The following is a 72,089-nucleotide window of genomic DNA, read 5'->3' on the forward strand; positions in this document are numbered from 1 at the left end:
ACTATGACTATTTTTTCTTTATGGAAAGGTATGATCTTTAACTCAATGTGTTATTTTCTTATTGCTACCATAGACTTCTCTGTCCTTCTTTTTACTTATTTATTTATGTATGTATTTATTTTTGAGACAAGGTGTCCCTCTGTAGTCCAGGCTGGTCTTGAACTCACAGCAATTCTCCTGCCTCAGCCTCCCCAACACTGAGATAACAGATGTCCAGCTCATCTTTCAACATTGTAACAGGAAGCAGATTATCTATCTTCCCTCAGTATTCACTCTAAGTATTTTACTTTGCCTAGACAGCTAACTGTTGGTTAGGAAAAAGAACTGCAGTCAATTCAGTTTAATGTTCAGTGGATACACAGGATGATGGAGAATGTGATAGTTGCTTGAAAGTAATATTTTTTCAGAGTGATTTGTACTGATCACGGCTTCTACATTACTAGAAAATAAATTGCTCTCGAATATTTCAGAATAACCCTCTTATATTCCCCCTGAATCTCACGAAGCTAGTCACATTACGGTACTAAAGAAACAAATAGGAAAATTTGTTTGTTTGTATTGCTTTGTTGTCTGGCTATGTAGTGCAGGCTGGCCTCAAACTCATGGTGATCCAGCTGCCTCAACCTCCCCAGTGCTGGGATTACGGTCAGGCACCACCACGCAAAGCATTTGTTTATTTGTTTTGTTTTACTAGGAAACAAATCTCCCTATCCAGTTATACCTTTGAATGAAAAAAGCCTCCTTTTACGGTCTCTTTTCAAAAAAAAAAAAAAAAAAAAAGAAACAAATGGGAAAATTTGAAAAACACTGACATCTGTGAGGGTGTGAACTATGTAAGGAAAAGAACCAAATGTTTCAATTAATTGAAAAACGCCTAGAATGTTTCATTATAGACATGAAGGGAGTGAGAGCGGAGCCAGGTGGAGAGTGCAGAGCTGAGATTTGAGAGGCCATGGACACGAAGCTCAGACTCACGCAGGGCTTCTGCAGGGAGTGTCTAGGGCAGTGGTGCTGAACCTCTGGCACGCATGCTTCAGCAGGCTGTTGGTCACCAGGGAAAGCTTTCAAAGGTTCGCCATCGCTGGCCTAGCACTCTCTACTGAAGGCCCATGCAATCATCTTTTATTTAATTTTTTAATCCTTCCATAGGATCAGTAAGTCCAGTGAAACTGTATTTCAGACAGTTTTGGTTATGTTTTTCACACTAATTCCTGGCCAATACTTAATAAACCTAGTATTTTAGTGTAAAGACCCATAATTCTATGGGATAAAGAAGAGACCTTTATTTACAGATGTGTGAAACGTGCTACTAAATAAATAGCCTCATAGCCTCAAACTTGCAATCCAGGTAGAATACAATATTCTCTACATATTCATCCAGTCTCTGTAAGTCCATTCTCATCTTGTGACTACTCCAACTTCTAAGCACATTCTGAATTTACCAGCTGTAGAATCACCTGGTCTCTTTTGCAAAGGGTTAGAATTTTGGTTTGGAAGGAATTCTGATTGTTGGCCCTCTTCCATGATTTTAATCATCATGTGATAAATATTCCCCTAACAGAGTTTGTGATTCTTCTGTAAAAAAGATCATTACTGTTCATTTTTTCATGACATAAAATGGGTAAAATTTTTAAAATTAGTCTGAACAGTTATGTAATACCAACAAATTATTCCTTCATGGACCCCAAGCTACCTGAGGTAAGAGGCACGATCTAGCTTGTTCACTGGTACGAATACTTCTGGGGTTTACTGTTTTCACTCCATTGTAAGCACACAGCTGGAATTTCTTTTAAAAAATAAATTAATATAATATAAAAAATCCTTGATGATTTAACCTTCCCATTGTTATACAGGTGCAAAGCATATTTTAAATGCTTTAGACAATGCCCTTATTATTCCTCAATAATGCCATCCTATATTTATTTCTAGAATACATACAACAGTACATACCCGATCAAATAAAATCTCAAAACAGTTCTACCTTTTAAATTGCAGATGATCCCAGAGACTCATCTGTATTCAGTGCCAAAGGGCCAGTGAAAGAACATAAGTATAACAGTTCTTTCATGTGAGCTTCCTATGTTCTATGTATGGTAGCTCTGTGACTCTATGGTCACCAAGGGGACACCACTGTGAAATGACCCAGCCAGCGCTTCAAAATAAGATCTGAAACACTATGATTATGTGTCATTTTAGGTTCTTCTGAAAGAACTTTTGAATTTGGACAGAAAATTGTAGGAATCATTGCCTCTCTTACCACCGCACCAGAATTGTGTTTTTATCTGAATCCACCACATATACTATCTCATCCAAAACCAAGCAATCACTGTCAAGCTGTTCAGGCATCTGCAGAAATTAAATCAAGAGTTTAACGAGAAATAATTTGCATGCTGAAAGGAAATATGCCATTTGGTTTAATCTAGGTTTCACAAGTGCAAATCTAGTACAGCATTTGTTCCAAAAAAATTGTTAGTTAAAGAAATATCTGAAATTACAAGCCTCATTTGGGCCACCTGCTACGTTCATTTTGCAAGACCTATGATTATTTTGGGATTTTGTCATGTTTAGTTACTAATTTTTTGCACCAAAATAATGCATTTCCACTGAATCACAAAACTTTAGGACACTTGCAATTCCTTTTGTATCTGAGGATTTTTGCATGGGAGAAAGAGTTAAAACGTCACTTGGTTTCATATTTTTAAATAGATTCAAGTTACAAACATTTTGGCTCAGTTATACAGAAGAACTCTAGTGTATATACTCTATGTCAATCTTGCCTGACTAAATTTCAAATCTTGGTACCATTATTCAAAATCAGTTATTAGATTTAACCAACAATGCAAGGAAATAATTTGTGGGTTTTCCGCAGAAAGTTTCATCTTCATACTTGGAAACTGCTAATGTAGACTGCCGGTGATCCAGTGACCAAATTTCCGAAAGAGTAAATTTTCATTGAGTTATGTTTCCACTTACTGAAACTTCTAATTTAACAAGTGGCAACAGCCCATATTTATCTCAAATGGTGTTGAATATTCCCTAGTTGCAAAACACTTAGAATCTGGCTAAATGTCCATCACCAAGAGATAATAAATGCAGAAGAGGCTGTGGGGAAAGGGAACCTTTCTTTATTATTGGTGGTAAGGTAAGCTAGTACAAGCTTTATAAAAATCAATATGGAGAATTCTCAAAAAAATTAAAAATAGAAATTCTGTTCCACCCAGCTATTCCCCTTCTAGGTTATCTTCCTAAAAGAGGTGAAGATATCATAGTAGGGTACAACACGCATACCCATGTTCAGAGCAGCACAATTTTTAACAGCTACAGTTTAACACTTAAGTGAGTGCATGGCTCAGTTCCAACACAGAGGCATGTGTTCAACTACCTCTACATTATACACATTACTACATATGATATACACACTAGTGTAGAAATATATTACATATACATGCACATACATACTTTTAAAATCAGAGTTATTAAAATACAATTCACATATTGGAAACTTCTACTTTCTCACCTACAGTTCTATGAATTTGGGGCAACACACAAAGGGTGAAAGAGTGATCACAGTATACAGTGAATGTTTAAATTTAAAATATTTATGACACTAAAACCACATTGCCATGAATCCCCCTCAAAATATTCACCTTTGCTTCTGACACACTTATCCGATCATTCTTGCCACTTTCTGAAGCAGCCTGAAGGTCCTCTTTCGTGAGTCTTTATGAGCTGTGATCAAAATTATGGTGAACGGTGCTACTGAGTGCCCTTGACAGAAAAACAGGCTCACGAAAACATGATGGTTTGTCCTCATCCATCTATAATGACTAAATCTGCTAGACACTGGGCTCTCCCCCAAAGTCAACGTGACTGTGAAAAGTAAACAGTTTGAATCAATTCAGCACATCAAGCAGCATGGCAATGCAACTAAAGACACTCACAAAAGAGGACTTCCAGACTTGTTTCAGAAAGCGGCAAGGACAGTGGGATGCGCTCAGAGAAAGAGGGTTATCTTGAGGGAATTAATGGCGCTGTGTCTTTTACTGTAACAATTTTTAAATATTCATATTTTTCAATCACAGCTGAGTAACTGCCATCACAACAAAGATAAAGAATACATCCTTCACCCATGGATTCCTTCCCCCACCCCTCATCCCTGGCAACCACTGATCAGGTTTGTTGCCTGTAGTTTGTCATTTTAGAGTGCCATATAAATAGAATAATATCATAGCCTTTTGTTTCTGGTATTTTTTATTTAGTTAAATGTCTTCAGCAGAGTAGTTTCTTGTGGGGAAATATAGAGATGGTGAAGTTAACATACATTACATTTCTTTAAAAATCTTTTCAATAAACAGGTGAACTTTTCACTACACAGGCCAGAGGATGAAATTACTGTGTAAGACAGAGCCATAAAGTCTAGTTGAAATGGTTCTTTTGTTTTGTTTTGTTTTGTTTTGGTTTTGGTTTTTCTCCGGTACCAGGAACCAAACTCACGACCTTGCGCTTGCCAGGCAGGCGCTTTTGCCGCTGAGCTAAATCCCCAGCCCCTGAAATGGTTCTTATTATCCACAGCTCAGGAGTTTTTCCTGCCCTGACTAATGCTCAACTTTATTAAAACTTAGCTTACAGATTCCACAGACCTTCCCAGTTTCATGGACAGAAGAGTCCATCTTAGTTTACAAATATTCAATATGACATGTTGAGAATATTGAATTATCTCCTTTAAATCATTTTAGAAAACAATTAAAATAACACCAGGATATCTTTTTAAAAATCTGTTTTATCCTCACATTGGCTCACTAGAATAAATGAGATCCTTGTCTAGAAATTATTAAAACTATGATTCACATGGACTCAATACTCTTTGAGATCACAAAAAAGTCAGCTGTTACTTTAAAGGAAATTAAATTCTAGATTTACTGTCTTGCTTGCAAATTGCTCTGTGTGATATGATGGAGAAAGAATAAGATGAAGTCAGCAAAATCTGGGGTTCAGTCTTGATGCTTATCACTGACTTTTAAAAATTTCAAATGAATAAAAAAATAGAATAATATCACAGAGCACCACGTTCTTATCCCCCATCTTTAACACTGACCAGTGTAGGGCAGATCTTATTCCCCAAAGTACCCCAGGAAATCCATCACCCCATTCCTGGATTATCTTAAAGTAAACCTTTCCTTACTATCTCAGTTTTCTCATCAATAAACTAGAAGGCAGATGTGGTAGGACATCACTATAACCTAGCACTCTGGGAGGCTGAAGCAGGAGGATCAGAATCACTTAGTGGCTTAGCAAGACCCTGTCTCAAAACAAAAATTTTTAAAAGGTTGAAGATGTAGCTTAGTGTGAAGACCTTGAGTTCAAACCCCAGGTTTGCTAAGAGATAGACAGAGATGGAGTAGAAGTAGAGGTGGAGGTGAAGACAGAGACACAAAGGCAGAGAGAGAGACACACACACAGAGAAAGAGAGAGAAAGAGAAAGAGTGACAGATAGAGATAGAGGTGGAGGTGGAGACAGAGAGACAGACAGAGACACAAGCAGAGAGAGAGAGACAGAGAGAGAGAGAAAGTGAAACTGTGTTGGACCAACTTCATGAGGTCTTCCATAGCTTAAATGCTGGCCTCTAAAACACTGTTTCTGGTCCATGGTATCCTCAATACATAGACGGCTCTCTCTCTTTTCTGAATTCAATAAACGACATCTACACACATTAGTCAGCATGGTTAGGGTGCACTTAGCATTTACAAGGACTCCCATTAATCATCTCCAGACATTTCCTTCACTTGAACTCAAATCCATTATGTCTTCATTTCAGATGAGTGACTTTCTCTGAGTTAGATCAGAAAGGACTAGAGGTAAAAATGATTCATCCATCTATCCTTGCTGCCAAATATTCTGCACGACCTGATGTAAATGCCTTCTTTATGGGCGAATCAATACATTTTGACCTTTTATCCAAAGAAGGGGAGATGTCACACGAGCATGGTGTGCACACCTCTAACGCCAGCGCTCTGAGCAGCTGAATCAGGAAGACTGCAAGTCTGCACCCAGCCTGGACAATCTACTGATTTATCATGACCCTGTCCCAGAATAAAATTTTTTTGAAAAAGAAGAGCTGGGGATACAGCTGAGTTTGAAGGCCCTGGGTTTAGTCCCCAGTACCACAATTAATCCGTCAAGCAAGCAAACAATCAAAACCTAGCGAAAATCATAAAATTGATGGACATAAACCAAGCTTTATGTTCTGTGTACCCTGACAATTCAAAAACTCCAAATGTCTTTATCTTTCCAACCAAGAGAACTATAGATTTAAGACACTTTTTAAAATTTTTACTTTGTATTTCTGTCCTGTTTTCTAGTCGATGCTTACATCTTTGGCTTTAGAGAAGAAAATTATTTTAAGGTCCTGAAGAAGACACCAGTGTAGCCAGCTACTAGGTATCAGAGCAGGAGAAGCAAAAAGCACACAATTCACAGGCATAATGTGAGACAAACCCTCTTCCTACAAACTATTTCCCTGGACTCCAAAAACAAAATGTGCTGTTACAAATCCCTGATTTAAAGAGAAAGCTTCTTAAAAATTGATTTTTTAGTAGGAATCTAATTAAGGATACTTAAGTTAGACTTTTTAGAGCCTGTACTGTGGAAGGATATTGATGAATATCCCAAGTCACACTTGTAATCTCACTTATCACTGACTCTGCTTTTATGATATTCTGTGAATAGGATGTCAAATGACACTTTAAAAGGTTATAATCTAAAAAATAGAAAGTACAGTCAGCATTTTCATATGACACAGATATTTATCAAAGAAGGCTGCATTAAGACATTCTGAGAGAGAGACATCTGTTCTCTCTCCTTTTTAAAGCATTTCTCAATCTATTGTTACAACACAGCCTGCATATGGATTTCCCAACTTAAAAAGGAAGAGGGTCATCTTAAAAGGAGGATTCAAGACTCATCTGGGAAGGTGACTAAGAAATTACTGAGAAAGTCTTATGAGCAAAGATCAGAAACAACATTTTTACTTCATTTAGAAAAAGCTGAGTTTAGTGATAATCTTTAAATACACGGTTAGTTGTGCACAGACTAGTAACTAAGAACTGTCTTTGCTGGAGGTATAAGAATAAATTGTGATATCCTGCTGACATCAGATCATTTTTGGGGGGGGATCTTATTTACAAAAATAAATAAAGTAAATTCACAACTCTGAGTATAAGAGGGTATGAAGGTGGTGGGTCAATAACTACACAACATCTAAAACGAAAGTTAATTTTTAAAAGTGGAGCTATGGGGAGATGAAGTCACACCACCCCACTGACGCCCTGGCACAGCAGCCGATGCTGGTGACCAGTTTTCAGACCTCACCATGCCTTCCCCCTGCCGGTCCCACCCCACGGGTGGCAGAGGTAGCTGTGCCACGGGGAGCAGACCAGATTGGCATCAATGCTGGCCTCGCACCTACTTGCTATTCTGGCTGCCCTCATTCTCCTCTTCGCTGGAGGGCCTTGAAGGATAAGATATAAAAAGCTACTCTTGCTACTGAGGTTGGAAGCCGACATGGAAAAGAGAAGGCTGCATGCACAGGAGTGCCTGGAGCTCGCAGAAACGCCAGCTGCTGCTCTGCTCCATCCCTGACGTGCCCACAGGGAAAGAGCATGACCCTTCCTCCCTGTGCTGAGGTAGCCGCAGCACTCAGCTGCTCTGGGACCCGCTGAGGGCCCCTAATTGCACCCTCCATTAGATTATCCAGCTAGGATGGGGGCACTTTAGTCTGCCTTTAATTAGATAAAACTGAGAATCATGAAAATGGATTTTTCATTGTAATTCCAAAGGACTTAGCAAGGAAAGGGAGGCTCTGTACAGAAAGATTACCTCACCAAATGCAAAACAAGGATGTTATTATAGTAAGTGCATGCAGTGGGGATTTGTTGGGGTTTAAACAGTCTCACCTATATCAAAATTGATGTTATTTTATTTTTTAATTGACATACAATATTTGTGCTTAAGGCGTACAGTGTTGTAATGGAACATATGTATGCAGTGTATAATGATCAGATCAGACTAATTACCATCTCATTGGCCTCTGATAGTCTTATTTCTATAGACAGAGAGCCTTCAAGCTTTTCTCCTCTAGCTATTTTGAAGCATATAATTCCTGCGGACTCTGGTTACCCTGCTATAGTGTGTCACGTTAGCACGGCCCAGCCTCCGCCCTCTCACTGCCCACCCTCCCAGGTGATGGTTTTCAGTGTGTAGCGCATGTGAAGACAGTTCCTATGTGCATTTTCACTTCACATCCATGAGCTCACACACAGGACCGTGTGGTGTGTCACCCTCAGGCTCCACTACTTCATAAACCATTTTGGCGCCTTGTCTCAAGAATAGCTCAAGTTGAAAGCCAGGTTTTCTTTATCAAAATAACTACTGAGAGGGGTGAGTTCCAGCCCTGCCTTGTTTTCCTACCTTTCCGTTCACATGGAGAGGCCTCAGGCAGTGAAGTCTGAGAGTCGGGACTGAGGGGTTGAACCCAAAAAAGGAGGCCTTCTGGGTCCTCTGAAATTTAGTCCAATTTCAGTAAGGGTTTTAAAAATATTACATTAAGAAAAATTAGCCAGTGAAGACAACAGATATTTTTACACAGATTTTTTTTTAAATATTAAAGTAAGAAAGGCTTACTTCCACTGAGCAGTAACAAACTAAATATCAGGAAACATTTTATACCATAAAACTCCTCAATCTCGTGGATGTAAAAAATAATTGAATAATAAATGGCTGAATTGAGAAGAAACTAAGAAAAACCCTGAGAAGCCACAGCAGGCACAAGGAAGCAGATGGACAAGAAAGCACTGCCCACCCTGTGCCCAAAGCATCCGCTGGTTCTCCTGTGACCTGGAGTTGTGGGCTTGGTGTCAGCTGTGAAGAGCTGCACCCTCTGTGAACGGTGAATCAGAGTGAAATATGAAACTGGGGAGAGGGAGGCTAACAAAGAAGATTAATCTGAGTAGTATTTGAGGAATTTGCCCTGAGAATTTGTCTACATAAGCCAGCACTCACATAATTCTGGAACACAATTCTTACAGCCTGTATTTTTTCTAAGATATTTAAAATGTAGTGGTAGGTGGCCCTAGTTGGCAATGTCCCTGGGTGTATCAAAGGCAGATGATCTCTGGCAGTATGCCCCTCCACAGAGGAACTAAAACACTGCCACAGATGAAATTCTACCGAATATGAGCTTTTGATTTTAAAAAAATGCAAAATCATGCAAGAACATAAGGTATCTTGAACAAGCTAGCTAAAATAATAACTAGCATAGTCAGGCCAGAGATTTGAGGAAAGGAATTTTCAGCATTAGGAAACAAAATAAAAAGTTTATACGCATGAGAATAACAATATAAAAGCAGAATGTGATACATTATAAGTGATTATGAATTTTAGGAAAAATAGAATTAATCAGAATTAGAAGTTTAATAAACATACTGAGAGCAAGTTAGATATACATGAAGATTATAGTACAGAGCAGTACTAAAATAGAAAACTTATCAACATACATGGAATTTAAAGTGATAAAGTTGGGGCTGGGGATTTAGCTCAGCGGCAAAAGCACCTGCCTGGCAAGTGCAAGGTCGTGAGTTCAGTTCCCGGTACCGGAGAAAAACCAAATAAATAAATAAATAAATAAATAAATAAATAAAGTGATAAAGTTAAGCAAATACCTATTTGGAGTTGCTTGAAAAGATAATAGAAACAATACAGAGAGACAGAAAAGAAATATTACTGAGAATTTTCCAAAAGAAATAAATTCACAAATTTAGAAAGTCTAACCAATCTCAAAAGGGTACAAGAAAAGAAATGTATACGTAAACACACTGCAGTGATACTGCAGAGTATAGCCAGGAAGGACAGAAGAAAGGAAGGAAAGAAGGGAGAGAGGGAGGGAGGAAAGAAGAAAGGAAAGAGGAAAGAAGGGGAAAAGAAAAGGAAAAAGAAATATAAAAAGAAATCTTAAAAATAGCCAGAGGACTATGAAGTCATCAAGCATATCATCAAAGAGAAATGACAATTAGTTTGACAAGGGACTTCTCAAAAGTGCACAGTGAATGCCAGAAAAACAATGTCTTTCTGGATGGAAAGGAAAAGGAAATAACTGCCAGCCTGGAATTATGCACGAGACAAAACCGTACTAGAAACATGAGCAAAACAAGAATATTCTCAGACAGAATGGAATATGTATGTGTCACTACCAACAGACCCTGACAAGAGCAATTCTCATAAGGACGCATTTAAGGAAGGAGGAAATCTGCCCTAAAGGAAAGGTGTGTGAGGTAAGAGAGCATGTGAGAAAAAGTCAACATGGGGGTAAATCTAAACAGTGACCATGAAGACCACAATGTTTATATTCTGTATCTTGTTGAGACTTTTAAAAGATAATAATAAAATATGGGATAATAATAGTAGCGAGTAGATTTAAAGCTAAGGATCTTTGCGCTGTTCAAATTTAGTCTACATGTAATTTTAGCCAGTAGAAGACTTAAAACCAAGGATTTTTGTGCTGTTCTGGAGAAAGTAAGAAATGTTGATTCGACACTGTTAGGGTAATGCTATGGTTTGAGCATGTCCTTCAAATTTCCAGTGCTAGGAACTTAATCCCCAAGTTCGGATGTTGATGGTATTTGGAGGTGGACACCTTGGAAGGAAACTAGAATGAGATGAGGTCACAAGGTGGAGCCACCATGATGGCATTAATGATTTTAAAAGAAAATGGAGAGAGAAGCAAGTCAGCATGCTTGCCCCATCTTGCCGTGAGATGTCTCCAGCTTGTTGTCGTACAGCAGGACAACAGATCAACACAGATGCCAGTACCATGCTCTTAGACATTCTGGCCCCGGAACCATGAGCCAAATAAACTTTTTGTACACTCCCGGGTCTCAGGGATTTTGTTACAGTAACAAGGAAAGGATTAAGACAAGTGGCACAGGGGACAGGGATATAGCTCAGTGGCATAAGCACCTGCCTGGCAAGTGCAAGTTCCTGAGTTCAATTCCCAGTACCAAAAAAAAAAAAAAAAGACAAGTGGCATACTAAGCAGGAAGGGACAAGCATCCCACCTGGCAGGGAAGTATCTTTTTCCAACATTGTTTTTAGAATTGCTGGTGTGTCCCAATAATAAGTACAGAGAGATTTTTCATTAGTTTTACTACTGTTTTTAAATTCTCTCCAGATAGTTCTCCCCCATTCTCCCTGCATCCAGACGAGAATACTCTGATCACTACCACCCTTGATATATCACTGCTTTGTTTGGCTAGGATGTTAACATTTCAAGGGTCAAGACTACAAAAATAGAAGTAGGTTACACAATTTCTGTCCAAGAAAAGAGGAAGGAGGTATGTAATATGGGAAAATATTTGTACAACATTCCAAGAAAGGAGAGGGGGATTAGAAAAGTACAGTGGTAAGAATAAAGACAAACAAATCATTTATCACTAAAATAGTAAAATCATTCCCAAAGTGAACTAAGAGTTTACAGGAAACAGAGAGGACAGAAGAATTCATTAAATGGAATCCATAAATAGAACCAAAAAACCAGAGTCTGGAAAACTCTATCATTGTTTTCAACAAGTAAAATTCAAGGGGGAAAAGACAGGTAGTGTTTTAAGAAATCTATCAATCAATGGCAATATGTGAATCTTATTTGAATCCTGATTTATACAATAAAGCTAAAAATGCTATGAAAAATCAGAGAAATTGGATCACCAGCCAGACAAAATTAATAAAGTGTTAATTATATTGAGGTGTGATAGGATAGTTCAGGGGTTATACTTTTGGAGTCCTTTTTTGTGCCCTAAGCCTTAATTATTTATGATTTGAAAATTCTGTTTCTAATAAATAGAAAGGTACAAATGTTCACCTATGTACCAGACATAGTACGTACACTCTTTGGGTAGTTCTAAGTCTAATTTAGGCTACATATAATTTGGAATATTCCTTCTTAAATGTCTGTGACTCAGTAGCCATATTATCTATTGTCATTTCACAGGTCATCTTATGACTCTCATAACTTTGTAAGTCTTTGAACTATAATACTTGGAGAGGAATGCATAACATAAATGTACTGTTCCATGAATAACATAACAAATCTTTCCAACAGGTAACTATAGAATAAATACCCGACCGCTCACCACCCAGTAAAGAGAACATTACCAGTACCTGGAAACCTCTTGCTTGCTCTTTCCTGAGCACATAGGTAATCTTACCTTTAAAAACTACATATGCATCTAGTAGGCATTCAGTTACAGATTGCTTTGCTTAACATTGTGTTTGAGGTGAAGTCATTTCTTTCTTTGAATGCAAAAATTTTCTGAAAAGTTATATGTATCTTATCTCCAATTCCTTCGTTGCACCATTCCTATCTGTCTGTTGTTCTCAGTCTTCTGCCCGTAGCTGTCATCTCGAGGTCCCCTGCCTGATCCCACAGCCAGCCATCAGTACTCATCTTCCTTCCCTCCTGTAGCACTGTCACTGTGATTGCACTGTGCCTAGAGGCGTCGGCCATTGACTTCGAGGGCATCAAGCACTCTTGATTTCCCTCCTACTGCACCAGCTGCTCTTTTCCGTCTCCCTGGTTGTCCTCTCCTCTCAAAGCTTTAACCTTGCGCAGCATTAAGGCCAAGTCCTTGAAGCTGCTTTCTCTCTGCACCGTTTGATGATTTCTTGCAGTCTCTATGTTTGCCCACAGATGTCTCAAAAATGAGAGTTCGAGCTTCGATTTCTACTCTGAACTTCATCTGCCCACTCAGCATGCCCATTTGGATGTCTAGTAGACATCTCCAAACCAACATGCTGCAAGTGAATGCCTCTTCTTCTCCCTCCTCTTTCCTTTCCTCCTCCTCCTCCTCCCTTATCCTTCTCCTTTTCTCTCACTGCTACCTAAGGAAGTGAGCCCTCCTTTGCTTGAAGAAAACCTAGTTCCCACCTCCACCCTAACCTTTGCTGTTTAAAGCACCATGGATTACCCAGACCTCCTCTCTGTGCTGGAGACCTACAACTACACTCAGGTCCCAGCATGCTCTGCTGATGAGCTATAAAGAGGAGGCCCTGAGGAGGTAGGTGCACTCCACAGCAAAAGAAGGGCAGGAAGAGCTTTCCGTTGTTATGGATATAAATTAGAATATGTATGGGAGTGGATCTTAAGGGTGTGGGATCATTGTGAAAGGAACATATACGATGAGGCCAGATTTATTGATATGGTCTACCCAATTAGAGAGTCTCAGTTCTGACCAGTTATAGAAGTATATTCACGAATGCATTCATTCATTCACTGGCAGTACTGGGAATTGGCCCCAAGACCTTTTCACTGAGCTACATCCCCAGCCTTTTTATTTTATTTTGAGACTGGGTCTTGCTATGTCCTCACTTAAGACTGGACTCAAACTTGTGATTCTCCTACCTCAGCCTTTCACCATGCTGGGATTATAGGCACATGCCATTATGCCTGGCTTTTAAGTACATTTTTAATTCCTGCACTTGATTGAATAAATTATGTAATAAAAATTCAATGAAACCCAAATAGTCTTGATCATGTCATTCAATTCTGTATTGGGGTCTTGATTGCAATGCCCATGTTTGTTGTGTTGAGCTATGACTAAAGGGCTGTATTCTATTAGATCAGTAAAATACAGAAGCCTGCATGGTGGTGCACGCCTGTAATCCCAGCACTCGGGAGGCTGAGGCAAGAGAATCATTGCAAGTTCTGGACCAGCCTGGGCTACAAAGTGAGTTTGGGGCCAGCCTGAACTGCAGAATGAGACCCTCTCTCAAAAGGCCAAAACAACAACAATAAAAAACTAACCAAAATTGGCTGAGGGGAATATACACTGGGAGCGTTGGGGGAAGAGGATCTTCAGAGATGAGACAATGATCCACCAAGGGGAAAGATTTGACACCAGAGGCCTGACCCTCTTCTGGAGATGCCACCATTGCAAGTGTCTCAAAGGCTTTATTTGAAAATAAAAATCTTTCAAGTTTCAGAAAAGACAAAGATGAGTGTGGTCACAAAGAACACAAACAAGTACTTTTTATAGGCTTTTATTTTATTTATTAGGAAATTTGGACAATATTATGTAAGTCAGAGCCCAGGTAAACAAGAGACACTGCATGCAGAGAAGGGAAAGTAGAACAGAGGGAGCGGAGCGGAAGCAGACACCCAGCACCGAGGACAGAGGTCTCACTGAGCGGAGGTCAGAGGCTCTGACATTCACTAGGCACTGGGCTCAAGCATAATTTTTCCGTGAGAGGATCCCTAGAGTTTGGAAATGCTGGAAAGACTTGAAACACCAAAGAAAGACAGGAACAGAGTAGGCCCAGGGATGGAAGAACACACATACAGGAGAGGGTGGAAGTCTGACAAGTTCATGGTCACCTGCTATGCCATCCCAAGGACTGGGTAGCTGCCTAGCAGCAGCACTGCTTCTTGCAGCAGCACTTCTGCTGGCAACAGCCCTTCCCACAGCCGCAGCCACAGGAGCCACAGCTGCAGGAGCGGCAGCAGGAGCAGGGGCAGCAGATGACCATGGGTTTGCAGCAGCAGCAGCCACAGCACCCGCAGCAGCTGCCACAGCCTCCACAGCCGCCACAGCCTCCACAGCTGCCACAGCCTCCACAGCCTCCACAGCTGCCACAGCCTCCACAGCTGCCACAGCCGCCACAACTGCCACAGCTGCCACAGCCACAACCTCCACAACCACAGCAGCCCATGGTGTCAGTAGAGAGGACGCAGGTGAGGTGAGGAGAGAGGACTCAGGAGAGCAGAGAGAGTCTGATGCCGCCTCCTGCCGGGGGCTCCTTCATATACCCGGTCCCAGGTGCCCAAACCCTGGTGATGCAGCCAGTTCCTTGTTGTTTCCTGCAGTTCCCATCAGAGACTCACGAGGCCCTCACACCCTTCCTTGTTGGCAGCTTGACTGGCTGTCCTTGCTGTTTAACTTTTACTCCTCTCTTCAATCTGTACTTAGAATAGACAGGCTTCTGACAAGGTTGCATCCAGGGGAAATCAAATGTGTATATGTTTTCTCCCTCCAGAGCTTAGAAGAGAGCCTGGCACACTATAAGGACCTGATAGTGTGTTTGGAATTACACAAATGCCTAAAGTATTCAAGAATAATCCATTTGGAAATACATAGGAATAGGAACTTATGCCAGGCAAGAGATCTGTTTTCATTTGAACCTCTTAGTCCCTGTGGGCCAGGCAAAGCACGGTTTTCTCTCTGTAGAGATTCCACACAGATCCCTAAGTGAGGAAAAAACCCTCCCTAAAGAATTAGTGGAAAACCAGAATCAAAAGGAACAGTACAGGACTCCTAACTGTGTTATGTCTGTATTTAATCTTTCTAGCTCTCTGAGGTTCTTAATTCACCAGGAGAAGTGATTGATCATTTAAAGTCACAATAAAATAATTATATGATGTTAGGTGCTAAAAATATATTGTTATGCCTACTCCTAAGGCATCAGCCAGAGTGAGGTTCCCATTTGTTCTTTATCTGCCACATAATTGGGAAAATAAAGTCAGAGAACTTCCATCTGGGGTCCAGTCTCTTCTCAGGCTCTCTTAGGTTTACTGTAGCCAGGCCCCAACTTTCAGCTCACCCATGTACCATAGAATGGTGACCCAAAATATTCCACTGGCTCTACTTTTTAGGCTCCATTTCCAGCCCCACCAGGCTGTGGGGCAATGCTGAGTCCATCAGGTAATGTTTTTGTCTGATGGTCCTCAGAATACAAGGCTGCCAGGATAACTTAGGAACTAAGACAGTCCCAGAAGACGTCCATGTGCTCTCAGTGGTCAGAGGTGAGCTGGCTTCATGGGATGACTCTCTCCTTGTCTTAGTTACTTTTCTCTCGCTGCTGAGACAAAATGCCCTATGCCCAAAATTAAAATAGGAAAGGTTTATTTAGTTCACAGTTTGGACAGGTTTCAGTCCATAATCAGCTGGCTCCAAGGCAAGGTGGTATGGAACAGTGGCAACAGTTCATCATGATGGAAGACAGCAAAAGCAACAAGAGCAAAAAAAGGAGAGAGCAAGCCTCTTTTGATCCCTTATATTATAAGCAGGCTAGCCGCCCTAGAGTGAGTGTAGTGTTCACACCATCTCTATACCCTTCTGTTGCACAGGGTGAGGATGTTTACAAAATAAGGACCCTGGCCCCCTGCTGAGTTGTTTAATTAAGCTTCTAAACTTCTGAAATTGACACAATGAATCAACCATCACAACATCCTAGGGTGTAAACAGCTACCCTAGGGCATGTCTCCTACATCCTAGGATGTAGAATTGCTAAGTCACTGAGTTAAGCTTCTAAATTTTTCAAGTTGATACAATGTATCCACCATTACACTCCTCAAAGGTAGGTGTCCCTTTGTTTGCAGCTAATGTCTCTTTGATAAGTTCTGTTGTTGAAACCAGGAGGAGTTCTTCTTGCTCAACATTCTGTTTGCTCAGCACCCTAAGAAGTTCAGCCGTGTGTGTGGGACCCTCCTGACTCATCTACCACAGCTTATGTGTGAGACACAGAGTCTATTCTGAAGCTATGTTTTCTGTAGCCATCTTTTTTCCACTCCTGGACTAAAGAAGCAGCACATAATTATCTCATTCATAAAAGAAAACTCCAGGGTTTTCTAATAGACTGTAGTGCTAGACACAGCTATTCTATTATGCTAAGGTCCTTGAGAAGGAAGTAAACAGAAAGTCTTGTGAGATCCTTCCATGGCAACAGGACTAAAAATAAGGCATGAGGAGCAGCATATAAGGGCAACCTCCAGCAGGAGGAAGCATCACACTCCTGCTCTCCTGCTCTCTCCTCACCTCACCTGTGTCCTCTCTACCAACACCATGGGTTGCTGTGGCTGTGGAGGCTGTGGTGGCTGTCGCAGCTGTGGCGGCTGTGGCAGCTGTGGCAGCTGTGGAGGCTGTGGCAGCTGTGGAGGCTGCAACAGCTGCACCACCTGCAGATGCTACCGGGTTGGCTGCTGCTCTAACTGCTGCCCCTGCTGCCGTGGCTGCTGTGGGGGCTGCTGCAGCACCCCCGTGGTTGTCTGCTGCCGCCGCACCTGCTGTAACTCCTGTGGCTGCGGCTCCTGTGGCTGCGGCTGTGGGAAGGGCTGCTGCCAGCAGAAGTGCTGCTGCCAGAAGAAGTGCTGCTGCTAGGTGGCCAACCAGCTCTGTTCCTGAGCAGGTGCAGCATGTGACTGCTACAGGTAAGTTTCTTCTTTCAGTCTGCTCCTCTGCTTGCAGATCAGAAGCACGACCTGAGCCTGTTACCAGCCCATGGGAATCTCACATTTCTGCAGTTTTCATGGTCCTGCCACCACTTAATAATCGCCAAGCAACGTACTAAATGTGAAGCCTTTGCCGTCCATTTGCATTTGACGAAACGCAGTCAAGATACTTCATGTGATACTTTCTTAAAATGCCTCTTTGTCATTACTTCCTATTTTTACCATTTCACTGGCATGTTTGTATACAGAACAACTGTTGTCTTAATAAATCATACTAACTCAGCCTCAAGAACCAGTCTCTTATTTTGTCTAGTCTAATGTGTCCATGGGAAAAAAACAAGTTCTTTCTGAACAGATAAATCCAATACTATACGTCTAAAGTGAAGAAACAATTGAAAAAAAAAAAAACAAATTGTGTGCAGAAGGCATAGACAGAGGAGGAGATAATTAAGAAGTTGTGTTTTTATTAAGGAGGGAGTGTGGAGGTGCACATCCTCAACCTTGGCACACCAATTCCAAACATCAAAATGTTCACCAGATCTCCTACTTTACAGAATCTTTCCAAAAAAGAAATATTTGATGAGCCCCCAAGTTGGCCATAAGATTGAACTGGCCCGATGGAAGGACATTAACAAAGGAAGGAATTATTCAGTAAGAACCATGATAAGATTCCCAAAGAGAAGCCCAGGGAGAGCAAGCTGTCCTTCCATAATGGGAGTCAGGAGATGGAGCTTTGGGGGGGAGGGGGAGTTGAGCCTCCTGGACTCAAAGTGACAATACGGTTTGGACACCAAACTGTCTCTCTCTCCATTTTCTTTCTCAGATCCATGTGCCCAAGCCTTTCCTGTCCTCAGGCTCCCAGAGTCCTGTGAGTTCCTCAGCCTCTAGAGTCATCCTTGAGAACCCAGCTGACTGATCTCCCCATCCCACTCTGTACCCACCCACAGAACTGCCTCCTGCCATGGGAACTCTCCTCAGCCAGAAGGGAGGAGTCAGGAGAGGAGGCCAAGCTCATCCATTTCACCCCAAAACAGCTTTCTTCACCAAGCCGGTTCTCCCAGCTGATAATATGGATCAGCAGAATTCCGGGATGGTGCACCTTTCCTAGGATCCCAGCAGAAACTTGCTTTAGATTCTTGCCCTTCCTGTCCTGCTCTCTGGAAATGAGAGCTTGTCTCCATCCATGGAAGAAAACACGGAGTGTGGAGTTTGCTGGGCATCATGACTCAGTGCTGATGTGGCTCTGGGAAGAAAAGAACTCCGGAGGCTGAGTGGATACATTGTATGTTTATAAGAGATGTCAGATATGGCCACACCAGGGGGTAAAGGATCAGGGAAAGCAGTTTACTGTGCCTCTGAGTGTTACTGGGTCTCAGTGAGATGAGGGCAAGGAGGGACCTTGGAGCAAGAGCTAACCTTACCCGCTGGTGCAGCTGGCCACCAGGGAGGCATGCTCAGAGTTCAAAGGCAGCACACCACTGCCTTTTAATGATCTAGCATTTGCCAGGCATGGCCCTGGGACCTACTGGGGACACCAAGACACAGTTCCTCTTGCTACATAAAAGAGAATATGCTATGGAAAAGAAAATCAGTACAAATGTGTCATGGTTCCTAGGAGCAACGCAGCAAAGTGCATGCGAGACCGAACATAAGGCATGAGCAAAATTACATAAATGAAAGATAAAGCATGTAAAATCTGTTTATTTTTCTCTTGTTATGTTTGTTATTCTCTTGTTATGTATGGAACAGTTCATACACTGGAGCCATAGTTCCTAGTGTCTCAGAATGTGACTGCTACTTGGACCTAGTATCTTTAAAGAGGATATTACAATAAAATGGTTTTTGGTTTTTTGGGTTTTTTTGGTACTGGGAATTGAACTCAGGACCTTGCACTTGCCGGGCAGGCACAATGCTGCTGAGCCATATCCCCAGCCTGGAAATTACATTAGCATGAATTCATGAGGGTGGCCCTTTACATATGGAGGGATTAGGACTCAGACAGGAACATATGGGAGACCATGTGGGCACAGCGGACACTGGGACACAGCAGCGCTGGCTGACCTTCACACTGCAGCCAGCCATGGGGTTGCAGTGACGCCATGACACCACATGACCTTCATCCTGAAACCTTCCGCACCACTGTCCACACTGCACCGAGTAACAGAAAGGACACACACTGGAAGTCCACAAGGAGCACGAAGCCAAAGATTTGATGCTATGAAGCCATTCTGTGTGCTTTCAGAAAAGCGACGAGCCCATGTCTAGTAGGAATGCTATGGCAGACACCACACTAGACCTAAAATACACTTCTCTGCCCACAACATGTCTCTCTTGTAGTTACTTCATGGCAGGATCTGCTTTGTGGAACAGCCTCAGCCCCAGACCTGCCTTTATATCTGAGAATCTCTCATGAACATTGGCCAATATACAGCGAAGTCTCTTCTAAAAACTTTGTTTGCTTGTTTGAGACAGGATCTTCCAATGCACTGCAGGCTGGCCTTGAACTCACTTTTGTAGCCCAGGGTGACCTCGAACTCATGGCAATCCTCCTATCTCAGCCTCCAGAGTGCTAGGATTACAGGTGTGCACCACCACTTCCAGCTATAAACTTTTAATGGCTCCAAAACTACTCATAATCTGAACTGTCAAATATAATTTGCCTTTCACTGGTATCTTCAAAGTGATTAGGGGATAACTAAAATCTAGTTTTCTCTTACATACAAAAAAAATATAGATCCTACCCAAATAGAATCTTAAGAATGGATCCCCACACTGGCAAAAGGACGTAGAGCAGAGGATAGCTCAAAACCCTGTTAAGCTCAAGAGCTGAAAAATGGAAAGTAATGAGCAAAAACAGAAGCCACATGAAGTTACATTAGTAAAGACTGAAGTGAATTAGAAAGAAACCCTATATCTTAAAAAACATTTTAATGTGGTTAGATTGACTGAGATAAGTGCAGCAGTGATTTTCCTGCAAAATAAACAGTAAGGCTCAGGGCTGTTGCAAGTGAACCTGGAGAAGTGAGACCCATCCCACATTCACCAAATCCTTCTCACTTAGCACAAGCTAGCGGAATGTACTGAGTAGTTAGCGAGATGGAAGAGCTCAACACATTGTGGTAAAGATGAAATGTGCATAACTGTCTAAATTTGCAGGGTAAGAACAAACAAAGCAGAAGAAAAACACCCCCAACAAAACAGGATCTGCACTGAGAACCTTCCTCCAAACCATGAGTCCATGCCCCAGTAGACAGAGCTCTCCATTAAATGGTGCCCTTCTGTCGCCATAGCTTGGTAATGAATAGGACTCTGAAAATTTCTTTGAATTGTTTCATTGTGAATATAACACAATTTAAAGTGTATCTGCAGACTTTGACCACTGGTAACCCAAACCTCTAGCTCAAACTCTAACTCAGAGAGGCACTAGAAGCAGACATTTAAGCATTGTGTGTGCTTTGGCTCCTGGGGTGTGTGGACAGCAGAGGCGGGAGCTCTATCCTCAGGTGTGGATCCTGCTATGCCACCACTGCCATTTGCCAAAGGACTTTTAAGAAGCATACAGTCACACTAAAGAAAAAACAGCAATTTTCAGCGATAAATATGTATTTATTAGAAAATCTTAAAAATAATTGTTGGGAAAACAGGAGGAGATAAAGAAAAGCTGCAAGGAAAAAGGCACAAATATGGAAAGGAAAACTAAAGCTAGACCCATGTCTATCACCATGCACTGAACTAAAGTCAAAATAGATAAAGATCTAAATATTAAAACAGAAACACTAAATCGACTGGAAGATACAGTAGGTAGCCCTCTTGAAGACATAGGTGTAGACAAAGACTTCATGAACAAAACCCCAACTGCAAGGGAAATACTACAAAGAATCAACAACTGGAGTCTCATCTTATTAAAAAGCTTTTGCACAGCAAAAGAAATCACCAGCATAGCGAACGGACAAGCCACAGTGTGGGAAGAAATTGTAGCCAGTTGCTTCTCAGACAAAGGACTAATATCTAGAACTGTAAAGAATTGAAAAAAATCAGTCCCCCCACATTTAAAGACCCAATCCAAAAATGGGCATCTGAGATGAATACACACTTCTCAGATGAAGAAGTAGAAATAGCAAATAAATATATGAAAAAAATGTTCAACATCACTAGTCATTCAACAGAGGCAAATTAGAACTATGTTGAGATTCCATCTCCAGAAAAAATGGCTACTATCAAGAAATCAGCCAACAGTGGGAAAAAGGAACCCTTCTCCACTATTGGTGGGAGTATAGACTGGTACAGCCACTGTGGAAATCAGGGTAGAGACTCCTCAAAAAACTAAGACTAGGGGTCCCAATTGACCCAGCTATTCCTCTTCTTGGTATCTTCCCAAAAGAATTAAAAGCATCATACCATAGCAATAAATGTGAATCCATGTTTATAACAGCACAGTTTGTAATAGATATATCTTGGAAACAGCCCAAATGTGCAACAGCTGATGAATAAAAGATGGTGGGTTTTTTTATACAATGGAGTTTTATGCAGCCATAAAGAAATTTAAAGCTGAGATATTTGTAGCTAGATGGACCTTAAGACCATATTCTTTTTTTTTTTTTTTTTTTCTTTTTTTTTTGTCTTTGAGACGGTCTCACTACGTAGTTCAGGCTGGCCTTGAACTCACTTTATAGCCCAGGCTGGCCTCAAACTCACAATGATCCTCCTGTCTCAGCCTCTCAAGTGCTGGGATTACAAGCACGTGCTACCACACCCAGCAAGACCATATTCTTAGGTAAAAATAAATTGGACAAATGTGTAAGTATTGCATTGTCTCTCCAGTGTGAGAAACTGAAAGTGTACGTAAGAACCAAAATGAATAACAGATACTGTGAAATAGGAAGAAATTATTGAAAAGGAAAGGGGAACTACGGAGGAGGGAGGAGGAAAGGAAGGGAAAAGAAAACAAATGAGAAAAAAGGATAAAATGGAAAAAAAACTTTATAAATACGGAGGGGAAGAGGGGCTGAGGGGAGGGGAAGGGAACAGGAAAAAAAGAGGAATCAAGATGTGTCATGTACAGTACAAACTCCCCGTGATGAATGTGATCATTATGTGTACCTAAATGGTACCAGTAAACTTAATAATAATAAATACAGGAAGGAAATAATCTTGTACATCAGAGAGTATGTGGGACCCAGTCCTGTTCTGAGTGAGCGCAGGCTGTGGACATCTCTAGGAGATGAGCTGTCCCACACCTGGTGCTGGCTGCTGGCTACCGGACAGGAAAGTGCTCAGATAGGAAGATGGGATGCAGCAAGGCAGAAGAGCTTGGAGCCCAGAATACTGTCGCAGAGTCCCAGGCTGAGGAGATAAGTCCCAGGAGACCCAGCAGACCGGGGAGCTGGGGACGAGGTCAGAGGAAATTTCCCTGTATCTTTTTCCCAAGAACAGAGGCCTGTGGCCACCTAGCAGCAGTGCCAATGAGCAGATGAGGCTTTGGGAGGACATCTAGACATGAGGCCTAACAATCATCAACCCTGCCCTTTCCTTGCGAAATTTTTTTAGCTACTGTAAAAGAAGCCCTCTAGCCTGGGATACAGCTCAGTGGCACAGCACCTGCCTGGCAAACATGAGGTCTGCATTCGAATCCTGGTACCAAAAAAAAAAAAGTCTTCTAGACAACCTTGAGGATGCAACCGTGAACTTTTCAAAACAGAAAGATAACACCGTGCATTAGCACCATGCCGAATCCTGCCTAGACTTGCCTGTCTTCAGTGCTTATGTTTTTAGGATGACCTCTATGGAAAATAGTTCATTTCTAACTCTGTGTCCCAAACTTTGGAATATAATAATTTTCTTTAAATCTTTTGTAGATTTTCCCCTTTCAGAGGAAGACAGTACAATTAAATTGGAAAGCACACAATGACAGAGCCTTTCATCCATGTAGGCAACTGATGTACGTTTCTTCCCAACTCTGTAATCTCGGAGACTTGTCTGTCTTTATGGGCCGGTAGACTTCTGCTTTAATGTTTCTTAATAATTCTCCATCATGTGATGTGCAGAAACTTTTCAATAAGATGAGATCCCAGTTGTTGATTCTTTCAAGTATTTCCCATGCAATTTGGTTTTTGTTCATGAACTTTCTGCCTACCCCTATGTCTTTAAGAGTTTTACCTACTTTCTCTTCCAGTAGATTTAGTGTTTCTGTTTTGATATTCAGATCTTTAATCCATTCTGACTTTAGTTTAGTGCATGATGATAGACATGGGTCTAGTTTTAGTCTTCAGCATGTGGAAAGCCAGTTTCTTCAGCATCATTTATTAAAGAGGCTATCTTTCTTCCAGTGAACATGTTCAGCCCTTTTGTCAACAATAAGGTGGCTGAGTGTGTTTGTAGCTTTGTCTGCATCTTCTAGTCTGTTCCATTGATCTTCAGGTCTGCTTTTTGCCAGTACCATGTTGATTTTATCACAGTAGCTTTGTAGTATAATTTCAAGTCAGGAATTGTAATGCCTCCTGTCTTTCCTTTGTTTCCCAGGATTGCTGTTGCTGTTCTAGGCCTCTTCTGGTTCCAGATGAATTTTAGGAATGTTTTCTCTAGATCTGTGAGGTATGCTGATGGAATTTTAATGGGGATTGCATTGAATCTGTACAACAATTTTGGGATTATGGCCATTTTCAAAATGTTGGTTCTGGGGCTGGGGATTTAGCTCAGCGGCAAAGCGCCTGCCTGGCAAGCGCAAGGTCGTGAGTTCGGTTCCCGGTACCGGAGAAAAACGGAAAAAAAAAAAAAAAAAAAAAAAAAAAAAATGTTGGTTCTTCCTATCACCAACAGAGTAAAAAGAAAACCCACAAATTGTGAAAAAATTTTAGCCAACTGCCCCTCAGACAAAGGACTCCTATCTAAAACATATAAAGAATTAAAAAAAATCAGGCCCCAAAATTCAAGACCCAATCCAAAAATGGGCATCCAAGATGAACACACACTTCTCAGATGAAGAAATACTAACGGCTAATAAATCTATGAAAAAATATTCAACATCATTAGTCATTTGAGAAATGCAAATTAAAACAACAATGAGATTTCATCTCACCCCACAAAAAATGGCTATCGTCAAGAAATCAACCAATGACATGCTGGAGAGGCTGTGGGGAAAAAGGAACACTTCTGCACTGCTGGCGGGAGTGTTGATTGGTGAAACCTCTGTGGAAATCAGTTTGGAGATTCCTCACAAAACTAGGATTAGAAGTCCCACTTAACCCAGCTGTTCCCCTTATGGGTATTTTTCCATAATTAAAAAGGTCATACCACAGTGATATATGTGCACCCATGTTTATAGCAGCATAATTTGTCATAGCTAAATCTTGGAAACAACCCAAATGCCCATCAACTGAAGAATGCATAAAAAAGATGTGGTATTTCTATACAATGGAGTACTGCTCAGCTATAAAAAAGATAAACTCGAGGCTTTTATAGGTAAAAGGATGCAACTAGAGACCATATTCATAAGTGAAATAAATCAGACCCACACATGTAAATATCACATAGTCTCCCTGGTGTAAGAACATGAACGAGTAAATAAAACCCAAAATGTACAATAGATAATAAGAAAGGGAAAGAAATTGCTCAAAGAAAGGGACAACTGGGATGAAGGAAAGAAGAAAAAGAAAGTACTAATGCTCCTCATATATATATAAATATATATATATATATATATATATATATATATATTTATATTTATATATATTTATATATATATATAAAGGCATAACTGTACTGCTGCTGTCTAATGGTTTGTTGAGGGGAACAGGTAATGATTAAAAGTATTTTTTAATATTTTGACCAATTTTGCATGCTTATACCTGGTAATCTGAGCAATTTATGTGACGACAACAATTTGCAGTATAACAACCATTGCTGACTTCCTATAATCCTGTCTAGAGAAACTATGTATGGTCTCTAATGTTCTTCTAAATTATTATTTTCTTATTTCCTTTAATGATTTGATCAGTCTTCTATTCTTACATCTGGTAATCTGAGCAACTTCATTGAAGATAACAAAATGTACTATAACAATCACTGTTAATCCCTATCATTTGTTTTGAAAACCCCTATCATCTCTAATGTCCTTGTGTTGCTTTATTTGTATTTTTCTATTGTTCTTTTTTTTGTACTATTTTCTTTAAAATAAAAAAATTATAATTCTCCATCATATAAACTTGGGGGAAAACGAGATATTCAATTTAATAAATAGTCATTGAATGATCTCCCTCTAAGGAAGAAATAAATGGCTCTGCAAGCACTGTGAGAACACAGCAAGATGGACAAACTCTTGGCCTGGTAAGAAATGTGTGTCAAGGCTGGGCATGGTGGCATACACATGTAATCCCAGCACTTGAGAGGCTGAGGCAGGAAAATCATCTCAGGTTCAGGGCCAGTCTGCACTACATGGTGAGACCCTGTCTCAAGAAAAAGAAATAAAAGAAAAACAGGCACTGTAATAACCCTTTCTAAGCATTCTAGAGAAAACACAGCCAATCTGTACATTTGCATAAGAAGAAGAGTTGGGAAGACTACGACAGTACTGCCCTAGAAAGGCCTTTCCAGGGAGGAACATCGGAGGCAGGAACATGTGAGGGGAAGTCAGGCAGCGCCACTGACTGCTGAGTGAGCCTTTGAAAAGTAGGCCTTGGATGAACGTGAAGGCTGTGGGGAGTCAGAGCCACACCAGAAAGACAGGTAGAGTCAAAGTATAGGATCTTTGGATACCAATGCTGAAGAAACTTGGAGGTTTGGAGGTGGGTGGGAACTGTGATTCATGTTTCTGAAAGGTAACTGACAACACACAAAGACTTTGGCGGTGAGGCCCAAAATAGGGACCAGTTACACACCTCTTGCAATGCTTTGGACAGACAGAACATGGCCCCCAATTGGCAAAAGACTGGGGTAGTGAGACAGGGAAAGTGTGATGAGCTGGATATGCAACTTTTCTCACATTATTGGGGGGAAAGAAGGTGGTGTGTTCACGTGTTGCCTGGTGTGTTGATAAACTGACTTGCCCATCATTAGGTACTGGTGGCTTCTCTCCCCTGTTCAAAGCCCATCCAACCCATCAGTCTTTATCCTGGGAGTCCTCAGGAGGGCCTGGTGTGACCACAAACAGCACACTCACTGCCCTGTGGTGTAAGGAGCCTTTCCATTCAACTCTCCACCCTGGCTGAGCTCTGAGGCCACAGAAGCAGGAAGAGTTGGACACCATCCAGAGGATGTCACCTCCTGCACATACTAGCTGAAGGCCGCGTGCCAAAGCCACGAGGGAGCCCACCACCACCACAAGCCACCACCGCAGGCTGTGGTTGCTGCTATCGTAAACGCTTCTGGCTGCGTCTGTGCCAACACCTGATGTCTCTCTGCCCAATGGAGATGTCCTGTCCTGGCCTTGTACCACATTTTGTTACTCGGTCCCCAGATACTGCCCTGGACTCCCCATGTCTCTCAAGAATTTTTTTTTCTTCCAATTAGTCTTAATGGATGAGAATTGGGGTTGGGTTCATTTATAGCTGGGTCTACATGATGGGATTTGCAAAAAGTCTAACAGCATGAACACCTGCCACTGTGCCTGAAATTCCAACATTGCACACAAATTTCACATGTTAAAGCATCTGCTTTTTTCTAGTTAATATTTTAGTTTTATTGGTACATGGTTGTATTACATTCCTCAGACGGCGCTGGTACATCTACATAGTAATGTGTCTTAATTCTTTTCTTTCATTCCCTTTCTTCCCCCACTCTCCACCTATTCGTCTCCTTTCCCTTTGCAGAAGATCTGTCTCTCCTGTTTCTTATTATCTGTCTTTTGTTTTGCTCTTTACTTACTTATGCATTGGGTTTCTCTCATAGAAGAACAACTAAATGATATTTAAGTTGTGTGTCTGATTTAGTTCATTGACCATCACAGTCTCGGGGTTCATCCACTTTCCTACAGATGACTCGTTAATCCTTCTTTGTGGCAGAGTACTACTCCATTGTAGTAGTGCCACATTTTCTTTATTCAGTCGTTTGTTAATGGACACATAGGCCACTTGCAAGGTTTAGTTATTATGAGTTGTGCTGCTATAAACATGATTATGCATATATCACTATAATATGATTTTTAAAAATTCTTTCAGGAACCTACCTAGCAAGGGAATAACTAGATTAAATGCAATTTCTAGTTTTAGTTTTTTGAGGAATCTCTATGCTGATTTCCATAGTGGTTGTACCAGTTTACTTTGTTACCAACAGTGTAGAAGGGTTCTTTTCCCCCATAACCTCATCAGCATTTATTATTTGATTTTGCAATGAATTTTTCTAATCTAACTTCTTTTTCTGCGCATATGTCAGGCCCAAGTCTATAGTGGGATACAATTGTTGTAGGGTCACATATGGCCCTATCCTGTATCTTATACAATTTACAGTGATATGTATGTACTTAATATATGCTACTCAAAATGTGTCTAAAAACTGGGATATTGGTATATAGACAAACTTTGATTTCTTTTTTGAAATGGTTCTGTTTTTGCTAAGATGCCCCCTAGTCTTTATCCCAAGGGACCATGGCAGGACCATTTCACCATGGGTACAAACCAAACCGGATATAGTAGAATTCTCAATACAGCTTTAGTAATTGGGCCATTTTGACAATATTAGTTCTGCCTATGCAGAAACGGGATATCTTTCCATTCTATGATATCTGCCTTGATCATTTTCAAAACACTGTAGTTTTTGTTGTAGTGGCCTCACTTCCTTGATTAGGTTAATTCCTAAGAACTATACAATTTTTCTTGATGTCATATAAACATTCTATTCTCCGTGCTGCGAAGAATGCCATGTCTGCCATCTTGTTCTCTCAGGTATCACAGAAACAACAGCATGGGGTTGTCCTATATTCTAAGTGCATAAAACCCCTGCTTCTAACTGCACTGGCCTTGACTGCTACAACAGTGCAAGTGCAGCAGACCTTGTGTTTACATTTTGGAGTCATGGATAAGAAGAGGGATCAGAAACACCCTCTGGCAGGGTAGAAGAGCTAGAATGATGCCAGACAGCCTTCAACTGATCTTCTCACTCATGTGCTACTCACCGAAAGGAAATACTCTGGAAGGAAAAGGGCTTTACCTCTGCAAATCGCACTGCACCTGACACATGCCCAGGTTAAAGTGTATCTGAGAGTCTTGTCCTAGTCACTGTGTCTTCTCTAGGACAAAACACCAGACACCTGCAGCTTGAAGAAGGAGAGGTTTATTTCTGCTCACAGTTTTAGCAGTCTCAGTCCAAACTGGAAGAGTTTAAGTTCAAGCTGAGATAGTTGCTCCTGAAGTGTTATTGACATCACCAAAGTAGAAAGGATGAACATGTGTGGCTACCCACACAACTTTCAAATTTCTCTACCTACCTGAATAAACTAGTCAGTGTGATACCTCCTCCCTCTGCATTTAATTACTCACCCTTCAGTGCCACCCCTCCACACAAGAAGCTTAACGCGTACAGCTCTCTGTCCAGTTCATGTGCTCAAAGTGCATTCATGGGCAGTGAAGCTGAGCGACAATGACAGGTCTGCTTCACTGGGTCCCCCAGCCTGCAAGCCACCTTCCACACCACATGTCCAGATAATGAGTGAGGCAGGTAATGATCCACAGGTGTCTGGACAGTGTGGAAACTGCTGTCTGGAGGCCCTGCTTTTGATCACACTGATAATGAACGCATTAACAACAAACACGTCCCTTGCTCTCTCTGAAAGAAATTGAATTACTTGTTTTTATCTTGAATATCATAACTGCAGTTTTCCTATATCTTTGTGAGTTAAAACATGAAAGCATAATTTTTTTTAAAAAGGGCACTCTGTTTCTCTGTTCTTCTTATAGGAAAGGACAGAAAGATTCTGTACACTGATGCCCAGCACTAAAGGGAAGAACAAATGCAGTGGATGTCCCAAAAAGATGTGTGTTAGGAACATTTCAGAGCCAGAAAGATGGTGGTTACACTGAGAAATGACAGAGAGTGCCTGAAAACATCAGGATCCAGAGCATCCAAAGATGACCCATAGATCCTAGACCACCTAGACTAACAATAACGCCTTCCCTTGCAAAAGAGTATAGAAATCTCTAGAATTAATTACCCAATGTACTAAAATAGGCTTGTACGTAGATACCATTGAATGACTTATTGCTTTTCTTGAAATTTTTAAAACCATAAATGGAAAAAAAATAACAATGGGCAATGATCAGAACTCATTCAAAAGTTACCTGCGTTCAGATTTACTCACATATGGGCAGTCAGCTCAGCTTGACATGAGGACAGACAACAACCCCAACCTCCAATCAAGCAACCTGTAAAGCCCAGGTCACTGGACACCAGGCGTTCGTGAGTCAGTAGCGTACATTCCTACATAAAGCACGGCACGAATGCATAAGCATGCCAGCTAAAACTAGGCAGGCATTGCTGGACAGAGAGGGTGCTATTATGCGTCTATCAATTAACTTCCTGCTTATAGTTCCATTGCAAAAGGTAAACTTCTGAGCAATATCAAAACAAATCAACAAGCATTTGCTGAACTCTGTTATGCACAAGGCAGCGTGGGTGAAATAAAGAAATGTGTATCTAAGTTACTCCAAACTAATGACAGATGAGAAGAAATAATTTGGAAAAGGAGGAAAGGAAAAAGATTTAAATTATGGTCTAATGAAAGAGGAGTTATCTCAAAGCAATAGCTGGTGAAGTTCCAGGGGAATATTCAGATTTACAAGAGAAGTGACAAATAACTTCCAGTTACATAGTAAATAAAGAAAGGAAGATTTTGTGAAGTGGGCAGAGTTTGAGCTAGATTGGGAGTGGAAAACTAGACTTGTACAGGGGGAGAAGGAAAAGGAGCAAAGGGTATATAGAGTGCAGTCTGGGATCATCCTGAATGGATTGATCCTCCAGCTCCACATGGGTGTGGCCCATTCGTTCTCTCCCTTAATTCTCTGATGGAAATAATAACACCTAAGTCATAAGACAAAACAGAGCATGGGACACCAATAAATGTTAGCTGTTAGTATTTCAAGTAGGCCACACACTGTACAACAAAATGGAAAAAGAAAAGAAAGTGATTGCCTATAGTGGAAAGTTGATTCAATGGACTTAGTAGATATTCAAAGGGGAAATAAAAGTTGTGACTAGTTATTAAATTCAGGCCATGGAGACCATGATGTTTCTTTTGCGAGTATATCACACAGTATGGTAAAAGTGATATTTCAAGAAGACGTATCTGACAGCAGTTTGTAGTGTAAAAACAAAAACCCAGGGACACACCAGTTAGATGGTCAGAGGTAGGGAATTTCATCCTCATTCACAATTCTGAAATACATTAATGAAATTTTTGCTCCTAATACATTAATGAATACGATTAGGATAATTCTCCAAAGCAAGCACAGTGGACAATAAGCTCAGCATTGTTTCTTGATATCCCCAGCTGACAGGAGAACCAACTATGCTGCACACCTCTTTGCCAAATGTTGTGCTGGGCAACTGGCTTGGGTGTGACTGCGGGGTGGGACTGGAGAAGGTGGCTAAAACAGGGTGTTTGCTCTTGTGTTTTGGTCATTGCATCAGCTTCAGGGAAACGATAGGTGCTCTTACCCCAATGTTGAAGGGGGCCACAGGTCATGGGTCATGAGAGGGAGTCCCGGTAAGGCCCTGCCTCTGGAGGGAGATAAGATCTGAGCTAAGCCCTGAGGAAAGAGAAGAGTCCCCGCCCTGAAAGAGCTCCTAGGCCCCTCCTGGCCTTGCCATGATCAAGGTCTCCAGCACACTGGAGCACAGAGAACGTGTGCTTGCCACTTTCTGAAGCAGTCCTAGAAGTCCTTTTTCATGACTATCATGCATACAAGATGTGATCAAAAATACGGTGAATGTTACTGCTGAATGGTATCAAATGGAAGGGCAGCTTTGTAAAACTATTATGGTTTGTCCTCACCTACCTGACTCATTGGATCTGGCAGCATTTGACTTTTGGCCCTTACCCAAAGTCAAAATGACCATGACAGATAAGTGTTTTAAACTGATTCAGGATGTTGAGGCAGTCACAATAACATAACTAATGACACTCAAGAGAGAGAGCTTCCAGAAGGGTTTCTGAGAGTGGCAAGAGTGATGGGGTAAGTACACTTGAAGCAAGGGAGGGGGCTTTGAGTGGGATTAATAGCAGTATCTTTGGCTGCAATAAACTTTAAAATTTAAATATTCACTATTTGTTTGCATCAGACCTCTTACACGTACAAAACATAACATGGTGCTCATGAATATAGAGTTTTTATGTTTTTATGCATCAGTTAAAATGGGAATTAAAAAATTTTAAAGAGGGATTGTTTGAGTTCAGATTGCTTTTGCCCTGCTATACTGTGGCGAGCTGCGGGGTGATTAGATTTGGGTGCTTTTATTCTCTCTCCTGTCTCAAATGAGCTTTTGCAGCAGACTTCCTTCTGAAGTGGAATCTATTTTGGTCTCATAACCACTATTAGGAAGATTGTCCTATTAATCTCCAAGCTCTTTTGTGACTGATGCCTAGTCCCAGTCTGAGGATAATTGGTTTGAAGTGGTCATTCTTTCCAACAAATGCACATTACTCCAGGTGAAACATTTATTTAAATCTGTATAGAAATAATAGTGGTGGAGTGGGTGGAAAGTATTTGAATCAACATAATGGTTTTTCCCAGGGTTGGGCCTAAAGTGAAGTGATTAAGGCACTTTCCTGGGCTGCAAAACTTAAAGTGGCACCAAAAGTCAGTAATCAAAGTAGATGGTATTTTTAAAATCAAGTGAATAAGGAAAATATCCATGATGAACAGAATATCTACATTTTATATAAGGACAGGATGAGCCCCTGCTCCTGCCTCATTTACCTCCTGCTTTCTTACTTTACAAGAGTTTGACAGGATGGTACTAACCAGGCATTTACATGGTGCCACCCCCAACTCCTGTTTAGGAAAGACAGACAGGAGGGAAGTACATGCGTCACCCAAAATCCCAAGGGTTTAAAGTCTCATTTCTCATAGATTTTCAAGAGGAGGAGGAGGCCTCCATGTGATATTGTGCCAGCTCCCGAAAGGCTATACTGATGCATTACCATTGCTCCCACTCCTCCTCCACAGACTCACAGACTGCAAAGAAGACAGTGAGCTTCCGTGTCCAGGAGACTAGATTTGAATACTGACACCACCACACGATAATTGAGAGACCTCCTCTCCTAACCTCCACTTCCTTCAGGAGACACGTAGGGATGATATTAGTGTCTGCCCCTTAGGATTAATGAGAATGCTTGCAAGCCACATTCCCTTTTAGGATTAATGACATGATGCTTCCTATGCCATGTGACTGGCATCAACACCATCTTAGTGGGTGACCATGTGGTCCATCTGTCCTGTTGCCCCACCTCACCATGTTGGATTACACACAACCCATGCGAGCCAGAAACATCATCCTTAAATTTTCCTCCCAACCACTGATTTAAGTAGCAGTTGGCTCCTGCACCGCCCTTAGACATTTCTCAAATTTCCCTGTCACACTTGGATCAGGGTCCCACTGTCAATTCCCTAGCACCTGCTTCCGTGTTTTCTTATCTAGTTTTTTTGCCCCAGGATACACCTTCCTCCGATCCACTCATCCTCTGCTGCCAAATTAGTATTTTCTGCAAAACATGCTATTTTCACCTCAAATCCTTCACAGATTCTTCCCTCACATAGAGTAAAACTTCTAAACACTTGGTTATTTTGTTGTTGTTGCTGCTGAGACAATACTTGACACCCAAATTAAGAAAGGAAAGATTTAGCTCACTGCTTCTGGAGGTTTCAGTCTATATTCAGCTGGCTCCAAGGCAGAGTGGCACACGGCAGAGGGCAACTGTTCATGGGGGCAGAAAACAGCAAAAGCAACAAGAGCAAAAGGGAAGAGCAGGGGTAAGCAGCCTCTTTCCTTCCCTTACATTGTATGCAAACTATCTGTTGGGAGTGTAGCACTCACATCCATAATCCCAACACTGGACCATGAATCAATCATTAACTCTAGAAGCCCGCCCCATGTCTGCATGCGGCTTTGGGGGGACATGTAGACACTAACCATGACAACAGCTGAGCAAGGTGTTTTCTGATCTGCACTTTGCTCACTCCCGAGCCTCATGTCCTATCACCTTCTACTCTCACTCTCAACTCTCTAGCCACATGGGGCATATGCTGTTCTCAGGCCAGAAATCGCCTCTCCTCCAGTCTCTGCACACCTAGTTACCGCTGACTGACATGGCCTCTATTAGTCAGCTTTCACACTGCTGGGACAGAATACCCAACCCTTGCAGCTTAGAGGAGCAAGGGTTTCATTTGGTTCACAGTTTCAAGGAATTAAGTGAATGGCTGGCTTCGCCAAGGCAGGAACTCCAACGTGGACAGCATGGTGGAGTAAAGCTGCTCAGTTCGTGGCAGCCAGGAAGCACAGCAGGGGAACAGTGCCAGAGAGGAGGGGACCAGGGACCATGTATAGTACCCAAAGTCATGCCTCCATGACCCACCAACACATACGCAGGAGCAGGCTTTAGGCAGTTCTGACCCCAGCAAAGCTGACACATCAGGATTAACTGGCATATACCTCTCCCTGACATCATCTGACACCCTTATCCCATCAACTGCCTGCATTTTTCATGACTTGGTTCCAGTCCACTTCATGAAGCTTTCCTTGACCCTCTCATCGCACATAAAGCCAGATCCCAGAATGCCCTCAGCACTCACTACCTTACATAGTAATTATTAGATCCTTGCTCCTGCAAAGCCAGGAAGTATCCCTTACCCTCTTCCATCCCTGGCATTTGGTACACAGCATGCACCATGTCATGCTGGAACCTGAATGGACAGAAATATGAATGGGACCTAGAAGATAAAACTCATGTGTATATAATTTTACAAAGAGGAAAGTATCTGTCATCTCCTGGCCATAAGTAATAAAAAGCAGAATGCATTTTAATTTTATAAAGAGGAGAGTACCTATCATTTCCTATTCATAAGTAATAAAAGACAGAATACATTTTCTGATGCTGCAGAAACAAAGAAGTATTACTGGAGCTCAGAGAGAGATAACTTCCGTTGGGTAGATCGAGGAAGGGGAGGACTACAAGGAACACGGAATCTAAACTGAAGTTGTGCCACCTCTAAACGGCATTGGGTAGATTCAAGAGGTAGAAGACAGACTTCAAAAAGCAGTGCAAGTCCCTGTGTCTCAGGAATGTCTGCTGTGCAGTGTCTGGTATTCAGAATGAATGCAGCAACTCCCAGAATGCCTTTTGGAGATGTCTGTCAAGGGTCTCCTCGTCCTTCCACTTAGGCATCAGAAGAATTCACATCCCGTCAGGGATGAGCTGACAATCAGCTGTCACCTGATGAGCACAGAGCACACCTCGTGCAGACCACAGACACTGCTGAGGAGGGCTGAAGAGCAAGTAGCCCGAGTGCAGCTTTTCCCGGATCCTGGGTCCAAGGACCACATGACAGGGAAGGGCCTTGGGACAATGGATGTGTGCATGAACTCGGGAAGATGGAAAGGGGAACTGAAGAAAGGAAATGTCGTAAATTCTAAGTTTCAGTAGGGTAGAGAAAGAAGTTTGAGGTTAAGTGATTTGGGATGTAATCAGGTCTCAGTAGTTGTGAATCTTTGAGTGAGTTTCTTAACTGCTCCAGTCTCAGCCTTGGTCTCTTGGGCTGTGAAATGCATGTGATGCCACTCACCTCCTGGGGAAGCATTCCTGGACCAAGATGAAGATCCACAGGGACTCATCACCCACCCCAGCCTCTCTGCTGCACTGCTGGTGGAGTTGGGCTAGAAACTAGGGCTCCGACCAACATGAAGCAGGGTCCCTCTCCTGCCTGCTGAGTGAAGTTAACCCACAGACTTAACAGCTGGGGGAGAGCAGGTCTTCACTCCTGGGGGGTTACCGCATGATATCAGCAAAGACACCAAATGGAGCTGACAGGCCACAAAGCCCAGCAAAGGTGACAGCCATGCAGAAGCCCACGGCACCCAAGCTCTCTGCCTTGGCAGAAGATTTCCAGCCGTTTCAGAAAGCACTAGGTCCCACCAAGTAAGACCATATGCGTTCTTCTGCCTTTGGGGCCTGTTTCTCATTCACTAGAGGAGTTTCAAGAAACCAAAAAACAACCAGCACCACCAATCCCCACCACCTTCATCCCCACCATGGAAAGTTGGGAGGAGATTCGGAGAGCACCATCAGGGAGAAGGCCATTCTCAGGCCACAGCACAGAGGCTATGCCGTCTCTAATAAATGCCCGAGGCTGCAGGCTCTGACCCTCTGGCCAGCAAGAGCAGACTGCAGAGAGCGAGAAGCAGAATTTGATTTGCAGAGCAGGGGACAGAACAGCTGACAAAGCAAATGATAAAGACAACTCGTGAAGAGACTTTTATTGTGCATTGCATCATTTTATTAGGAAATTGCTAAGAACAAATACAGGCAAAAGCAATAGACAAGACTGCACAGACGTAGTAGACACCCAAGTGGCCAAATCCAGGCCTGAATATTTAAAAAGATTGAACACTTTAAAAGGAAGAGCTCAGGAGGACAAAGCAGGAGGATCCAAAGAACAAGTGCAGGAGATGGAGACAGAGTAGGGCAAGAGTAGAAAAAACAGGAGGAAGCAAAGTCTTACCCGCAGGAGTGTGTGTATCCGCCCACAGCTCCTGGGCAGGGGCAGAGCCACCTAGCAGCAGCACTGCTTCCTTCAGCAGCACTTCTGCTGGCAGCAGCACTTCTGCTGGCAACAGCCCTTCCCACAGCCGCAGCCACAGGAGCCGCAGCCGCAGGAGCGACAACAGCTGCGGCGACAGCAGCTGCGGCGGCAGCAGACAACCATAGGTCTGCAGCAGCAGCCACAGCAGCCACAGCAGCTGCCACAACCGCCACAGCTCCTGCAGCCACCACAACTGCCGCAGCCACCACAACTGCCGCAGCCACAACTGCCACAGCCACAACTGCCGCAACCACCGCAGCTGCCACAGCCGCCACAGCCGCCACAGCCTCCACAGCCACAGCAACCCATGGTGTCAGTAGAGAGGACGCAGGTACAATGAGGAGAGAGGACTCAGGAGAGCAGAGGATGTCTGATGCCCTCTTCTGCTGGAGGTCACCCTTATATACCAGCTCTGGGGAGAGGTGAAAGGGCACATGACCACTTCCTTATTGTGTATTTCAACTTCTGTAGAAAAACATCAGACTCCCGTTTACCTACTAGACACTTTTGTCTCAATCACTTATTTTCAGTGGAGCTAAATTTATCTCAGCCACACCCCCCTGAAGGTGTTTAGCAAACAGACTTATACCTATTTTCAAACATAGCCAGCCTTAGAATAGATGAGCCAGGGAAGTGAATCTGCCTGTTGATATTTTCTTTGCTCACTCGTGTTCCCAGACAGATCGTTTTCTCTCTTGCTACCTCTCCAGGGAAAATTCCAAAAGAGCATTAAGCAACAGAAGCCTTAACCTACAGGAAGTGGCTTCCAGCATTCAATGTTTCCAGCACTGGTCTGGATGCCACCCACCTTCTGGCTGGCAGCTACGTTGGTTTCTCCTACCTGGGAGAGGAGCCCTGACCACAGTGACCTCGTGGAGGGAACTATCAAAATCACCTCACCAAGGAAGCCCACAGTGGGCAGCTCCGTCTCCGCACATGCAACCTCCTGCCTCATCATGAATGCCTCTCGCATGAGTCAGGTCGGTAGGTCCAGCCTTGATGCTAGAGCTGCCACGAGGCAGCCACGAGGTGAGGCTTCACCAGCCCCAGGAAGCTCCGCTGTTCCTCCAGAGACTCCCTCACCTGAGGCCTGGTTCTGCAGGGTGAATTGGGACTCAGGAAGATAATGGCCTGCAGAAGGGAAGTAAGTGAGCTTCCCACATCTGATGGGGGAAAACCCTAGTTCCACCGGATGTTGATGTACTGCACAGAAAAGATCCCGATATGTTCAAGAAATAACCTAAAGCCGAAGAGGCTTCTCGACTCTAGTCTCAGAGGCTGTCCTTGGCCTTGTGTTCATATATGAGAAATATAAAATGTAAATGAATGAATCAAATCGAGGAGAGATGACGGGAAACTGGAAGGTAGGCTCTTGAAGAGAGGGGAGGGGATCAGAGGCAGGCAGGGTGGTAGGAACTGGAGAGGGAGGAGACTGAAGATGACTGCGGGATATTCTACGCATGTGACAACTCCCGAGACAAACTTCACTCTTCCATATTACTAACGTACACTAAAAAATCAGCTGGAGACCCCAAATAGCTCATTATGCGGCTTCTATCTGTAGATATTTACTGTACTGGATGTTACAATGAGCCTTTTAAAAAGTACTGATTTTAAGATAACCATATAAGCCAACTACACACTCACATAAATAATACATTTTGGAGGAAAATATATTTTTCAAAACAGCAGCAACACAAATCACTGAGTACAGTGGCATTGCTTGATATTTCTGCAAATCTCTTTCATGGCTGGCTAATCCAAAGTGGCTGGATTCTCATATCTGCTTCTGCGATGAGTTTATGGTATGATGCTCTTTTGGTTGGAGTACATGAAGCAAGTTCAGCCTCCCATGGATACAGAGTCAGAAAACGGAATATTGTACCAACCTCAGGGACACCAGCATTCTTAGACAACACTATGAGGGCATCTAGGCCAGTTATTGGGAAAATATTGGTCCCTGAGGAAAAAAATTACTGTAAAATGCTCATTATTGACTTGCCCCTCACCAAGCACCAATCTCTACTACATGGTCAGTGTATGGTATCATGGTAGCTTAATGTTATCTTATGAAACGTTGGTGTCTGTGTATTTCAAAAGCTTCCACAGACTGGGAGTGTAGTTCAGTGCGACAATACTTGCCTAGCCCGAGGCTTGTGTTCAATCCCCAGCATGGCAGAACACAGGAAGGAGAGAGAAAAAGGATGCTACCCTGGACTGCTGTATTTTGTAGTGCTTTGCATTTTGTTCCTACTTGACAATGTGGACTCACCAGTCGGCATTAAATGCACTTAACAACCTAGCTTCACTTCGCCACTGCAGCTAAGCTCGATGAACTCCGCCAGCCCGCTAGGCCCTTTTTGACGGCATTGAAACCTCTAAGATTTCTTCCTTCAAATAGAGAATCTTCTGTTGGTCCCAATCCCCCTTCACCAACTGTATTTTGTCTCTCCTCTCCTGAGCCATACCTGCAGGAGGCATTGTCCGAAACAGTTCTCCTTAGATGACAGGAATGAGAAAGGTGACAGGAATGAGAAAGGTGACATGAAAAGCCAGGGGTTGGGTCCGAAAGCATGAATGTGGGGAAGAGCAATTAGCCAGGCAGGTCTAAGATTATACACGGTAAAGTGTGTGGTTACACCTTTTAAAGATAATTACTTAGACACCCACATGCAGAAGAATGAAACTAGAACCCTCTGGTCTCACCAGTTACAAAAATTAGCTCAAGATGATTAAAGACTTCAATGTAAGGCCTGAAACTATGGGACTACTAGAAGAAAACATATAAAAATGCTTTAAGATGTTGATATTTTAGGGGCAACTGTCAAGTTTTTTTAAAGATTTTTTTAAATCTCTTAGTATTTTTAATAGAATTGAAATGAATGTATTATAATGACTTTTTGTTTTGTTTTGTTTTGAGACAGAGTCTTGCTATGCAGTTCAGGCTAGCATCAAGCTCACTATGTACCCTAGGTTGGCCTCAAACTCATGGAAATCCTCCTGCCTCAGCCTCCCATGTGCTGGGATCACAGGTGTGTACCACCGTGTCCAGCAATGAATGTATTACTCACTTTGGGGAGGACTGACATCTTTTAGACATTGAGACCTCCCATCCATGAATCAATGGAATAAGTCTGGGATATTTCTCCATTTATCTCTCTTTTTATGTTCCTCAATACAGCTTAATAATTTTCTCCATAAACATCTTTTATGTTTTTAGATTTATGTACTGTTGTATTATTTGCTATTGTGAAAGGTTTATTTTTTAACTTTTCTGCTTGATAAGTGATTCTCTTTATTGTTAAATATTGATTTTTTAAGACTCTTTCTCATCCAGAACCTATTAGCTCTAATATGTAATGTGTATTTCCCAAATTAAGACATAATATGCACTATTTCCTAGACTTACTGGACATCTTTAAAATTTTATTTTAAAGATAAAAAAACCAGAAAAATTTCCAAACAAAATAATGGGAAGGTAGCAATGGTCAATACATTGCATATTGTTATCTTTAAATTAGTTACTCAGAATACAAGATATCAGCATTTAATTGTCCAAATATAAGCGCAGGCCTCTTTTCAATGAACTAAGAGAAATTAGTAGTATAACTATCACATATATATTTTTCCTTTTTGCTTTTCCCTTTCTTCTCTTCTCCATGCCTCCATCTCAGTTTCTCTTTCCTTTTGAAGACTTACTGGACTTTAAAACCCTTTTTAATTGAGACTGTGTACACCTAAATCACTGTCTTTAAATGGTGATTAAAGATAATGTACAGAAAGTGTATATACTTAGAACAGAGGACAAGAACTCAGGCTTGTCACCTTGTCCTAGGAGGCAGCTCTGACCTGTGAAGGATGAGGCAGTGGAGTCCCCTCAGCTGAGGTCACTGACCACTCATCAAGGGGACTGTCCTCCCAGGAAGACACACTGGAAACGTAGTGTCCTTGTAAATATCTCAGCCAGGTCTAGTGAAGTTCTCTAACATTGATACAGCAATCAAACATGTGCCCCATGAGGAAGTAGCCAACAGGAAATACATGGCCACCACAGACAAGGGCCAAAACAATGAGGAAGTGGCTACGTACACATACCAAGGCAGCAGGGTATTTAAGGGGCCCCAGCAGGAGGGGGCATCAGACACCCTCTGCTCTCCTGAGTCCTCTCTCCTTACCTCACCTGAGTCTTCTCTACTGACACCATGGGTTGCTGTGGTTGTGGAGGTTGTGGTGGCTGTAACAGCTGTGGAGGCTGTGGCAGCTGTGGCAGCTGTGGAGGCTGTGGCAGCTGTGGAGGCTGCAACAGCTGCACCACCTGCAGATGCTACCGGGTTGGCTGCTGCTCTAACTGCTGCCCCTGCTGCCGTGGCTGCTGTGGGGGCTGCTGCAGCACCCCCGTGGTCGTCTGCTGCCGCCGCACCTGCTGTAACTCCTGCGGCTGCGGCTGTGGGAAGGGCTGCTGCCAGCAGAAGTGCTGCTGCCAGAAGAAGTGCTGCTGCTAGCTGGGCCGCCTGTCCTGTGGTGGCATTCGCTCAGATGTCCTTGCACACTGGTGAGCCTTTCTCCACCCCTCCCCACTTCTATGTTGAAGACCTAGCGGTCATTCAGGGGTGTATTCGAGACCCTTCTCTCTGTCACATCACAAATCTATAATTTCTAAATATTGATAGACACTGGCATGAACAACAAGAACTAACCTATGTTTAACAAACAGAAAATGGAATCATAACTAGTCGTTTCTGTTTGTCTGAAACTCTTTCACACAGTTCCAGTGCCTGTACTCCTCTTCCCTGTGCAATACATTACATCCTGTTTCTACTGTTCTTACCTCTGACACTCTTGGAACCCTGAAAACTAAATGCATAGAATGTACCTTAAGTTAACAGCCAAAGATCTCTTTTACACTTTTATGTATTGTCTTCCTATGTTCTAGAAATTCTTCCAAGTTAAATAAAGAAATCCTTGTTGGAAACACAAAATGTGCTACTGTCAGATTCATTTACGATCAAAGTCATAGAAGATGGATTGAGAGCCTCATACTCAAGAACAAAACTACTGGCTGCAGCTTGAGACCATAATGCTAAATGAAATAAATCAGACCCAGAAGTTAAATATTGCGTGGTTGGTTTTATATGAGAAACCCAAAGTGCAAGTAATTTAAAGAGCAAGATAAATGATAGGAATAAGGAAGGTAGACCTTTTACAAATGGGAAGGAGATCTAAGGACAGAAGGGTGGAAAGAGAAGAGGGAAAGAGGAAGTAAAAAGGACCGATGCATTGTGTACCAATTCCCCACAATAAATGTAATCAATATAAATTTACATATCTCAAACATTTACTAATAAAATAATTTTGAAGTGCTTACATCTCACTCCACTCATTGGGTAGGGACAAAGGAGCTAGAATCCAGTTTGGGTTGCACTACTCCAGAAAGCAGCAGATATTTTATCCCAAATCAGCCCACATACAGATCCCTCAAAGCCCGCCTGTTAGAAAACGAACAATTAGAAAATGGCTGAGAGACACAAACAGTGATTTCACAAAGGGGATCAGAGCACACAAATTAGCACAAAAAAAAAGATGCTCAACCTCACCAGCTATTAAGGTAATACAAATTCAGACCTCAATAAGATATTACTATGCATCCACCAGAACATCTAAAATAAAAAATAATGATGATGCCAAACACTAACAGGGATGCCAAGGAGCTGCTCACTCACACCTTCTTACAGGGAATGTAAAACTGCACAGCAGCCATCTGGAAGAGTATACCATTGCTTTTCCCAGAATCTTGTGTCTATTTACCATACAATCCAGCAATTTTACTTTTGGACATTTATCTCAGAGAAATGAAAAACCTCACGCTCATACAATTCCTATACATGAATTCAGGATGGCCTACAACTGGAAGCCCGCAGATGGCCTTCGGTGGATGAATGGGTAAACAAACTCTGGGGTATGTCCACAGGGAGAACCACTCAGCCATAAACAGGATGAGGACACTGATGCCCAGAAAGCCTGGACGAACTCAAGGGAACTGTGCTGAATGAAAAAAAAAAAAAAAACTCAGAATACTACAGAATTGCATTTTAACCTTCCAGAAATGACAAAAACACAGAAGCGGGGAAGAGATTAGTGTTACCAGAGGTCGGAGGAGAGGGGCAAAGGGTGGCACGAGGGGCTTTGTGATGGACTTTCTGTACCTTGACTGTGGCGGTGGTCTCACAAATCTGCACATGCGATAAGACCGCAGAGGTGCAAAGACACACAAGCAAGCACATAAGAAACGGGCACAATATGAACGCAGTGGGTGTGACGTCGCCTCAGCTGTGATACTGTACTGTAGTTACAAAAGATGTTACCACCCAGGGAAACTGGGGGAAAGTGCCTTTATTTCTTCAAGCTGAACACGAGTTGACAACATCTCAAAAGTTTAAAAAACACACTTAGAAGAACTTCGAGGAAGATGGGCACATGAGCACAGCATCGAGGTGCAGTGAGACATTACGGGGAATATCCTCTAAAGGCCACCGGCCCACCCCGTCCCTGACCACTCCCCTCGCTCACTTGCGCTCTGACCATAAACAAGTGCGAATCGTCTCACACTCGCTTCTCTGTGCAGAGTGTCCTCCCTTCACCTTGTGTGCTTGTGAACTCCTTGCCCCTTTCACAGAAGTCCCCTCTTCCTCCACCAGGGTCAACCTCTGGAACTGGCTACTGTCTCTTTTCTGAGCGATTAGTCACCTTGCTACTGCTCTGCCTACTTCTGTCCCATTCCTAAGTTCCATTTTCCAAGCAGCGCCTAAGGTTTGGGCCACAGCGCGCCGCTGATGACTTCTCTGTACTTTGGGCCCACTGTTGCGTCTTCTCCCTCACGCAAGACCCTACAGTCCAGCTCCTTGCCCCCGGCCGACTTCACCTCCCCGCCAAACTTTCCCTCTGTTCACTGCTCAAACACATAAAGTTCTTCAGTATCTTTGCCCTGGCTCTTTTCTCTGCCGGGAACAACTTTTCTAGATCTTTGCACGGTTGACTTCTGCTTCACTCGCAGATCTAAAATTAAATACTGCTTTCTCAGAGTCATTTTTCCTGACTGCTCAGTCTGAAATCAGTCTTGGGCCAGGTTAGGTCACCTGTATACAACCTCATACAGTGGACCCTTGACTTACCAAATTAATTCATCTGCGAGGGCTGGTTGTGACTCAAGTTGGTAAGTCAAGACTATTTTTCCCATAAGAAATAATGGAAATACCCATAATGCATTCCAAATCTCCCAAAGTACCCTTAACTAACCTTTTTATAATAATTAAGGGTTCTATAATGTGCATAATTTACCAGAAATGCTAATAATTTTCCTAGTGTATTTACCAAAAAGTTATAAAATGTCCCTAGCTTACTAGAAACAATTGTATACTGTACCCACCATTCAAATTGACACCTTTGGCTTGCAGGGAAGATGAAATGAAAGATGGGTGTTGCTTGGAAGGGGAATCCCCTTGCATAAGAACAGCAGGAATCTGCTCTCTGGGTCCTCTCTCTTCTCCAGTCTGTAGCCCACGAGGACCTGCTTCTGGCTCCCTAGGTCTCACCCTTTCAGAACTAAAAACTGGTCTGAGGTTACCTGTTTCTGTCTTTCCTTTAATATTGTTCTTTTCGATCGTGCTTGCTTTCTTTCCCTTCCCTTCCTTCCTTAGCTTCTTTTCTGGCTTTTCGGGGGCCACTTTGATAGCAGTAATTGTAGTGACTACATAAAGCACTGACCAAAGTCATGTTCACAAACACATACATCTTGGCTCTCAGTGATGCTTACATACGCTTACGTACAGTGTTCCGGCATCACAAGGCTGTTTACAACTGTGCAAGCAGCCGGCATTTGGATCGTAACTCAAGATTTTGGTTGTCAGTTAAACCTAAATTTCCGGCCGCAACCCAAGTTGCCCGTGTGAGACCGACCATAACTCGAGGGTCCACTATACTTATCTGCGGATGCTCACTAGTCTGCTGGCTCTGACTGGTCCCCCTCCTCTGTGACATTAAATCCTATCTGACTACCGGCCTGTTCAACGCTGCATTCCCTCGTGGTACCTGCGGCTTTGCCTGCGAATGCTTACTGGATGAAGAGAGGAAAGCGCTGGAGGCACTGTGTCTCTTACCTTGCTCCTGCTGACCACTCAGTCAGGTACTCCCTGCCTGTGCTAGCACCCGCCTTCACGCGATCTTCCACCTGCGCCTACGGTGAGGCGCGCCTGTTCACAAGTGCTTCATGAGGGCAGGGACCACGTGCTTGTGGCCTTGAACTGCCAGGTCCTTTCACAGTAAATGGCATCAATTAAAATTTGATGAGTGATTGACTTCATCCTCTCTCCAGAGGGTGACACCAGGTGGTCACATCACCAGGAGTGCATTTAAAGCCATTTACAAGGCCAGTGACGCTGTGTGCTGGACAGCGTCTATATGAGGGACATGAGTCAGACCCCGAAGGCCTCAGTAAGTAAGCAGCTAGGCTGTGTTGCTAAGCTTCTGGCAGATGGTCTTCACCGGAAACTTACAAAACAAAGAGGTGAAGCTACAAACCAAAGGAAATATTTGGAGCACACCAAACAGGAGGTAAAAGCAAGTCTTATAAAACAATCTAAAGAACTTCATGCAAAGTGAAGTAAATCATCTAAAAAGGAGTGATCAAGTGACCTCTGGGCTCACCAAGTTCTGGAGGTGATGGAAATTCAAAGAATAAAACCATCTGGAAAGCATTCATTTTTAAATCTCTGCAATTAAAGAAATACTGGTTGGCACTCTTAAAAATGTTAAGGTGATCCCTTGATTTACCTAGTGTTTGTTGTTATTGCAACTTGTGTTGCTTGTTATTTTTTAAAGCACTTAATTAGATATAGGAAAATATGAGTTACAAAACCCAACAGCAAAAAAAAAGAAAAAAAAGCAGGCCAAATAGTTGGACAGTGAAAAGAAAATCTTTGCAGTGAAAGACTCAAAATCTCTAATCAAAGTGGATGCTCTGTAACACCATCTGCCTGTCTCAGTAGGCTTTCAATAGCCCAGAAACAGACTCCAGAGAGTCTGCTTGTGTGGACTCAGCCTCATTGTGCAGAAAACGTCCATGTGGTGCCCAGGCTAGAACTGCCATGCAGCTACACTAACCCCAAGGGCCAGCTCCTTTGTTGAGCCACCAGCCTCTGATCCAGGGGTACAAAGTTTTGCTGGCAGGACCAAAGCAAGAACAAAGAGAGATACACCTGTTTTCAGGGACCTAAGGTCTTCAAACGGCTTTTGACTATTTTTCAAGGAAGATGTTAATGGATATTCTTTTCTCTTTGAGTTATTCTGACAGAACAGAATAAAGAATTAGAACTAAGAGCCACTGAAAGGAACATAAGACAGGTATCTGGGTAACACTGCTAACCCAGGAGGTAGAACCGAAACCTTCATCAAACAGTTCCCTCCAAGAGAGCCAGAGGATGTGGGGCTGAACACTTTTGCTCAGAAATAACCAGCCTGTATATGTTCATGAGACTGTGGGAATACTGTGTGGGAGACTATAATTACCACTGGCAGCTCTAAGAAACCTTTTGAACTTGAGGTCAGAAAAGAGCCTACATGTTACAATGTTGATGGATAAGGATGGGCCAGAAATTACGTGAGATAGGTGACCTGCATTGAAGGCAAACGGGTAATTGAAGGGACAAAAGAAAAGTAAAGCACTCTGGGCAAATGATACATTTCACTGTTTGCCTTTTCCTTAATAGGGAGTTGAGGGCTTGGGATAAGCACCAAATGGGGGCATGAGATTGTAGATCGGTCCATATCTACATCGCTTGGTAAGTCTTCATTTCTTCCTTGTAAATACTGAGGCTAGACTCTCCCAAGGGCTCTTTCTAGCTTCTAAATTCTTAAATAAGTTTGTTAATAATAAGAAATGATCAATTTTAACTAAACAACCTATATCCTAGATACTTATTAAATGAATTATTGATACATCTAAAGAGAGTAAAGCATCTTTTTTAACTCGGTTTAGAGTGAAGACTTCATTTTTTTTTTTTTTAATTTTTTATTTATTTATTTATTTTTTTTTTTGGTGTTTCTCCGGTACCGGGAACCAAACTCACAACCTTGCACTTGCCAGGCAGGCGCTTTGCCGCTGAGCTAAATCCCCAGCCCTGACTTCATTTTTATTAAAACTATAATGGGTGAAGTGATTCAGTGAAAGTTATTTTCACGGCAAAAGGTCAAGCAGGTTAATGCCAAAAATTAATTTTAATTACAGCAGGCCCAAATCTTATTTTCAGGCAGTCTACATCTAAAGAAATTTAGACTCTGAGGAAGGAAAATCCTGCAAGCAAAGCCCATATTAATAATTAGGAATATTATTATAAAAGAGGGATAATCTACATTATAAAGAGGGAAAATCTACATTCAGAGAAATTAATTGTCAGGAAAGGAGCTGGGATCTAGATCCAGATGTGAAAGATTTTTCAGCCCAGCCTCTTCACTAACTGTACTAGAAATACCTGCTGAGCCAGGAGTCAGTGGGTGCTGGATGGACCAGGGTAGATGGAGTGGGGATGACTCGATTCCTCTGAGTGTCTTACCAGAAATCACTGCATTGTTCATTCTTAACTGATAAGGAGAATCCGCTCCTCAGGAAATATGTGAGAAACACCTAAACTGTTTATTTGAGCAACATCAGGCACTCTGACTTAAAAAGTAGCTGAGAAACATTGGTACAAGTTTCCTCCTAAACTGGGGCATGATGATTTCCCAATTGTACCGTAGTTACCCCTTTTCCTCTTGCCACTGCCATCTGTATTTTCACTTCCTCCTCCCACACATACCTAGACTGGAAGTTGGAATCTTTCATTACAAAAAATCTTTTTTCATCTGATGTCCTGTTTCATGTTATCATAGTGTCCTATGTGAAATCCTAGAACAGTGATGGTGAATCTACAGTATACATCAGAATGTGAGTCAAGATGTCCCAGCAATCGAGCATCAGATAACAGTTGTTTTTCTAAACTGAAACCTCAGTATTCAGGTTTAATTGTAGAGGCGGTACTTTGGGTTTCAGCTTGGGCACTTGGTCTCTAAAAGGTCTGGCATCACTGTCCTAGAAGAATCACTGCCAAAATGTTGAATTTTGTGACTCCAGTTAATGATTTTCACACCAACTCTCTGCTCCCTGCTCAAGGAGATATTGTGGGATCCTTTCCTCTGACTACTGATTAAATGTTAATGCTCATTAAGGTTCTATTCCCAGGTCTGTCTACCTCACTTTTTTACACCTACTTCCTTGAGACTCTGAAAAATTCTTTTATACTTAACCTTTTCTGGTCTCTTCATTCATTCCTGATGATCCAAGTTTCCAGTTGGCATCATCACAGGTTTTAGTATTTCTTTTTTTAAATTTTTTTCTATTTCTTATTTTAAAGAGAGAGAAAAACAATAGAAAAATATAGAATTTCAAAACAAAATAGGAAATGAATAGTGGTTATTATATTGCATATTGTTATCTTCAAAGTAGTTGCTATACAGGCATGAAACAGTAATCAAACAATATAAGCACTAACTGTTCCTTTCAATGAACTAATAGAAATTAGTAGTACAATTATCTTAGCTATCTTGTGTATATATATGTGTTTTCCCCCTTCCCTCTTTTCCCCCATCCCAGTTGTTCTTTTCTTTTAAGCAGTTTCTTTCCCTTTCACTGTACCTATTGTACCTTTTGGACCTTATTTACTCTTTCAGTTTCTTACACTAGGGAGACAATACAATGTTTACATATGCAAGTATGGAGTCTGGTTTATTTCACTTATGAGTATGGTCTCTAGGTGCATCCATGTACTTATAAAAGACTGACGTATCCTGCAAAACTGTCTTTCAAAAATAATGGAGAAATGATACTTCCACAACAACGAACAACTGAAGAAATTCATGACCACCATACCAACCCTACAAAGAGTACCAAATGACATTCTAGAAAGAGATAAAAATGATCACAATTCTAAGAACAACAACAGAAAGACACCACCAGGCAGATTAAGCGATTAAACAGAGGGGAAAAGTAGGGAACCAACAAGAAAAAAACATGACAAAGATAAGCCAATACATATAACCATCAATGTAAATGGCCTCAATTCACCAATAAAAGGAAACAGACTGACAGAGTGGTTCAAGAAACAAAATCCAACAATATGCTGTACACAAGAAATACATTTAACTCAAAAGGAAATTCAAAGACTGAAAATCAAAGGATGGAAAACAATACTCCATGTGACAGGAACCCAGAACAAAACAGGGGTAGCTATTCTGTTCACAGACAATATGAGTTTCAAACCAAGAATTATCAAGAGATAAGGAAGGTCAATACATACTTGTTAGAATTTCTCACAGTGCAAGTTTGGGGACAACAAATTTCACTTATCTGAAAGCATTATTTTCACAAGATACAGAATATGCTCATTGGACAGCTTTTCATCCTAGCATTTAAATTATCTTGTTCCACTGCCCTCTGGGCTCCACTGCTTCTGATAACAAGTCTAGAGATCTTGGTACTGTTGTGTCAGTTGTGGTGTGTCAAATGTGTCATTTTCTCTTGCTGTTTTCAACATTTTCTTCATTAACTTGGTTTATCAGCAATATGATGATGTTAGGCTTAGGTATTTTTAAAATCACACTAGTATTTCAGAACAGTTTTAGGTTTACATACAAAAAAAAATTGAACAGAAGACACAAAGATGTCCCATACACCCTCTGCTCCTATGTACACAGTGCCTCTTCTGTTCCTCCTCCACAGTACCAACATTCTCTGTGTAAGTGGTACATTTGTTAAAACCAATCAGCCCACACCGACATATGATTATCCCCCGAAGTTCAGTTTACGTAAGTTCCACACCTGGTACTGTACATTCTATGTGCCTGGACATATATCCATTTTAGTGTCACAATACAGGAGTTTCATTGCTCTAAAAATCCTTTCCTCCTATTCACCCCTCCCTTCCCCCAGATCCTGGCAACAACTAATCTGTTTGTAGTTATGCCAAATGTTTTTCTACTAATTTACCTTTCTTGGGATTCCCTAGGCTTCTTAGACTCCTACATCTAAGGCCTTTTGTAAAAATGTAGCCGTTATTTCTTCAAACATTTTTTTGCTCATTTTCCCTTCTCCCTCGAGAACTTCATTATTCATAAACTAGACTTCTTGGTATTGTCTCACGGATCAGGCTGTTTTTTAAAATGTTTTTCCTGTGGGCAGTTTTCAGTAGGGTATCTTCAAGGCCACAAACTCTGTCATCTTAGTTACTAACTCCATCAACTAATCTTATGTCAGATTATATTTTTTGGCTCAATTATTTCTATTTACCCCATTGTCAGATTGTTTTCAGATAAGATTTCTTACTATTTTATTCACTATGTTCAAATTTTCCTTTACATAGTTATATTCACTGCTTTGAAATCCTTGTCTGGGTTGTTTCCAGGTTGGCCTCCTTTTGTTGCCTTTTCTCCTAAGTATGGGTCAAATTTTCTTATTTCTCCATGTGTGTCAGTCAGTTAGGGCTGCAAACTAAGCCTCACTGACTGAATCCAGTGCATAACCATTTCCATAAAGTTTTATTAGAACATAGTCATATCCATACATATAACTACAATCACATTACAATGGCATGGTTGAATAGTTTTAACAGCCATAGAGACTGCATCCTCTAAAATATTTACTATCTGTTCATTTACGCAGTGTGCTAAATAAACCCTGCGACATCAACTGATTTCTATTAAACTTCAGACACTGGTGTTGAGACACAGGATTCTACTCTATTCCTCTGAAAACTTTTGTTTTACACCAAGCAATTTACATTGCTGGACTCAAACTCCAAATTCTACTACCTCTGAGATAAATACCAGCAGAAAGCTCTGGTTAGTTTTTTCAGAATTGACTAGGTTACCTGCAGTCAGCTTTGTATACACAAAACTCAATCAGAATGCAAGCAGAGGGGCTGGGGATTTAGCTCAGTGGCAAAGCACCTGCCTGGCAAGTGCAAAGTCGTGAGTTCGGTTCCCGGTACCAGAGAAAAACCAAAAAAAAAAAAAAAAAAAAAAAAGAATGCAAGCAGAATACAGCAACAGGCTTTGGGATTGTATTTTGGTCAACTTTTAATTGTCCTACATAAAACTGATTGGGGCCAACGAAACTCAGTGCTGTTCCCTTATTTCAAACTGTCAGTTCCTTCTAGTTTCTGCCTACTACTGGCTGGTTTTCAGAATATTTCGAGTTTAGTTATATATGGAAAGGTTGGTCAGAAAGAATTATTCATTATTAGAGGCTGCCAGTTCTCCCCTAGAATTGTTTCCAAGTACTAAGAATGTGTTGATTCCAATGTGTATCTAGTTTAGCCTTCTCATTTGAGAATCTGTAACTGCCTGCTGATTCCACTTATACATATGGCAGGACTTTTAGAAGAAAAGTTTAGAAACTGAACTCAACACCTACCCATTATTCAACTGCTTCTCCAAATCAGCAAATGCCACTGCACCCAATGAGTCAGACAGCTGAGGGTCACGAGTGCACTTCCCTCTACCCATGACGCTGGCTCGGGTCACCGTGACTTTTCACATAAAGTACTAAAACTTTGTAACTGTTTCTTTGCTCTGTCTTATTCCATCAGGAGGGGATTCTTACTGAATCCTTATTCACCAAGTTCATTCTCTACTCTGTAGCCAAAGTCGTATTTCAAACTCCTGATTACACTAATCAGGTTCAGTATGGCACTGAACCACGCTTGTTCTTCACGCTGTCCTAAACGGTACAGGAATGAGGTAGCACCAATCTGTTCAGCACAGCTGCACCATTGTGCCTCATCTCCGTGCTCCCCATAATCTGAAATTCAGCTAGCTTTAAGTTTCTGCAGACCTTAGATTTTTGCAATAGGTGACCTTAGTGCCTGCATTTCTCCTGACTCTGAACTAGATAAATTCTCCCTCATTCTTCAAGTCTCAGCTGGAAATTTCTTTTTATAGAAAGCCTTTTTCAGTGCTCTAGTTTGGGTTAAGAGCCTCTCCTGTCTGTATCCATAGCACCTGACCCTCTATTATACCTTATTTTACTGAGCACTATATCCCTCACTACTCTGTAACTTATACCACAAGATGCCCCCTAGCTTTCTAGACAGGAACTACATCTTATTTACTGTTAAAAACTCAGTGCTAGCTGGGCCTGGTGGAGCATGCCTGTAATCCTAGCACTGTGGAGGCTGAGGCAGGAGGACCACTGAGTTCAAGGCCAGTATGGGCTACATAGTGAATTCAAGACCAACCTGAACTACATAAAGTGACCCTGTCTTAAAAACCAACAACTCAATACCTAACTTGGTTCGTAGTTTACAGTACCTAGTCGATACTTGTAGTGATGAAGATAGAATTCTCAAAAAATACAGAGTAACTTTTTAAAGAACTGTTACTTTTCAGTAACATTACTTTTCCCATTAGTTGAGCCAAAAAACACTCATTAATCCAAGCAACGTTTATTGAGTAGCCCACAGTAATCAACTAAGAAGAGTTCACTGCCTAGTGGGCAAACAGATGCTTAAGTGAATTAGAAATGTTACACTAAATCATAAACATGTGTAAAATATATTAGAAATACAGCTGACAATGAAATTATCATTTGGAGTACTGAGAAGATGAATGTTGCACTTATATAAGCAATTAAGAAACAAGCTATGGACAAGAATAGGCAACTCCAAAAAAGGGAAATAAAATAAGCAAATCAAACTTTCGGAAGAGTTGGCTTCTTCAGCAATTTAATGAGACAGTTTTTTCCTTATATAAGGCCCAAGAACACTTAAAAATCCTACATCAATAAGGATCAAGGAAAATGAGCATTCATCTCCTAATGGTAGGAGTATAAACTTTGTAAAATGTCTTTGGAGGGTAACTTTGACATTATGAAGAACTTTAAAAGTTATTTCCAGCAAGTTAGTATCTGGAAATACATCATTCAAAAAATAACAGTATACACACACACACACATATATTCATGTGTAAGAATATTTGTTAAAATATTATTTGCACTACTGAAAACTAAAAATATCAATGAGAATATTTAATAAATTACTGATTATAAATTATGGTGAATTTAATAAATTCTATGCTGTAGAATGCTATGCAGGCATTAAAAGCTTGTTTCCCAATATTTAATAACAAAATGTGGCTAAAAACATAACCATATACAACCATTTTACATTCTGGTCTATAAAATGTACACTCATAAGCTCACATTTAAAACAGTAAAAGAAGCCAGGCATGGTGGCGCACACCTGTAATCCCAACACTCAGGAGGCTGAGGCAGGAGGATCGCTGCAAGTTCGAGACCAGCCTGGACTGTATAGTGAAACCTTATCTCAAAACATAAAAAAAAAGAAAAACAAAACAGTAAAAGTATGGACAATTTAAAAATTTTTATACCGTCTCTATCCTCTTTAGCTAAAGCAGAGGTCTGTAAAGATGTTCCATAAAGGAACAGTTGAAGTTCTGTGAGCCACAGGTCTCTAATCACAACCACACAGGTCTGTTGGGCAACAGCAACACAAAAAGCAAATAAAATATGGGTGTGGTTGTAGTCCAGTAAAACCCTGTTTACAAAAATAGGTAGACCCAGATTTAGCCAGGAGGCAGTATTAAAACCTTACTGCTGTGATCCAACATCGAAGTCTATTAAATTTTATGTAATTATTCCATTTAGGGAAAATGAAATGGAACTTTTAAATTACCTTTTCATATGTATATCTTTAAATGCATCATAATCACCTTCAGAGCAATTTTATGCTTCTCTTTATACCTTAAACATTTATGAGCTATTCTCATAAGTATTTGCTACCTTTAAAAAATGATTATTTTCTACTTATATTCTGTGGAATTTATTGTGAACTCAGAATTAAACCTTTGTGGCCAAGACATGACTTCATCTATAGCATCCGTAACAAGCTTGCTTGAGGATTTCTATAAGCAATAAATGAGCAGCCTTACCTGGCTCTTCCTTACATAAACTTCCATGAAATTGTCAAATGCCACCAGTGAATTAACATTTCAATCCCTGAAGTTTCTTCATACACATGGCTAAATTCCTCTAGATTAGCAAAGTCAATTCAAGTACCTCTCTTGGACTGAGGCCGCTTGGACAGCCTACGTATTTAGGACACTGGCATTTTCAATGTCTCCTCTGCCCAGAAAGACAGCATGGTCAGACAAGACGGCCACACCTGGCCTGCCACCTTTCCCCAACTCTGTCTCCTATCTTCCACCTGTCCCATTACCTCTAGTCCCAGCCCTGCATCACAAAAGCTTCCCCATCCCTTTCAAAATCCATCTAACTTTCTTCTAGTTGTTCTTTGTATCTCTTCTGGAGTGTGGTACTACAAAACTCAACTCATCCTGTGCTGCAAGAGATCACAGTACTACTGTCATTTGGGCTTTTGATCTGTTTCATATGCCTGACCAGTGAATTCCAGTGAGAACTCCATAACGTCCTATCAACACAGGACTTTCTCCTTAGGGCTACTCCTAATAATGCTTCCTCAAAGTTTAAAAATGCTACCTACTTTTTATACTTAATATATTGGTTTTTTGTTTTTTTTGTTTTTTTTGTTTTTTTTCTCCGGTACCGGGAACCGAACTCACGACCTTGCGCTTGCCAGGCAGGCGCTTTTTGCCGCTGAGCTAAATCCCCAGCCCCTTTTATACTTAATATAAAAACTAACCACAACATGTGCAAGCACCACATTGTTTCACTAGTGTAAAACCTGAAAGAGTTAATTTAAACTAGGAGGTATGATAGACATTGTGAAATGACAGGAAAACACTCAAGGGTAAAGGGCACTTGGGATGTGGGAAAACAGAAGGGAAAGAAGGAGAAATTTTGTACGTATGTATATACAGGATAGTTAACATAGTTGTTCTACTGTCTTCTATTTCTTTGCTGAAAGAAACTGTCAATGAGTCCTTGATTGATCAATATTGCATGTCTATCTATATTCATGAGAAACCACTTTGAAGATATCAGTATGTAATACAACAAGCATTGTTAATTTCCTACCACTTTGTAACTCTGTATTGTCTGTATCGTTCTTCTGCTATTTTGTAAAAGGTTGTCTGTCTGTCAGTGTTTTCCTCCTTTTATTTTTAAAATAATAAAAAAAAACTAACTACAAAGTACCAGGAAAATATATAGATGAATGTTTAGATAACACTAAAGTGATTCTTATGTATGAATTCAGTCAGAAATTATAGAAAACACTGATAAATTTAACTTTATAAAGATACTAAATTTCTGTATATTAAAAAATAGGAATATTTCAAAATGCATAACTGGTTTTATTTAATATTAACATACAAGATCTAGAAAGTAACTTTTAAGATATAAACATACTAGCAGAGGGCTAAATCTCAGAAAAAGGTAATTCAGAGTAGGAAAAGATGCTTCACCTCATGAGTAATCCAAGAAACAAGTATTAACACTTCTGGCCTGTAAAACTGGCAAAGAAAAAGAAAAACCATTGTTGTTACTATTCCAGAGGGATAAACTGAAAAATCTATGAGAACACCAAGTTGGGAGATCTTTCTGGAGGACTACTATGTGAATGAAAAGACTTGAAGTTCTTCTACACAGCCTTTGGCCCCAAAGAGCCTGATATAGGGATTAAATTGTGAAACTAGTTAAACACACTTGAAAAGCCTAGCTCATGATCACAAAGAATGCAAACAATCTAAAGGTTCTTCTAAGAGCAAGAGTGGACAAACTACCCCCAGGACCCATTCTCTACATAAAATTTCACTAAGAAGAAGCTGAACTCATTTACATTTTCTTTTAGTTGCTTGTGCCCTACGTCTGCCCTGTACCTGGGACAGAAATCACATGTCCTGCAAAGCCTAAAATATATACTAGCTAGACATTTTAAATATGTACACCCTTCACTTACAAGATTAGTTAAAAATGTACGCTTTGAAGAGAGACATAAATAGTACAGCTATTTAATATGGTTTTGTACACACGTTTACCAATTATTAAAATTGAAAAGCAGCTGGGCGTGGTGGCCCACGCCTGTAATCCCAGCACTCAGGAGGCTGAGGCAGTAGGATCTTTGCAAGTTCGAGACCAGCCTGGGCTACAAATTGAGCTCAAGGCCAGCCTGAACTGCACAGAGAGACCTTGTTTCAAAAAAGACAAAAATAAGTAAGTTTTTTTTTTTAATTGAAAAGCAAATATATAATTTACATAAATCATATACAATATATAAAATGCATACATACTAAACAATCAGTAAACAATATACACCAAAATGATACTGGTATCTCAGGGTATTTAGATTAAATGTATTTTCCTTCATTGAACATACTTTTGTGAAAATGCAAAGCACAGAAGTAATTGCTTTTAAACTTCATAGGTAAACAGGTAAATTGCGCACTATTTCCTAACTGTCAGCTGGCCCCAGTACCGGGCCCCACCTTGGTCAGTGAGTTGGTAATGCCCATCGTCCTGCTGCTCTCCACCACCACTCTGCAGAACTCCCTCCTTCACGTGGACGGGCACGCAGACCCCTCCGGGTGCGCTCGAGCGCTTGCGTCACCTACAGAGCCTCCTTCCCTCTTCCTGCACATTCAGAACCGACCCAGCGCTCATCACATTTCTCTCTTCTGCAATACACTCCAGACAACAAAAACTAAACAAACCAGAAAACAAAACCCAAAAAAAGCCCCTACTTTCTTTACACACAACTTTGTGGTAGGTTCCCCTAATGCCTTTCTTTATGTGACCTACATTGATACCGGCCTATTTCTTACTTAAAATAAACAAAACACTCTCTCCACACAGTTCTAATTCTTGGAAATGCACTTAAGACTGCAACGTTTAAATGGGAACTTTAAATCAGATGTGTATTTACAGAATTGATTTAGGTGATTTTTTCAAGGTTGGTCATTAACTTTAGCCTGACAATTAACCTCTAAAAGACAGGACCTCAGTAAGATACTGGCAAACAGAATGCACCGAATCAGCAAGATTATACACCGTGACCAAGTGAGATTCATCCTAGGGATGCAGGGATGGTTCCAGATACATAAGTCAATAAATGTAATACACCACAGTAACAGAGCCAAAGACAAAAATCATGACCATCTCAGCAGATGTAAGAAAAGCTTTTGACAACTCTAGCGCCCATTCACGATAAAAACCCTACAGAAAATTGGAATAGATGGTCTTTATCTCCATCTGATAAAAGCCACGTATGACAAACCAACAGCCAACACCATAATAAACAGACAAAAACTGAAAGCTTTCATTCTAAAATCAGGAACAAGACAAGGATGTCCACTGTCTCTACTCTTATTCAACAGTCCTGTAAACTTTAACCAGAGGAATCTCAGACAAGACAAAGAAATAAAAGGAATAATGATAGGAAATGGGGAAGTTAAATTATCATTATTTGCAGAAGACATGATATTCTACACAGAAGACCTCAAAAACTTCACTAAGAAACTGCTAGCTTTAAGAAACAAATTCCACAGCATAGCTGGATACAAAGTCAACACTCAAAAATCAATAGTCTTCCTGTACATGAATGATAAATTTACTGAGGGAGAATAGGGAAACAACACCTTTCACAATAGCCTAATCTAACGAAGGATATAAAAGATCTCTACATTGAAAACTACAGTACTCTGAAAAAGGAGATTGAAGAGGATATCAGAAAAAGGGAAGATATCCCTTGCTCTTGGGTAGGAAGAACCAATATAGTGGAAATGGCCACACTCCCAAAACTATTATGCAGATTTAATACAATTCTGATCAAAAAGCATATCTCACAGAATTAGAGAAAACAATCTTAAAATTCACTTGGAACCAAAAGAGATCTAGAATAGCAAAGGTATTCTGGGCAACAAAGGCAAGGCAGGGGGTATCAGAATACTTGACCTGTAATTATACTATAAAGCTACAGAGATAAAAAAAAAAAAAAAAAAAAAGCTTGATACTGGCAAAAAAAGACCTAAAGATCAATGGAATTGATTAGAAGATGCAGAAGTAACTCCAGACACACTCAGCTACCTTATTTTTGACAAAGGAGCCAAACATATTCACTGGAAGAAAGATAGCCTCTGGCCAGGTGTGGTGGCACACACCTGTAATCCCAGCACTCAGGAGGCTGAGGTAGGAGGATCACTGTGAATTCCAGAGCAGCCTGGGCTACAAGGCCAGCCTGAACTACATAGCAAGACTCTATCTCAAAAAGACCAAAAAAACAAAAAACAAAACAAGGGCTGAGGATATAGCTCAGCAGCACAAGTGCCTGACTGGCAAGCACAAGGTCCTGAGTTCGATTCCCGGTACCAAAAAAACAAAAACAAAAAACCATAAATGATATTTGAAATGGATCAAAGATTTAAATGTTAAAACAGAAACATTAAATCTGCTGGAAGATACAACAGGTAAAATTCTTGAAGACGCTGGTGTAGGCAAAGACTTTATGAATAAAACCACAATTGCAAGGAACTACCACAAAGATCAACAACTGGGATTTCACTGTATTAAAAAGCTTTTAATCAGCAAGAAAAACCACCAACAGAGTGAAAAGACAAACCAGTGTGGGAAAAAATGTTTGCCAGCTCTTCCTCTGACAGAGGACAAACATCCTCCCAAATTTAAAGACCCAATCTAAAATGGGCATCTGAGATGAATAACACACTTCTCAGATGAAGAAATACAAACAGCAAATGTATGAAAAAATGTTCATCACTGATTATTCAAAAGATACAATTAAAACAACACTGAGGGGTCTGGGGATTTAGCTCAGCGGCAAAGCACCTGCCTGGCAAGCGGAAGGTCGTGAGTTCGGTTCCCGGTACCGGAGAAAAACCAAAAAAAAAAGACAAAAAGACAAAACAACACTGAGATTCTATCTCACCCCAGAAGGGCTATTATCAAGAAATCAACCAATAACAAATGCTAGGGGGGCTCTAGGGAAAAGGGAACCCTTCTCCACTATTGGTGGGAGTGTAGACTGGTTCAACTACTATGGAAATCAGTGGGGAGATTCCTCAAAATACTACGTTTCCCTTCTGGGTATTTCCCCAGAAGAATGAAAAACCTCCTATCACAGTGATATATGTACATTCAAGTTTATAGCAGCACAATTTGTAATAGCTAAATCTTGGAAACAGCAACCAAGGAATAGATGAAAAAGATGTGGTCTTTTTATACAACGGAGTACTAGTCAGCCATAAAGGATAAACTGGAGACTTTTATATGGATGCAATTTGAGACCTTATTCGTTAAGTGAAATAAACCAGATGCACGTTTAAACACCATATTGTCTCCTTAGTATGAGAAGCTGAAAGACTAAGTAAGATCCAAAATGTACAATAAATGTTGTAAAATGGGGAGAAACTTTAAAGGAAAGAGAAACTGGGATGGAGGAATGGAGACAAGAAGGGAAAAGCAAAGAGAAAAAAATACATATATAAAGTGATAGTTAAGGTAGTTGTACTGCTAATTTCTCTTAGTTCATTGAAAAGAAAGTGGCCACTGGCGGTCTGGCTGCCCTCTAGAGTAGGGGCCCCGGGGCTCAGATCCCTCCTACCAGCTAGTCCAGCAGGAATGAAGGGGCCGGGGGCATACTCTGCCTTCTCCCTCTGGCCGGACTGTCTCCGAGGAGGAGCCTTGTGAAATCATGACTATAGAGGAAAAAGTGGACCGCCTGTTGCTGGACACTGGTGCTGGTCTCTCGGTCCTTCTTTTCAGTCCTGGCCTTCCTTCCAGCCGTCACACCTCAGTGAGGGGAGTCACTGATGAGGAGGTAACCTGTTATTTTTCACAACCCTTGGGCTGTAACTGCTTGTTGGATCTTCCTTGCATATCTTTGTTTTCCTGAGAAGCCACTTTGAGGATGCCAATATGTATTGCAGCAGCCATTGATGATTTCCTACCAATCTGTCCATAACTATGTAATGTTTGTATTGTTCCTATGCTATTTTGTAAATGGATGTATGTTTATCACTATGTGTTTTCAACAACCACCATTGAGAAGAGTCAATGATTATTTGATTGATCACTCATGTATAGCTCTATTTGTTTTCCCTAGAGCCCACTTTGGAGAATCCAAGCTATAATATAACAACCATTGATAATTTCCTGCCATTTTTGTCTGTAACTCACTATTATTTGTCTATTTGTTTTCCTGAGAAACTATCTTGAAGATACCAATAGGTAAAATAACAACCATTGATAATGTCCTACCACTTTGTCTGTAATTCAGTGAATCCCCCTATTGCTATGTTGTCCTTCTTTTACTTTTTAAAATTAAAAAAAAAAAGTTTTGTGCTAATACTGTTTAGACAAATGTGATATCTTGTATTCTAAGTAACTAATTTAAAGATAACAATATGCAATGTATTAACCATTGTTAGCCTCCTATTATCTTGTTTGGAAATTTTGGGTTTTCTGTCTCTTTAAAATAAAAAAGAAAAAGGTACAAAGGTGACTACTGTAACACAGGATCTAAATCAGCACATAGGGATTTTTAGTTTCCACCTAAATCACCTGGGAATTGTGTTGAAATGCAGATTCTGACACAGCACCCTGGGGAGGGGCCGACAGCTAACAAGCGCCTGGGTAAGGGTACCCCAGCTGTGGGTCCTCAAGACTGCTGTGCACCAAATGACTGTAAACCGTCTTCAAAATCCTATGCGGAACATACATGCTGTACAGAATCTCAACCTGATCATATCTTGCACTCATTTTAATTAAAATTATTACTGACTCATAACTTTTTCCATGTTCCCCATGCCACAGGGGCCTGAAAAATCAGTTTTTCAGCAATTACTTCTACATCACACACGTCTTGTTTAATCAAACACCCAAGAGGCACTTACCCATCAACATAGCATGCCTACAAAACATACTCCTCCTGCTTCCTCCTTCTACTCACTCCTGTCCCTCAGGCCTAAGTCTACCACTCCTCCTGCCCCACCCAAACCCCCATCCATCCGCCCCTGCTTTGCACTTATACACAGATTACCAGCTCCTTAAAAGGCAGTGAAGCGGTTCCAAATATCTGCAACAGAGTTGGAACACTGGACTCAAGGTTCAGTCCTGCCACTTACTTTAGCAAGTACTGTGCCGTTTCTGTCCATCTGGTCTGATAAAAGTTCTCCTACCACGCCTACATATAATGTGAGAATTACAGGAAACGTTTAAAAACCATTCAGCAAAGTGGCATGAAATTAATATGTACTAAGTAGGAGTAACTACAACTTTGATATACAGCTTTTCGTGTTTTCTTTTTCTAGAATGCCACTTAAAAACTCAGTTTATCTGTACAATTTCTAAATAGCAAATGAAGTATTAGAAGTCTCAGGCCAAGAATGATTTACAAATTTCTCTCAAGTTTTCAAAGGTTAGTACACTGGAAATATATGGATGGTCTGGTGATTCCTCTGTTCTCTATTTAAGTTACCCAAATACATTTAGTAACTCAAACAAGGCTGAAAGAAATCGTTTTAAAATCATATTATGGTTTATATATTCTAAATTTATAATACTCTTCTGTGATAACTTCATGGAAATTTAGTCTAAACTGATACGATAACCACAAAAATTTAAATAATTAAAATCCTTCAAGGATCCAAAAGAATTTCCCTTAGGTCCTTCTTTTTTGTATTAACCCAAAAAAATATGAGAAAAACAGGGTGCAAAAACACCAAGAGATTCAAAGAGCACATCAAATTCCACACAAATTAAACACCTCTACACAGACATCACAGTGAAGCACAGCAAATAAACACAGCCCTTTTTGTGCAGAGCAGATACATGGCAGGATGAAAAGCTTGTAAGCCTGAATAATGATCACTTCAATTGGAGGATCGGAATGAATTATCTTTCTTTGATAATAATAAATAGAAATGTAGCAGTACCTAGATTTTTTATGCTCTATCAAATCTAATTTTAGATTTTAAATCCTCTCATTACAGATGAGATTCAGCCTGAAGGTCATTAGCAACAGAAAAGCTCTACTTTGTGCTCTTTAACCCCACTTAAGTGACTCAGTTAATATTTTCAAACTAGCTTTGAAGACAAATCACAAATGACAAACACCAACTAGGAAATCATGGGGACAATCAATTCACCAGTAATCAAATAGAGGAAAGAAAGATAAGGCATTTCTGTATTCCATATTCCCTAAATTAGCAATCACTAAAAAGAATTCCTTCTGATGACTGGCAGTCAAGTAAAAAAGTAGCTCACATGCCTATTTGTAAAAGTTAAACTCCTTTACATAATAACCAAGTTGAGACAAGAAAGTCAATCCTTATTAAGCCAATGATGTAATTTATAAAATTTATTCCAAGACATGGAATATGCCAAATGACAATGAACACTACACACTGCAATACAGAACATTTCTGTGATGTATCAAAAGTTCTTAATATGTGTGCTGTTCACTCATCAACTCCATTTCTAAATTAACATGACCCTAAACCCCACCCCCACACACACACCACACACAGAATAGGTAAAATCCTCAATGTTAGAAATTTGAAATAATTTCAACATTCACCATGGAGATTATGAGAAGTCCATACAATGACATATCACTGGAACAGAATATATTTGACAATGAAAGAAACACAGTATATAGAACAATAAGCACAATACGACCCTCTTCTGTAAGAGGTTTCTATATTTAGTTATACCTGAAACAAAATCGCAAAATCCCTAAGTACTTAACAATATAGCAACAGGACAGGATCATAAAGCCTGTTTAAAAAAATATGTTCTACATTTTTAGGTTCTTTACAATGAGCATGTATTTTCACAATCAGGAAAAAATATTAAAATGTATTTCACTTCAAATCAAATTGTTTGGTAGAGAAAACAGTCTTAACACGTTCACAATAGGGCCGTAATTTTTGTATCTCGCGGCTGGGAAGTTCTGAACCACCTGTAGGACAGTCATCCAAGTGCCACTGGTGGTTCGAGCCAGCAGGAATGTATTATAAGTTATAGGTGTTATGGCTCACACTTGTAATTCCAGCTTCAGGAAGGCTGAGGCACAGCCCCGAGTTCAAGCCCAGACTGGGCCACATAGTGAGTTTAAGCCCAGGCTGGATTACATAGTGAGACTCTGTCTTGACTGAATAAATAATGTATGTAAAACTTCATGAGAGCGTGAAATAAATATTATAGTGCAAAGAACAAAGAAACTGAGTTGCTGGGGTAGAAAAGCTGTGAGTTTTGACTTCTAGCAATGTGAAACAGGTGGATTTTTATTTCTTTTGTGGTTGTTTTTTTCTTCAAACCTACTTCTACTTCTTAAAACTGCTAGAAGTAGTTTTCAAAGTACAAATACAGTGTTCATATTATTTAGCTCGTATCTATAAAGTTGTTACTTTGATCTTTAACCACTCACCAGCCCAAGTATTTAAATAGAGGATGATCAAAAATTGCCTATTTTGTTAACTTTTAGAAAATGTAACAGGATAAATAAAGCGACAACTTAATCGCATGTATTCAATGTAAGAAATGACTGGCTGAAATGATACCTGCCCTAGGAACACTCAGGAAAGTCAGTTTGCAAATGAACACACTGCTCAAGTGATGTTCGTGGTTAAGTTGTTCAGTGATTAAATAGTCTGTTTTCTAACAGCAATTATTCTGAAGAGTTTAATTTCAATTCCCAAAACTTACTGCTCTAATTTAAACACATATTCCAAATGGTTGAGGAAAACGTTAAAATCTGGAAGAGGTTCATTTTAAAGTTAGGGAACTGGAAGCATCTGAATTCTCAAATGCCATTTAATAGCAGAACTTGACTAAACAGAAAATTTGACTCTAACATTTTTCAAAAAGTCCCAATCTTCACTTGTTAGCATGCCACTTAAGAAAAAAACGAAAAATTTAAAACTTGAATCTTTTCTCATTAAATAAGGGAACAAAGCATTAGTTACTCAAGGGGTGGGCTTAGGTCAGGGTGGAAATGCTTGTTCTTGATAAAGAAACCAAAGTTTTCTTCCACATTCTTGATGATTAATAAAAACAATCTGAACAATATAAATGTACATAACCAGGATGGGTTCATAACAGGTAACAGTGACCACTACAGGGAAAAATATGAGTGTGAAGAACTGGGGCAGGTCAGCATTTGTACTTTAAATATCTATCATTAGTAGGGTAGACAAAGTTCCATTCCACTGCTGTCTTAACACCAACCTACATGAACATGAAATTCAAGAAAGGTAGTCACATTCTTTGAGGGGAAAGGAGATTAAATACTACAAATACTGTCCTTTTAAAATGCAGGTGTCTTACAATTTAAAAAGCAAATACTAGCACTAACAAGCAGTTATTAATACACAGCTAACAGAATAAAAAGGTCATGATATAAGTGAAGCACAAGAATAAAAGAATGTAAACAGGTTAACTTTGCAATACTTCTGGTATCTTTTATGACAGTTAAAGGAAAGAAGCCATCCCAAACAGTATACAAATTCAGAAGTCTTTATTTTAAAAAAACTTCTTCCAACAATTACTTCACAATGGGCAAGAATTTAAGCATATTTATCATACTGCAGTATTTTAGAAATGAATGTTGAAGTCATTCTGTAAGTCTTCAACTATTACCTAAAAGTACCTCCTGTCCTAAGATTGGTTGTCAAAAATCTTAATATATTAACATTTTCTCAACATACCCTATTGGCTAGAAGCAACTCTTTCTTTCGAACTTTTCAGAAGATCCCTTGCTTACTGTTTCTAACTTTAAAGTGCACACATACTTTTAAATAAGTCATTAGAGCAAGCACTCCTCATAAAACCAAACTTTTCCAGAAAGCACACCCTATCCTCAACTAATGGTAAATATATCTGAAATTTCCGAACTCTAATCTGTGAGAAATCAGAATCAGAACTTTCAAATTATTACTCAATTTCTTCTAAAACCAAGACAGCTAATTTTCAAGATGTGATGAATATGTGGTTATGCTAAAGTAGACTTTGGCATATTTAACTTGTATTTTTTCTTCTTAAAAACAAGGTGTACTCTAAGCTAATGTAGATTAAAAAAAAAAAAAATGCACAATACCAAGAAATTGTAACACAAAGTTCCAAATCTGTACCTTTACAAACTCCAAGGGTCATGGGTAAGAGGGACCATAAAATAAAAGTTCAAATTAGATGGAACCTTATATATTAGTGAACTTACTGCCCTCACTGTTCAATTTATAAGCTAGAATTTCAATGCTCAATTTGAAGGCCTATTTTTTTCTCGTATGGAAGAATTTCTTAAATGGAAACAGGCTATATTTTAAAACAGCTGGTGAACCCCAAAATAGTTATTTCATTTAAAATTTCCAGTCAGACAGAATAAAGAGTAATCACACATGCATAAGGGAATTTTCATTGTAATAAGGTTTTCAGTTTAAAAAAGTCCATAAGCAGGGGCTGGGGATTTAGCTCAGCGGCAAAAGCGCCTGCCTGGCAAGTGCAAGGTCGTGAGTTCGGTTCCTGGTACCGGAGAAAAACAAACAAACAAACAAAAAAAAAAAAAAAAAAAGTCCATAAGCAAATATGCTTTCAAAGGGGCATCCATATAAGACAATCCTGAAGATGTTAAAACAATGAATTAAAGCTGGACATGGCAATATGGAAAGACAATCACTTAAAAAAAAAAAGTCACAAAACTGAACATTTAAACAAAAAAACAGTGGGAGGTATATATAGATATAAAATGCTAACATTTCTGAGGGACTACCCAAGAAAGGATATTCTTCTGGAATGTGGGAATAAGGTCACAAAAGGAGATGTATTTCTTTTACTTTAATACCCTGTGTACGCTGCATAATTTTAAAAAATCATAAGCACACATTATTTTAGAACATCCAAAACACTTTCAAAGTCTTAAAAAACCTGACTGCGCCCAACGCATTCTGGGAAACACTGACTATACAAGGTTAGTTCATAACCTTTGCTGCCTTTAGCATGATCGTATAATCAAAATTAGAAGGCTCCTTGGTGTTGTCTTCCTTTGTCTCTCCACTCAAAAATGAAGGGAAGAAAATGCTGAGAATTCAAAATTCAAATCATACTCTTACTGGTTACACAATAACTTGGAAAGTAACTGTTCAAGATTTCACAAAATCGATTTTAAAAACCTACATGATGGGCATTTTAGTCACCAACTGACATAGTTTATCCAAGATCAGTTTTTCTTTTTACCAAAGCCTACAACACATTCTATTTCCATTAAATGCCAAAGCCCTCTGTTAGACAAGCACAGCTTTCAAAAGTAGATTTAAACATATAATAAATTCTCATTGCTGACCTAAAATGAGAAGATGGATATGGGTCATCTGGTATTCATTGTTGGCAGAAGTCTCCACTGGAAAACACTACCATCAATTTTATGCAACTATTCCAAAATCAGAAGATAAGGAACCACTGGAAAAACCAACTCAAAGGGCCTGAAAAGCATCTGAGTATTTCAGAGTAAGAAAACTGGGAGGGGTCAGCTAGTGGCCACTTTGAGGACAGGCTCCAGGTGTTGGATTCAAAAGCCAATTTTTGAAATGCTGGGCTGAACAAATAATTCAGTATTTTTGAAATACTGTGCACACCACATTCAGAGAGGAAGGCACAAAGTATAACCTCTACATAAGATTTAGGCTCTTTCCAGTGCCTGATACAAGTTCAGAAATGAACTTTGTCTCCAAATGCTTACTGAATGAATTATTACTCACACAATAATATAAAACAAAATCTCTCAAGATACTGGATACAATCATCAAAGAACTGACAAATTTAAAGAAGGAATTGTGGAAACAGACACCAATTCTGTGCTGGAGCTGGCTTGCAAAGGTGTGATCTGCTGGTGTATTTTCCTTTTAAAGTACATTTCAGGACATCAGATGAGTCAGTAAAAGGAGCCACAGTGACAGTATTTGCAGACCAACTCTAAGCAAACACTACAAAACAACGTCCTTTTTCTTTTAAAAGACAAGACTGTTAAACATCTACCGGTACAACACTAGACCACACCACGGTCACAGTCTTCTATTCAAACACAACCATATAAACAGAAAGTTTAATTAATAACATTGCTTTAAAATATACAAAGAAAAAATTTAAATAATGAGCATTAATTCAATACAGTAAACAGGTTAATTTAATACAAATCTACGATCTTTTAAAAAGCCAATTTGAAAACTGAAGAGCACATAAACCACATCAATAAAGGTGCAATACATCACAAAATGGGAAACACTGTGATACTCTGGATGTGTCTTCTGTTTAAAATATGCTCCGCTATTTACCTTATTCTCAAGTACAATTAAAAACTAGAGAAGAGCTGAACTAATTTCATCAAATTATGAAAGAAAGTTAAGCTAAATGAGAATGTATCTTTAGGTATGTAAGATACAGAAACAAAGTTTCTAAAGATTAAAAAAAATCTACTCACACATAAATGTGATCTCATTTTAGTCCAACAATAAAATATTTACTCCAAACAGCAAAACTGTAACTGGCTTAACTTTTCTATGCCCGTGGATTTATTTCCAGTATTATATGACAGAATATTAAAAAAAGCAGTTAGCAAGTACTTGATATACTGAAAAGCCTTCCAAACCACACTCTACCATCACCCTTATTGTTACATTGAAATAATTAAAGCAACGCTAAGAAATTTGTAATTTCAACTGGAATTTCAGTTTTTCTCACCAAGCAAACAAACAAACGAAAAACCCCTTAGTTCAGGAAGTAAAATGTTTATTCCACAAGGAAAAACTGTTCAGGAAACAAATTTAAATTTCTCAACATGTGGTCTGCGAACCCTTGAGGGTTCACAAGATCCTATAAAGAGCTACACAAGGTCAAACTAGTTTTATAATATGCCGATGTTATATGCCTTCTGCACACGTATGATTTCACAAGTACACAGTGTAGTTTTCTAGAATCTCTGCTACAGGACATAAAAAAATCAAATGGGAATGAAAAAGCAGTAGAATAACTTCACTGTTTCTATTAAGCCAGAAATTAAAAGGATATGCAAAATGTAGAACAATGCTCCCTCCTGTTTTTCGTAGTTTTGGAGAAGTTACTTTACATAAAAAATGTTATCTACAATAAGCAATGGGATTACCATTACACTTAAAATGAATAAACGTGTTTTAAAATTATCTACTCATTTTAATAAATTCTAAAAGATACAAATTTCATAAATAAAAGCTATTTGGGGATCTTCGGTAATTTTTAAGTGTTATGGTTCTAAGACCAAAATGTTTCAGAACTGCTGCTGTAGATAAAGCAGCAGCTAGGTTATCCTCTTGATTTTGCCAATTTATAAGCTCTGCACCAAAGGAAATGAGTGTTGAGAGCACGGCACCTTACAGGTAAAAACTAATATGCTTTTTCAAATTTGCCTTTTAAGGAAGAAAGTACTAACCTAATCTCTAATTTCACAAAAATGTAGAATAAACATTTTCTATTTCAAAAACCAAAACAAAAAAAATACGCCTTTAAACCAAGTTCTTACCATTCTAAAAGACAAATTTCTTTCTTGGACAAAGACATAACAGGAAAAATTTGATTCAACCAGTAAACCAGGACATTTGAAGGTCTTCAGCCTTGTCACATTCCAGGATTAGTTTTTTTTAAGTACTCCATATAATTCTGATGATCTATATAAAGCTAGAAGCAAATCTGAATATAAAAGCCTAATAGAAGTTGATTTTTTAAACAATAATGATCATAAGAAAATCTACTTTAAAGCAGGGTCTCTTCTTAATCTAAACACTTGATTTTTTTTAAGCACTCATTAGAAATAAACCAATAAAAGTTCCTATTTAATTACAAACCTCAAGATTTACCCAGGAGGAAAAAAAAGTCTTTAGAATTATTTTGAGAATAGCTGTTTAATTTACCTCTTAGATGGAAAGCCTGGCAGGTTATTTGGGTAATGACCTACAATTATAACTTTTATAGATACGAATTTATTTGGACTTAATACAAGCTAAAACAGAAATTCCAAGACATTTCTTAAAGCTTTCCTTCCACGAAAAATGGGTTGAGGGACCTTGCCCTAAAACAGAAACATTTTAAGAGTATATCAACGCACACATGGACCTGTGTAACAACTGTTTAATTCTAAGAGGCATATTGCTCAGAAAAGGGTCACTCTGCTTGTCAAATCAGTTCAGGTAAGCCCTACTTTCAGTCAGATGTGCACCAGATCGCAAGTCCACAATACCAGAGATTTGTAAAACACTGTGACAACAACTCACACAGTCACCATGGCAAAAAGGCATTCAACATGAACAACTACTTGAGGAAACTGATATTCATCTCTTTTAATGCCAATGCTGTTCAAGGTTTTGAAGCATTTTAAGATAGAACTTTTCATATAGGTAATACATATTTGAATATTCAATTTCACCCTTTCTTGGTGGCAGAGCTACAAAAGACCACTGTCAGAAGACGATGTAACACGATGTCCTGTAAGCTGGGCTGGCTTCCCTAAACTACAAGTGACTGGACGGTGTATGCTCTGCACAGTCTTTTCAGTCTCCTTTCCAAGTCATCAGTTCTCAACTACTAATGTGCTGTGGGGCTAAGAAATCAAATAATCAAAATTATTTAAATTTTACATAAAAACAAATGTGTGTGCTCTAACATACAGACTTTATGACATATGAATTGCTCAGAGGCATTTAAAAAAAACAACTCCAAGTTTCTCAGTTGTGTCCTGTTTTGATGAGACTGCCAGATTATCTCTGGATGAATGAGGCTTTACTATATATAAATAAACAAATTCATTTGAATATTAACTAAAAGATACAACTAAACTTAGTATCACTGCCTTTTTTAAACAAAGTATTCCATAAACTTAAGATAACACTGGGTTCCAGTTTTTTCCCCAAAAGACAAACATAAACAAATGTCCTATAGATAGTATCAGTTTGTCCAAAAACGGGGGGGAAAAAAAGAAAAAAAAACAAAAACAAAAACAGGTGCAATCATGTCACAGTTAATACATGTCTGCTTCCAATACATTCAATGACAAAATTTAAAAATCAATAGTTAAAATAGGCCTTTTGCAGTCTGACAATTCAAGATCTTTTAAAAAATTTGTAAATACACATACATGCAAATTCTTCATATATACAAATTTCACAAAATTAACAAGTTGCAAAGAAATTAGAAGTATTACGGCAAATGTGACAAGCTACATTTAAATGCTTTTACCACTGACATATTCCTGAATATAGCAGTCCTAGTAGTTTTAATAAATTTTCTACATGGCCTTTTTATAAAAAGTTAGTCACTAGAAGTCTTTAAGAATTCAAGATGTTCTCAATTCACTACTCATATTTAAGGCCACTTTGGTAAAGGCATTGCAGCAAGAACACAAAACAATAGCATATTTTCTAATATTTATTTTTTTTTCCACCTGCAAACTGTAGCAAAACATGATCAGCTTTATTATGCAGACAGGTATCCCTCTACATTTTAAAAGAATTTAGGCATGTATAAATAGAAGAGCTCTTTAGAAAGGAAAAATTCAAGACTGAATAAAACCTTCCAATTTTTCCTTTGTAACTTTCCAGTAGTAATGGTTAAAATGATTTTAGTTCATTCATTCTAAGATATGACAGCACCTTAAAAGTGGCTGATCTATCTCCCCCAGTAACATTTTTCACATAACGATGTGTTAAAGTTACAAATACTGATATGCACAAATAGCTAATTTCTAAGAAAAATATGTACAGTACTGCAGCATAATGAATGTGGTATCTGCAATAACTTAATATTAGCCAATTTTTAATATACATGATACCGCTATCTTTTTCTGCCAATTCACAGGTTAAAAGTTGTCATGAGAGCCCTCTGTTTTGCACTTATTACCTGGTGTTCAATACACAATGCAGGCTTTTTAAAGACTTCTCTTGTGTTTAAAGCTAAGATCAGTGAAACAAGACAACAGTGCAAGAGGCGGAGCAATGTAATGTGACCACATAAAAGTTCGTTCCAGTAAAGTGTCTATATAAGGCTATAAGAAAGGATTGGTTGATGAGCTTCCTGTTGGGAATTGTCCTGTTGGTGCACCAGTCTAAAGAAAAACAGAAGACAAAATAGACAAATAAAAGTGGTGTGTGCACAAAATAAGAAAATATTAAACTGTACTTAATTTAATCCTATCAAACTTTTCTTACATTTAGAATTATTTTATTAGTATTGACAATATCCATCACTATTAACAGAGACAGAAACTTTACGTATCAGGGACTATGCTTTTATCAGCCATTATTTCATATAACTGTTCTACTAGATTCTAGGAACTTGGTCCTTTAAAAGAATAAGTTGTGATTCCTACGAGTCCAAAAAGGACTCTAAGACTCCTTTTCATACTGATTCACTAATCCATGGCCTCTACTAAAATGGTATTTTGAGAAAAAGCACGTACATTTCTTATTACAAAATAGCTCATTTACTGTCACTGTGTTGACTTGCAACTAATTATTTGTAAAGCTCAGATAAGGATGTCTCCATTTGTATAACCTTCAGGTGTTTTATCAGGAGAACACCAAATAGCACAGTCACATCCTATTTTGAATTTCACTTACCATAAAAGGATTACTAGATACTCCAGCAGCTGCAACTTGACCAAAAGGGGTCACCACTGGCTTTGTCTGTCCAAATGCTGCAAAACCTGCACCTTGTTAAAGCAAACACCAATTATAATCTCTATCTTCAAGATATAATCTGTTGCTTATAGTCTCTATATTTCTAGAAATTCTAGCCAGAGCAGCAAGAACGAATTATGAAGGTTAAGCTGTTAGGTCTCATGCTCTTTCAGATGCAAGTGACAAGCTTCTGAGGTTATGTTTATTTTTTTTTTCCAGTACCAGGAATCGAACTCAGGACCTCACACTTACCAGGCAGGCACTGTGCCGCTGAGCTAAATGGCCAGCCCCTTGAGGTTATGTTTTAAAAGAGCTTCACAGAGATCTGACATGTTAGTGCCAACCTGTCCCCGCTGTGTAAATTACAGCCAGTCAAGGGGATTTCTGATTATTTGTGAGAGGTTGTGTGGACAACACAATGGTTTCAATGAAAAAAACACAAAATTTCCTGGAAATATTGTATCATTTATGGTTCTTCCATGGACGGCATTTTAAAATTTTTATCTAACCACTTAGATAAAAAAGAAAACATAGCCAGGTGTGGTAGCTCACGCCTGTAATCCTAGCCCTAGGAAGGCTGAGGCAGGAGGATCATTGTGAGTTCAAGGCCAGCCTGAAGTGCATAGCAAAACCCTGTCTCAAAAAGACAAAAAAAAAAAAAAAAAAAAAAGAAATATTAAAAAAGAAAACATGTATTTGTAATTCCACAATAATTTTTAAATCTACGGATTTCAAAATTCAGCAAACGAGAAATAGGTTAAAAAAAAAAAATGGTGGAGTAATATCTCTTTTTTTTTTTTTTTTGAGACAGGGTCTCTCTATGCAGTTCAAGCTGGACTTGAGCTCACTTTGTACCCCAGGCCAGTCTCGAACTTTCAATGATCCTCATGCTTCAGCCTCCCGAGTGCTGGGATTACAGGCATGTAACACCAAGCCTGGCCCACCTCTTCTAAAAACAAGAAACTCCCAATTAAAGTGTAATCTACTTTTAAAACACATATAAATCCTTACATAAAAAAGCACACAGGAAACATTTTTGTGATAGAAAACAAATTAAAGCAAATACTCTAGAGGTCTATAAAGTTTCCTTTCCAAACCAGGGAACAGAGCAGAGCATGTATAATGAATTAGTGAGAAAGACACTGGTGATTCTGAAAAACATAAAAGAGTAACTTTGCTGAAACCAAAATCACCAAAGGCTTCAATTTTTGTATAGTAAACACCCAGTATATAACTCTATAAAGGCATTTTTAGGTAAGCCATTGTCTCAAACACTTAACATTATGGTATGTAAAAGATACCTAAAGTAGAC

At 40.1% G+C, this 72,089-nt stretch overlaps 2 protein-coding genes and 1 long non-coding RNA gene across 3 annotated transcripts in view; 2 read left to right on the plus strand and 1 right to left on the minus strand.

The window, feature by feature from the left end:
• The first annotated feature begins 10,025 nt into the window (after positions 1 to 10,025).
• Positions 10,026 to 17,552, plus strand: LOC102009682. Its single transcript, XR_001236192.1, has 3 exons — positions 10,026 to 10,326; positions 12,150 to 12,245; positions 17,287 to 17,552. It is a non-coding gene; the product is annotated as an uncharacterized LOC102009682 (long non-coding RNA).
• Positions 17,553 to 39,684: 22,132 nt separating this feature from the next.
• LOC106149794 lies at positions 39,685 to 41,274 on the plus strand. The gene is made up of 2 exons (XM_013519979.1): positions 39,685 to 40,604; positions 40,986 to 41,274. Exons 1-2 carry the CDS (start codon positions 40,094 to 40,096, stop codon positions 41,000 to 41,002), a joined length of 528 nt encoding a protein of 175 aa, XP_013375433.1. The 5' UTR covers positions 39,685 to 40,093; the 3' UTR covers positions 41,003 to 41,274.
• A 25,572-nt stretch (positions 41,275 to 66,846) lies between these two features.
• The window catches only part of Agfg1 (ArfGAP with FG repeats 1), a gene marked incomplete at its 5' end in the record, with an annotated part of 61,370 nt that continues 56,127 nt past the window's right edge, over positions 66,847 to 72,089 (minus strand). The window contains 2 exon segments of the mRNA XM_013519948.1: positions 66,847 to 70,203; positions 70,718 to 70,809. Of these exon segments, the coding sequence (XP_013375402.1) occupies positions 70,144 to 70,203; positions 70,718 to 70,809 (152 nt within the window).

Source organism: Chinchilla lanigera, unplaced genomic scaffold, assembly GCF_000276665.1.
Source record: "Chinchilla lanigera isolate Chin_1 unplaced genomic scaffold, ChiLan1.0 scaffold00052, whole genome shotgun sequence".
Lineage (NCBI taxonomy): Eukaryota > Metazoa > Chordata > Mammalia > Rodentia > Chinchillidae > Chinchilla > Chinchilla lanigera.

What these genes read in the sequence shown, in the direction of transcription:
- LOC106149794 (XM_013519979.1), top strand. Translation starts at nt 40,094, where the DNA reads ATGGCCACCACAGACAAGGGCCAAAACAATGAGGAAGTGGCTACGTAC.